The sequence below is a fragment of the Gambusia affinis genome, linkage group LG09 (assembly GCF_019740435.1).
Source record: "Gambusia affinis linkage group LG09, SWU_Gaff_1.0, whole genome shotgun sequence".
NCBI lineage: Eukaryota > Metazoa > Chordata > Actinopteri > Cyprinodontiformes > Poeciliidae > Gambusia > Gambusia affinis.
The window spans coordinates 4,251-76,339 of NC_057876.1; the positions used below are offsets into that span (position 1 = coordinate 4,251).

The 72,089-nt window shown below is 39.7% G+C and overlaps 2 protein-coding genes across 2 annotated transcripts; one reads left to right on the plus strand and one right to left on the minus strand.

Moving 5' to 3' along the window:
- The first annotated feature begins 24,834 nt into the window (after positions 1-24,834).
- Positions 24,835-29,255, plus strand: igbp1 (immunoglobulin (CD79A) binding protein 1). The gene is made up of 3 exons (XM_044126772.1): positions 24,835-25,400; positions 27,798-28,133; positions 28,498-29,255. The coding sequence occupies exons 1-3, from the start codon at positions 24,930-24,932 to the stop codon at positions 28,765-28,767; spliced, it is 1,077 nt and encodes a 358-aa protein (XP_043982707.1). The 5' UTR covers positions 24,835-24,929; the 3' UTR covers positions 28,768-29,255.
- Positions 29,256-31,293: 2,038 nt separating this feature from the next.
- On the minus strand, positions 31,294-59,029 carry enpp6 (ectonucleotide pyrophosphatase/phosphodiesterase 6). Its single transcript, XM_044126771.1, has 8 exons — positions 58,696-59,029; positions 53,202-53,381; positions 43,069-43,180; positions 39,237-39,378; positions 38,671-38,850; positions 36,788-36,925; positions 34,414-34,537; positions 31,294-32,398 (listed from the first exon to the last, which is right to left on the minus strand). The coding sequence occupies exons 1-8, from the start codon at positions 58,946-58,948 to the stop codon at positions 32,190-32,192; spliced, it is 1,338 nt and encodes a 445-aa protein (XP_043982706.1). The 5' UTR covers positions 58,949-59,029; the 3' UTR covers positions 31,294-32,189.
- Positions 59,030-72,089: the final 13,060 nt, after the last annotated feature.

A 72,089-nucleotide genomic window follows, 5' to 3' on the forward strand; every position in this document is an offset into this window, starting at 1 on the left:
CCTGAGCGCTCCTAAGACAGTCTCACGCCTCCGCACTCAGTGCTTCGCACTGAGCACGGGCCAAAATACCTCTCCCAGGACCATGTCCAGACCGCCCAAAATGCTCCAAAACACACTCTGGTAAGGTTCCCATATGGACCCCCAACACCAACACTTGGTCAATTTTCATGACTTGGCTCAAGTCCACCAACCCACTCCCACGCACTCAGGGCTTCGCCCTGAGCGCTCCTAAGACAGTCTGACGCCTCCGCACTCAGTGCCCGCACTGAGCACGACCAAAATACCTCTCCCAGGACCATGTCCAGACCGCCCAAAATGCTCCAAAACACACTCTGGTAAGGTTCCCATATGGACCCCCAACACCAACACTTGGTCCATTTTCACCACTTTTCTCAAGTCCACCAAACCACTCATAAAGCACATCCCCGCACTCAGGGCTTCGCCCTGAGCAGGCTCGACTCCCACCTCGATCCGACGCTCCTAAAAAAAGTCGAAAATGAATGGGTGTCTATGGCAGCTATAGGAAGGGGAGGGGCCAGGACCACCAAACTTGGTGGGCAGGTGGGGCACCCCCAGGGACCCCCCCTAGACCCAGTGTACCCAAGTTTGGACTTATACTTTTTGAGTTATTGAGCTTGCTCACTTTTTTTCAATGTATGGGAGTCAATGGCAGCTATGTCAAGGAAAGCAGCCACACCCACCAAACTTTAATAGATTGTGGGTCCCCCGAGTGTCCCCCTCTGGGCCCAGTATGGGCCCCATACCTCTTTTACTTTTTGAGTTATAGAGCTTGCTCACTTGACTTTTCTGGTTTTCATCCCTTATCCTACCCTAACCCTAACCCTACCCTAACCCTAACCCTAACCCTAACCCTACCCTAACCCTAACCCTAACCCTAACCCTAACCCTAACCCTACCCTTACCCTAACCCTAACCCTAACCCTAACCCTACCCTACCCTTACCCTTACCCTAACCCTTACCCTACCCTACCCTACCCTACCCTAACCCTAACCCTAACCCTAACCCCTTACCCTAACCCTAACCCTAACCCCTTACCCTACCCTAACCCTTACCCTAACCCTAACCCTTACCCTACCCTAAATGTTAGCCCTAAATGTTAGCCCTAAATGTTAGCCCTAAATGTTAGCCCTAAATGTTAGCCCTAAATGTTAGCCCTAAATGTTAGCCCTAAATGTTAGCCCTAAATGTTAGCCCTAAATGTTAGCCCTAAATGTTAGCCCTAAATGTTAGCCCTAAATGTTAGCCCTAAATGTTAGCCCTAAATGTTAGCCCTAAATGTTAGCCCTAAATGTTAGCCCTAAATGTTAGCCCTAAATGTTAGCCTAAATGTTAGCCTAAATGTTAGCCCTAAATGTTAGCCTAAATGTTAGCCCTAAATGTTAGCCTAAATGTTAGCCTAAATGTTAGCCCTAAATGTTAGCCTAAATGTTAGCCCTAAATGTTAGCCTAAATGTTAGCCCTAAATGTTAGCCCTAAATGTTAGCCTAAATGTTAGCCTAAATGTTAGCCTAAATGTTAGCCCTAAATGTTAGCCCTAAATGTTAGCCCTAAATGTTAGCCTAAATGTTAGCCCTAAATGTTAGCCTAAATGTTAGCCTAAATGTTAGCCTAAATGTTAGCCTAAATGTTAGCCTAAATGTTAGCCTAAATGTTAGCCTAAATGTTAGCCCTAAATGTTAGCCTAAATGTTAGCCTAAATGTTAGCCTAAATGTTAGCCTAAATGTTAGCCTAAATGTTAGCCCTAAATGTTAGCCTAAATGTTAGCCCTAAATGTTAGCCCTAAATGTTAGCCTAAATGTTAGCCTAAATGTTAGCCCTAAATGTTAGCCCTAAATGTTAGCCCTAAATATGTTAGCCTAAATGTTAGCCCTAAATGTTAGCCCTAAATGTTAGCCTAAATGTTAGCCCTAAATGTTAGCCCTAAATGTTAGCCCTAAATGTTAGCCCTAAATGTTAGCCCTAAATGTTAGCCCTAAATGTTAGCCCTAAATGTTAGCCCTAAATGTTAGCCCTAAATGTTAGCCCTAAATGTTAGCCCTAAATGTTAGCCCTAAATGTTAGCCCTAAATGTTAGCCCTAAATGTTAGCCCTAAATGTTAGCCCTAAATGTTAGCCCTAAATGTTAGCCTAAATGTTAGCCCTAAATGTTAGCCTAAATGTTAGCCTAAATGTTAGCCCTAAATGTTAGCCTAAATGTTAGCCTAAATGTTAGCCCTAAATGTTAGCCCTAAATGTTAGCCCTAAATGTTAGCCTAAATGTTAGCCTAAATGTTAGCCTAAATGTTAGCCCTAAATGTTAGCCTAAATGTTAGCCCTAAATGTTAGCCTAAATGTTAGCCTAAATGTTAGCCTAAATGTTAGCCCTAAATGTTAGCCCTAAATGTTAGCCTAAATGTTAGCCTAAATGTTAGCCTAAATGTTAGCCTAAATGTTAGCCCTAAATGTTAGCCCTAAATGTTAGCCCTAAATGTTGGCCTAAATGTTAGCCCTAAATGTTAGCCTAAATGTTAGCCTAAATGTTAGCCTAAATGTTAGCCTAAATGTTAGCCCTAAATGTTGGCCTAAATGTTAGCCTAAATGTTAGTTAAATGTTAGCCTAAATGTTAGCACTAAATGTTAGCCCTAAATGTTAGCCCTTTAGGTTAGCACTAAATGTTAGACCTAAATGTTAGCCCTAAAGGTTAGCCCTAAATGTTAGCCCTAAAAGTTATCCCTAAATGTTAGCCCTAAATGTTAGCCCTAAATGTTAGCCCTAAATTTAAGCCCTAAATGTTAGCCCTAAATGTTAGCCTAAATGTTAGCCTAAATGTTAGCCTAAATGTTAGCCTAAATGTTAGCCCTAAATGTTAGCCTAAATGTTAGCCTAAATGTTAGCCCTAAATGTTAGCCTAAATGTTAGCCTAAATGTTAGCCCTAAATGTTAGCCTAAATGTTAGCCCTAAATGTTAGCCTAAATGTTAGCCTAAATGTTAGCCCTAAATGTTAGCCTAAATGTTAGCCCTAAATGTTAGCCTAAATGTTGGCCTAAATGTTAGCCTAAATGTTAGCCCTAAATGTTAGCCCTAAATGTTAGCCTAAATGTTAGCCCTAAATGTTAGCCCTAAATGTTAGCCCTAAATGTTAGCCCTAAATGTTAGCCTAAATGTTAGCCCTAAATGTTAGCCTAAATGTTAGCCCTAAATGTTAGCCCTAAATGTTAGCCCTAAATGTTAGCCCTAAATGTTAGCCCTAAATGTTAGCCCTAAATGTTAGCCCTAAAAGATTGACCAAAATGTTAGCCCTAAATGTTAGGCCTAAATGTTAGCCCTAAATGTTAGCCTAAATGTTAGCCCTAAATGTTAGCCCTAAATGTTAGCCTAAATGTTAGCCCTAAATGTTAGCCTAAATGTTAGCCCTAAATGTTAGCCTAAATGTTAGCCTAAATGTTAGCCTAAATGTTAGCCCTAAATGTTAGCCCTAAATGTTAGCCCTAAATGTTAGCCCTAAATGTTAGCCCTAAATGTTAGCCCTAAATGTTAGCCCTAAATGTTAGCCCTAAATGTTAGCCATGAATGTTAGCCCTAAATGTTAGCACTAAATGTAAGCCTAAATGTTAGCCCTAAATGTTAGCCTAAATGTTAGCCTAAATGTTAGCCTAAATGTTGGCCTAAATGTTAGCCTAAATGTTAGCCCTAAATGTTAGCCTAAATGTTAGCTAAATGTTAGCCTAAATGTTAGCCCTAAATGTTAGCCCTAAATGTTAGCCTAAATGTTATACCTAAATGTTAGCACTAAATGTTAGCCCTAAATGTTAGCCCTAAATGTTAGCCCTAAATGTTAGCCCTAAATGTTAGCCCTAAATGTTAGCCCTAAATGTTAGCCCTAAATGTTAGCCCTAAATGTTAGCCCTAAATGTTAGCCCTAAATGTTAGCCCTAAATGTTAGCCCTAAATGTTAGCCCTAAATGTTAGCCCTAAATGTTAGCCCTAAATGTTAGCCCTAAATGTTAGCCCTAAATGTTAGCCCTAAATGTTAGCCCTAAATGTTAGCCCTAAATGTTAGCCCTAAATGTTAGCCCTAAATGTTAGGTTTTGCCCAGTGGTACCCTTCCTTAAAAGAAATTATTTACATTGATTCTTTGCATCTATTTACTATTTCATTTCTCAGAGGTTTGATGAATCTACACTCACTTGTCTAAAAACACCAACCATTACCCTTACTGTTATAAAAAATGTGAGAATGAAATAATATTTTGGCTTGTTTCTATTGGTTACTGTAGGGTTAGTGTAGCCTTTGGAAACCTTGTTGACTGGTCATCTATCTTAGACTATAGCCAATGTTTACAGAGATTGTATCTGTACATCTTCTGGATTTGTGGAATTCATTACAATAAAATGGATGTAGATAATGAGTTTGATGAAGCTACCAACTAAATCAATGAAAATGGTTGGGAGAGCATCAACACAAGTGACACTGAGTGTTGAAATATTTGCAAGGTGAAAGGATTTTTTGTTACTACTGATGTCTACTGTTAATGCAAGAGAGGCCTCACTAAGATGTAAAACTTAAATATATTAATCTCACAAGCCAGTATTGTCCATATATAAAACTCCAAGATGGCTGCAATTGACCTTATAATGAGTTGCTACCACAAAAATAGAAATTGAGGGTACTAATTACAGATTTGGTTTTTAAAAAATAGCTGGCTATTGTACTGCAAAGACCTATTTGTGGAACCAAGGAGAGCATCATGCACCTTTTTGCATGGAAGCAGAAAAAAATTGTCTTGGCTTAGCTTGATAACTACTGACTTTTCAGGGTGTGAACCAAAGATTTTACTCCAATGGAAAAAGCACCCAGTGAAGGTATTGCTCCATGTCTCAGTCCATGGAAGGGCTAATGCCATATGCAAAAGGCAGTAAACTTGAAGAATGCAATGTGGTGCAGAGTTTAAGAACATCAGAAAAAATTTGAGTGAAGTTTTATTTGCAAGGTGCTCTGCTTACAGGCAGGTTGCAAATTTGTTTACCCACAAGTATAAGCATGATCACATAAGGGGAAAAATAAGTTGAAGTAGATTTGGTCTCTGAATTAACTGTCTCAAATTAACTGTTTAGAACAGCAACAATGCGATTAACTTTGAGGGATTTTACTTTATAAGGAAATTGCATCTTCCCATACCTATTAGCAGTATATTCAATGGGCAACATAGTGGAAACAGTCTCAACTACTGTGTAGCATTTTGTTTGTTCACATTAGCATTATTTGAGTTTAAAGACACCCAAGGTTTGGATTTCAGTGATCAATTGTTACCATGTTGTCTTTTTTACATTTAAAATAAATGTTCTCATGTGGACATAATTATTCTGAGCAGCTACATCATGTAAAAATAATTTTATATTGGGTTGATTGGGAGCTAATGATTGCAAAAATCAAAGAGGATTTAATAATACATGTCATGGTAGAGCTCAGGTCTTAGGAGGTTAAAGCTATTTAGGAGCCCTTTAAGCTGAAGATTTCCTGAAAATAACATTCCTTTCGCAGTTAGAAGTGGAGGAGCTGTAGAATTGAAGACAGAATGCCAGTTGGTGTGTATGTTGCGGTGTGTGTGAGGCTATTCCTGATAGAAGACTGGACTGCATTTAAGACTCCTGAGTCCTAGAGTCACCTTTCCCACGTGCTGTTCCTATAGGCGGAACCTGGGAAGGCTGATACGTACCGGGCCCCTGGTTTCAAAAACACGCTATCCGTTAACACCGCAAGGTGGAACTAGCATGCCCAGGAAGCAGAAGAGTTCTCCGTTGATTTTCCGCCGGTCTGGGATGTGTCGAGTGCTGGCGGTCTGCTTCATGGGGCACTGAAAAACTTTAACCAAGCTAGCCAATGCAAACTGCACACCAGCAGATTGTTACAGCTCCCCATGCCCTAATGTCCTTCAGAAGGATGAGCAAAAGCAGCCATAGCAAGGTGTCACAACTCAGCCATCCTCTCACAGAAGTAGAACCTGGAGCAGCCACAGCAAGCTGCTGCCTTCCACGTCTCTACCTGCTGGGATTAAAACCATCACCCCTCAAATGAGAGAAAAGAGTCATTCTAGTGCCATCATACACCGCAAGACCTCTAGAATGCTCATTACATGTGGTACAAAAAGGATGCATGATAACAGTCACAAAGGGATAAAACTTACCCAACACTCACAGGAGAGTCCAATGTGATAAAGCTTGCACCAGGCAGCAGTTCACCAATGCAAACCCCATTCTGAGTCGTGGTGCCGATTTTATACATGCTTCAAATATCATTCTAAGCCATTTAGACTGAAAGAGAGGCTTATTCTGGTAAATAGTTTGTTTGTGATTGCAGCAAAAAGAGCCAACTAGAAGCTAAAATCTGATCCCTGACCATGCAATGCATTCTGGGTAATGCTGAGAGACATTTTAAAGTCCATTTCTGATGTTCAGAATGCCATTAACACTAATTTCTGTCACCTTGCAGAAGCTCAGAGATGAACTTTGAGATTCAGAATTAGAAACAAAGTTTGAAAAGAAATTAAATGAAACATAACTTGGTCAAAAAGCAGACTTTCACAATAAATGTTCATTTTCAGAAAAGCATTCAAGTTCTTCATCCAACAGAAGCTCAGAAATGAGGTTTTAAAACTGAACTCTGATTTCTATCCAAAGAACTGAATTTAAATAAAAGGAAAAAATAAATGTAAAAAAAACTAACTTAAGTAAGTTTAACTACAGCACATTGTTATTCAGGGTTTTTTTCACATTTTTGCATCTTTTCAAAAAAGAAAATTTACACAAAAATTATGCTGCTCTGCCCACGAGGCAGAGGAAAGGCAAAACTACTTCATTCAACAGAAACTCAGATTAGATTTTAAAGTTGAGCTGTGATTTTTGTCTTCAAAACGAAGCTTGAAGAAAAATCTAACTAAATAAAATAGGGTTAAAACATCAGACTTTTAAAACCAAACTTCAGCCTTCAAAGGAGCATTAAGATAAAAATCATTAATCCAATAGAAGCTCAGGGATAAGGGTTGGGTTTAAAGCTGAGCTGAGATTTATTTTTAAAAAACAGAGCTCAAAAACAAATAAACATAAAATAACATCTGGTAAAGTTGAGGTAAGATGCCACTGAGGTTTTGAGTCCTAGCTACATAGCACGAATGGGAGTCTATGGCAGCTACATGAAGGAATGGGCTAGGACCTGCAGAGGCTTACACATTTGGTCAATTGAGCACTTATCATTTCCAGTGATAAATTTTTAAAATGAAGGGGGAGTCTGGCAGCTATGACAAGGGAATAAGCGACACCTATTTTAAATCCCAGATCTCTCTGTGCTAAAGCTCTATTAATCAATGATTTCATCACTGAACATAATATAGATGTTATGTTTCTGATAGAAACATGGTTGAATGACAATAATGAACCAATCGAACTAATTGAATCTGCGCCTCCTAACTACAGTTTCTTAAGTGAGAATAGAAAACATAAAAAAGGAGGAGCTCATGCTACTCATAACAGTATATAGTTTGTTAGAGTTTGCAGCAAAAAAAGCTGAACTACAAGCTAAAATATGAAGTCCCACCTTACAATGCATTCTGGGTAATGCTGACGGACATCTTAAAGTGCATTTCTGATGTTCAGAACTGCGTTAACACACATTTCTGGCTCCTAGCAGAAGGTCAGATATGAGATTAGAAGCTGAGCTGTGATTTGAAGAAAAAACAAGTGAAATAAAACATGGTTAAAAGAGCGAAAACTTAAAACAAAATTCCAGCCTTAAGAGCAGCATTAGGATAAAACTCCTTCATCCAACAGATTCTCAGAGATGACATTTTAAAGCTGAGCTGTGATGTATGTAAAAAAAAATGGAGCTAAAAAAACAAATGAAAATTGACTTATTGTGGCTGACAGAGATACATGTGCACTGAGTGTCTGTCATAACCCTTTGTATTATTTCAAGTATTTGGGTAACATTTGGATATTCAGAGGAGGTGCTTCATCATTCCTTAGACACCCTAAGCAACCACAGTGCTTTCATCAAATTAAAGTTATACACCAGCCTTACTTCAGTGGATTTCTTGGAAACCACAACCTTTAAAGATCCAAATTTCAATCTGTAGAGACTCAGACAGACAAAAGGGTAACCATTAGAAATGTTTAATAACAGTATGATTTAAATCTTTGGTGCTCGGGCCCCGGCTAAGGACATTGATCATCGCAAACTTTGCAATGGGCTTGGATGAGCATTCCGTATGCTGAGAGGAACGTCATCCCCGGGACCCGGCACTAGTGGTGGAGGCGATGAAGGATGTGGCCTGATGCTGAGTGAATGGAGGTGAAGGGGTGGAGGTGGGTTGAGCTCTGCTGGAAAGCACGCGACGCCATGGATGGCGGTCCTTATCAGCTGGGGCTTGGACGGTGATTGGACATGACGAGTCTTGGTCCGGCGTTGAGCGATCAACGGTGATGAGCCGGAAGTTCCGGCAGGATGATGCAGGTGGGGCTAAAAGACTCTTCCAGATTGAATTTGCGCCTATAGGCTTCATTTCAGCAATACACACCAAATGGAGATCAAAATCTATTTCAAACTGATATGCACACATTATTGAAATCAAGTTTTGATCTAAAGCACACATTGATTAGTAAAATGACAATTATTGCAGTTTAAAAGAATTTGGACAGAAGAATCTGATTTTTATGAAACAGTTAGGGCGCTTTTTGCTACTCTTTCCACCACAGGGTGCCACAGGTCCTCCTTAAGGAGCTGCTTGAAGTGTTTTTTCTGAAACCAAACCGACTGATGAAGCCGTGGCATTTCTTTTATCACTTGATAATATTGATTTGATTAAAGTGTCTCAGAGAGAACTTCCTGGTCCTGTTAGTGGGAGGCTGAAGAACAGGAAGATCATAGCTGCTTTCAGGAGGAACATAAACCTCAAAGACCATCTGTGTGCATGCAAAGGTCAGATAAAACCAAGAGCCTAGTACTATTGGTCATGGGCAATTTCTTAGGTACCAGAAATGGTTGCTGAGCACTTTAACACAAGTTGTGCATCATGTCCCTGTAACGGGTGGTCCAGAAACACAAAATGGTGTTTATTTAATAATATGTTAGATCTGCAAAGTAAGGTTTGAGGGTGACACAGCAAATACTTTGCTGGCCAGGCTCACTTTGCACACACAGAATGTCTTGCACAAAAGGTGAGGAAACCACATATTTTACTTACTCAACATTTTATTGTACATAGTTGGGACTCCAGAAGAGTCATGGTTCTGGAGCACAATCCTTCCTGGACCATGTGTCACAGAAAGAGGGTTGCTAAAACTTTGATGACCAGACTTGGGACTAAATCACCCCTGGGATTGTTGAATGATGGGTGGATTTTGGAATTTGGGGGCTGATGGCTGTAGGCCCTGTGCATAAAATTTCTTAATTTTGGTTTAACCCTAACATAGGAATCAAATGGTTTTCAATGCTCTTCCTACAGCCTCTATACCAAAACCAAATAAAACTGCCCAGGAAAGAAACACATTGATTGAAACACATTGATCAGTAGAAGATCAATGTGAAAACCCTCCAGATTTGTCATCTCCAGGATTATTTTTTCTATTGCTGTGTATCAGATCCCAGCCATTTCTGTCCAAATCACAGAAATGCCTCTTTGTGTTCCATTACCAAAATATAGTTGGTGATTTGCAGGGCAAATTTTACTTTACAAATTACTGAGATGACCTATTCAAATGAGATTAATAACATAGACAGTCTCTGCAATAATAATAATCTCTGGACGATTGCAGCTTGCCATGGCTATGCATAGGGAAGGGCAGCGACTGACTTGTGAAACTGGCATTCAGAACTACCTGCTGTTTTGAGCATTATATAACTGATTTAATCCTACTGTTTTCCTCATTTTCTCTATACACCCTGTGTCCTTCCAGGTCAAAATGACCCGTCTTCACTAAACCCCCAATATAAGCAGCTTAATTGAATTTTAAATGCCAAATTTCATCTTGTATATTGTAATTCACCACAAAATGTGTGAATACTTGAGTTTTCCCTCTCCACTTGAATTTCTATAGCTTAAGAAAATAAAAAAAATGTACTAAAAGGAGTTTCGAATGCATTTTTATTCATCTCAATGACTCATTTTCCTTTACTTTTCTCCAGTGAACAATTTAAGAGAATGTACAATACAAAAATATGAAAAATAACAAAACCCATTCAACTACTTAGCATATGTAGGGCAGTATGCAAGTGCACAGGCTTTGCAGATATATTTCTTACACCTGCAGCACACAGTATGTGTTTTATGGTCCTTCTTTTGAGGGCAGAACTGACATCTCTTCCTCTTACTTGCCCTAGCTGGGGAAGTGGCTGTGGTAGATGGATCCTCAGATTGATCAGGAGCTGCTGCACTCTGAATAGCTTTCACAACTGCTGCTGAGGCTTCTGTGAGGGGGACATGCTTCCTTCTTTCAATGAGTGGAGTTACAAGTGCCTTTCCTAGCTGCTACAGGAACAACCTCCTCTTGTTGTGCTTACGAGACATCCAGGTTGGGTTGATCTCTTTCCAAATCACAAAGGCATTGTAGGAGGACACATGACGTTGTGGAAGATGACCAAGGGCCAGCGGGCAGTCATTATTCTGCAGCGATATGTTCCAATCACCTTATCTAGGTTGTCCACACCTCCTTTGTTGCGGTTGTAATCCAGGATGATAATTGGCTTCCTGTCCTCACGATCACTAATGTCGCCGTCTTTGTGCAGTGTGCTGAGAAGAACTACGGTACATTCTTGTTTTTCTTTGGGCGGTAGGAAACTAGAGTGGTGGTGAGCGTAAAGGCAAACTTTGAGGAGAAGAACTCTCTCTCCTTTGACGCAAGCAGTGCAGGTGGGAGCTCAGGCTTGTTCTTTCAAACTGTACCAACCATGGCGACCTTCCTCTTCAGGAGCTGCTGTCCGAGTTGATAAGAGGTGAAGAAATTATCACATGTCACATTGTGAACCCTCAGTCCCTCTGTCACATCAAGCATAACTCACATCCCCTGGTTCTTCTCTGGGCATCCACTGGTTGACTTCCCAGTATAGACTTGCATTTTCCAAGCATAACTTGATTTGGCATCGCAAGCCACCCATGACTTGATCCTGTTGTGTTCCGGGGTTCTTTGTTTTCCTTGTGAGTCTGTTTACTGCTACTCACCATCTTGCCACCAGATAGCGCCAGATTCACCTCTCTCTGGAGTGGTATGTCGTCATCCTGCGCAACTGAGATCAATCTGCTTGTCAGGCGAGGTGTACAAGAGGAGCTGACTGCCACCACTCTGATGCCTGAGTGTTAGCCAGCAACGGTACCTCTGAGCCCCTAGAGCTAGTCTCTGTTTCTCCTCGTTGACTGATCCATTAGTGATTCTCTTCGTTGTTTTCTGCTTCCAGGTTTGTTTTTCCCTGAGACGTCCTGGACTCTCCTGGTGACGATCTCCATCGTGACGCCGTGGGACATACCCACTGAGTGCCCGAGTTTTCAGACTTACCTCCTCCATTTGATCGCAAGTTCCTCCTGGATATTCTCTGTCATCACTCCCATTACCTACAACCTGTGAACTCACCATCTTCTTGCTGTGTTCCTCATAGTGTGCTGATTACTCCGAGAGCCCTTTCCCCCCTGGATAAGACCCGTCATCCCCGCTCCACTCTATAGTTGCTGTTCTAATAAATCCATTTATACATTTATTTGCTCTCCTGTGTCATGTTCTGCATGTGGGCTAGAAATATAGACCCAAATATGACAGATCCCATATTTTGCTGGCTTGCTGGGCATATACTGCTGGAAAGGACAACGACCTTTGGACAAAAGACATTAGCATCAGTGATTAGTATCAGTGTCACAGAAAACAGTCAAAGAAATCAATAGTGAAAATCATTTTTATTACAAATATGAAAACAGATTACCTCTAAATGGAACCAGTTGCTCATCCACTGTTACATCAGGCCCTGGATTGCAGAGGTAGGGCAACCGCTCCACCCACTTGTCCCATACCTCTCTTATGGCTGCAAGTTTGTCTGTCACACGTCTTGCTGGTCTTGATTCATGGTCATCAAATCGTATCAGTCTTGAGTAGGTGTGAAAGACTTTGAGTGGCATTGTGGCTCGGAAAATTGGCCTTCCACTCTTTGCATGCCATAGACTAGCTGCAGCCTCAGCTCGGGACCTGTATACACCTGCTAGGATTAGCAGTCCTAAATAGGCCTGGAGGTTAATCTCATCCATCTTTTTCCAGCTGTCTCCATATTTGCGAAAACCCTCCAGATTTGTCATCTCCAGGATTATTTTTTCTATTGCTGGTGTGATAAACAGGTAGAATGTAGAAACAATATCATGGGCATGAGAAACGGCATACCTTGTGGGTCCTGGGGTCATCTTTATAATGTTTTGTTCTGCATGCCTCCCGTGTTGGTCATATGCCGCTGAGGACCATGTTATTTTGCCATTTTTTGAAAGGAAAGTCTCTCTTTCAGCTTGAGGGTTTCCTCCTTCTTCTGAAGATGATTCATCAAGCTCTGGGTTGTATTCCTCTCCATCTTCTTCTTCGGATACATCCTCTACTTACTCTTCTGAATCAGAGTTGTCTTGCTGGACATGTGAGAAAATCACCTCTAAAGCCTCTTCAGTGTTCTAACGCACAATCATGGCTTCAGCACAGACACAATTCAGGGTCCTGTTATGAGGACCTTTATAACCTCTGGAAATAACAGGTAGTCTTCTGAAGTGTGTGAGAACACCACCTGCTTTGCCTTGTTTACTTCTGCTACTGATTGATCTGAGATACAACTAAAACTTTGTAACATTCTGTGGTTTGTAAATAACTCTGTGACCTTGATTTCAACTCTATTTGCTTCACGGGTAATTTTAACCAGAAGACCATTTTTGTACCTTTTTTTTTGTACAGCTTACATGGAAATGTGAATAAAAGCAACATCTAACTTTTTCTATTGTTTTGGCCAATCTAGGAAAAGTCTTAAAATCTCAAGTAAAAAAAAATAACTTTTTGGGGGGATTTTAAAACGGTGGCAGATGATTTTGACCCGAGAACAACAGGAGAGTACTGCTACACATTGGATTAGTGTGGCCATTTAAAATGAAGCTTACTGAAAATTTGAAAATAAAAGCCTCAATGTTCCTTTTAAGTTAGTGCACTGCCTTAGTCTTTACTATCTTGTTCTCTCATGCTAGAGGGTGATGGTGGAGCTCGGCCAACCAGTGGGTCTCATCCACAGCATCACAAGGAAAGGATATCCAAGAAACAATAACGGAGTCTTCTCAGGAAGTCACGGGAAAGCACCATTACAAACAAAACACTCAGGCGATGAAGTGCTGACAGTCTGCTCCTTTTGAATCCTGGAGATGATGAGCTGATGCAACTCAGGTGCGCTGCAGTGTGGACAAACCCAACCAAGGTGATGTCTGGAGCCCTCTGGTGGGTAAACAGTAAAGCATCTGGAGAAAAAGAACCCACAAAGACCCCAAAAACTCTGGTACCCAACACAGGGAAGGTCCGGCTGTCAACAGCTCTGATTAATGGCCCAACTGAAACATTCCAGGGACGATGGAGATATGATCAGCTTATTTGGGAGGTGGACAATGTGGAGCCCTCTCCAAGAAGAAAGTTTGTAATAAGTAAATTGTAAATATTGATTTGTGAAATGAACTGTCAGTCTCACTTTTTGAGTTTACTGGTGTCATCTTGTTGAGCGCAAAGCAATAAAGTCAAGCACAAGGAGGAGGGGGACTCAAAAAGAGATTTAGCCACTTAGTGACGCTTGTTCACTTCCATCAGACTGCAGCTTACTTTCAATCAAAGCTAAAAAAAAAAGATGATCTGTGACATTGATCCAGATTGAAGCTCAGTTGACAAGAAGATAATCTGAATATCAAATAAACTGTTTTCCTTTGACGTCTGAATAAAAAAGATGGGTTTAAATGATGCTTTTGGTGGCTACAAATGGGTAATAAGGTTGTTATAGGTGTGAGAGAGACTGAAGTCAGAAACATTTCTACAGCATTTAGTTACTTTTACTTTAATTTGTTTAGTTTTGTATTGAAAACATGTTATAAAAATAGCCATCAATCACTGTATTATTATTGGGTTATCGATCTGTCTGAAGAAGTTGTCTATCAGTAACTAAGAGAAATAAGATTTTTTTTTTCTGAGTCTAAATGTTGTCAAGAACAATATTCACTGTTTAACCTAAAATCTATTTTCTGCTGCTTCCATAGAGGCTTAAGGTCACTGTTGTAGAAAAGGATCTTGACTAGTTATGTATTGTTTCCAATCCCAGCCCGGCTCTTTGGGACAGAAACACAAAATGGTTCTATCAGGCAGAACCTATTCTGTATGAGGAGAGGAAGGGGAATCAAAGTGCATAAAACTATTTTCTTCTGAGGTTTTGTGACTATCAGATGTAGTTTAACGCTTCAGATCGAAATTATTATGAGACTTCCTGAACTTCCCACATGACTAGTGAAAGAACAAATCTAAACACAAATGGACAGAAACTAGTTTCAGAAAGTGTAGGAGTTAAACAAAATGTAACACATTTGATTTTTTTCTCTCTGGAATATCCATGCTGTTCTCTCAGACTATAGATTATTGGCAATGAAAGATGAAATACGTCCGTATGATTTTTTTACAAGCAGATTTTTAATGCAGACCTTGGAAATTATGGACTAGTATAAATTGCTTTGTGATGTTTCATTCATAGATATGATGATGACAGTGAAAGGTGTTCTGCAGCTCAAGCACATGTTTGGATATATTTGATACAATATTTCTGTTTATAAAGAATTGCATTGGAGCAAACAGATTAAAATCCTAATAACCTAATAATGAGAAAAAAGATGTCCCACTTTGTTTCTTTTATTTCTGTTTATTCAGAAACCGTCACTAGATGGCAGCACACGTCTATGTAAATCCTTTAAAGTTTCTCTGCTGTTTTACTGAGGAAACCAATCAGTGAACATTTAGTTTGTTCCTCCTCTAAACTCATCTATGATGATGAGAAAGTAAAACTGATGCAGCTCTTTTTCTGCGATGCCTATTCATTACTTCTCACATCCCCATTTAAAGCTGCAGAGGTTTCAACATGGAGGTGGTCTCTAATCACTTTGATCACTGTTTCCATTAAATTAATTCAAGTTAATTGATTACATGGTAAGTGGCAGATTCTTTTCCTTTGTCTCCCTAATTTCAACAAATAAGAGTCAGAGGCCGGCGGCTCCCATCAGCTGGGTCCGTTTCTAGCGAAACCAAGCGAGGACAGCGCCTGCAGCATTTAGTGTCCTTTAATTGCCATTTACATAGGAGGATAATCATAATTTTTTTGTCTCTGTTGGGAACTGGAGTTTTGGTTTTCTCTGTGAGATTTCTCTCTTTACCTGCTGCTCCCACCATCCTCCACCAGATGGTGACAAGAGGCTGTACACCTTGGAGGGCGTGGCCCCTGACTCTGTCGGCACACCTGTGATTCATCACTCATCATGCAGGAGTATATGAGAAGCAGACTGCCAGCACTTCAGCACCTGAGTGTTTGCCAGTAATGGTACTCTGACACCCTTGTAGATAGCTCTCTGTGTTTTCCCTAGACATACTTCTAGTAATCGACTCTTGTTGCCTCTCTCTCTCTCTCAGGTGTTTCCTCGTGACGCCTTGGAAGTTTCCTTGTGAAGCCCTAGTCCTGGCATTTTGGATTTTGTCCCTCGTGACACCGTGGATCGTTACCCACCTGTGTCCCTTCTTTGCCTCTGCAAATTAACCATAAACCGTTCCTGGATTTCCCAGCTGCCAGTCGCCTTGCTCCTGTTTTCCTACATGCCTGAACTTACCTGTGCGCCCTCAACTGCAGCCTCCATGTCATCAACTAAGAACTCCAGAGATCTCTCTCTGGAACCTGGATCATCTCAAAGACACCCACAAAGAAACCAAAACCACGAACCCACAGTACCTGGGTGAAGTTGCCCCCCCACCTTTTTTCAAATCAGACAAAATTGGTGTCAAACTTTAATGCTACATTTGTGCTTGTTTGTGCAGCAACATTTTTTGCTTGTGCTGAAGAAATTAATGAAAGGTTAAAAAAGAAAAAAGGTCAACCTGCCCCCCGCCCCCAAACATACACTTTTATAAAATGAAACAAAATAGGTGTCAATCACCTCAGCTACATTTGTGCAGCAAAAATTTTGTTTATGCTGCTATCAATCTAAAGATATTAAGAAAAATGTTCTCTAGGGGGTCATCAGAGGTCAACCAGCCCCCCCACCTTCTTCAAATCAGATGAAATGGGTGTCAATTAACTGGACTCCATTTGTGCTGGTTTATGCAGAAAAGTTTCATTTGTGTTGCTATCATTTAAAAATGTAAAGGAAAATGGTCTCCAAGGGTCATCAGAGGTCAACCACTCCCGTGGCCCTGCTCACATTTGCAAAAATAAATAAATTTGGTGTCAATCAACTGTGCTACATCTGTGCAGCAAAAATTTACGCTCGCTCGCTTCCACAGAGCTCAAAACAGACCCAGCGAACCACCAGGCCCTTCAGAAGGACAGAGGAGACTCACCGGATCGACCAGAGCCCGTCACTTTATTGCCCCAGAGAACCATACCGAGATTCCTGTAAAAACGGCAAAAAATGCTGGAAAAAGCCGTTAAAATGCTGATAAAGAGTCAGAATAGAGGTCCTGGAGTGTCAAAGGACTGTCATTTTTCGCTCCAAGTCCTCTTTCTGAACTCTCCCCTACAATCCTGCCGGTGGGATTTTTTTTATAAGGTCTTGAAATCCTATTGGTCCGAGAGGTTTAAAGGCTGTCACAGCAGCTGATACTATTTGCAGGACTTCGAGTGTTATACCGGCTTCTGTGAACGGTTTAAAAATATTTCAACCGCACAGGGCTGTTCTCTGGACCGCAGGCTATCGGTCCATGGTTGATTTTAGCGGAAAAAATGCATTTTTGACCGTTTTAGAAGCCCTTCTGGGGCTCAACATCCAGGATTTTTCCTGCCTCCTGTCCCAGAAAGAAAACAATCACACCAGGCTACTCCTCAGAATCTAGGCTTTCAGGCAATATATAACTTTCCCCAGGGAAACGCATTTTTAAAGATTTTTATGGAAGTCAAAAAAGTACCAGGACCTCTCAGAGCTCGGGTCCCGGGACATTGAGGTGCTGCGGATTCAAACACCTCTGCATGTGGGTCCCTCTGAAAGTCTGAAAATTTTATTTCATCCCAGGCCTACAGGAGTCATATGGGCGTGATCAGTGCATTATTTTGGGCTTAATGATCCTAGTTTTGGACGTCCTGGTCCCCAGAAAAGTGCATTTTTGACCATTTTTATGAGTTGCGGTTTTTGATTTTTAATTTGGCCTGTGAATGTCCCAGAAAGGAAACACACCAGGCTACTCCTCAGACTCTAAGCTTTCTGGCAATATATAACTTACCCAGGGGAAATGCATTTTTAAACATTTTTATGGAAGTCAGAAAGTACATACATACAAATAGGGCCTGCAAACAGGCTTAAAGTATCGAATTTGACCCCTGGAGGCCTTCAGACTGTGTTATTTTGAAGAACATCACCCATAGAACCAGGCCTGGAGGTCAAAGGGAGCCACATTTAATAAATACCCTGAAAATAGTGCCTGAAAAGAGGCTTTCAGAATAGAATTTGACCCTTGGAGGCCTCCATACTTTGCTATTTTAAAGAAATTCACCCATAGAACCAGGCCTGGAGGTCAAAGGGAGCCACAATTAATAAAAACCCTGAAAATAGTGCCTGGAAAGAGGCTTACAGACCTGAATTTGACCCCTGGATGCCTCCATACTTTGTTATTTTAAAGAAATTCACTACTAGAACCAGGCCTGGAGGTCAAAGGGAGCAACATTTAAATAAATAAGCCCGAAATCAAGCACTGAAAGCGGGAGCAATACATTTTCTTCCCCACCAGATGGAGCAACAGAGAACCAGGCCTGGAGCTTAAAATTGAGCAAATACTATGGGACATTTGGGAGTATTTATAATGGGACATTTGGCAGTATTTTATATGGGATATTTGGCAGCATTTTATGTGGGACATTCGGGAGGATTTTGTTGCCATTTTATCCATACCAAAGTACTATAACTGTAACCCTAACCCAAAATCTCCTCGTATTCTTAGGATCAACCTGTTTTATAGAATCTCATTTTCACTGGTGTGGCTTGGTAAGTTTTGACCAATAGTATTGCTGCTTGTGTTTTGCGCATGCTATTACTTAGGATCTCTGGCAGTCTTTGAATTGAGTGTGTATGGGCCTCCTTCTTGGGAATGTTCAAACCTCCTGACATCACATCTGCTTCGTTTCAGGGTTGCCGAATAAGCCAGTTAATCAAAGTGTTGTTCTTATCTTATTCAAACAGCTTGCTTCCCAAGCCATATTTGTCCAGTTTTGTGCTTCACACGTAAGCAAGGTAAAGGGAGTTTAGGTTAGACTGATTTCCTCAGTAAAAAAACAACTCCATAAAAAGCATTTCCACTCTTACAATTGTAGTAAAGCATTGATTAATGCCTGGTTTTAAAATGGTAAGATGTATAATGGGACATTTGGCAGCATTTTATATGGGACAATAATGGACTTGTAGCCATTATTTTGTGCCCATTGTTAGACACCACAAGGCATGATCGGACCCAATCGACCAGTCATACCTAGGATTTCTGTCGGCTAATGTGTGATCTCTCAAGTTTGAAAATAGGCCAACAACTTTAAGTCAATCTCATAAACGTGGAAATGACAAAGATTGTCAGGCATATCTTAGGATGTGAATTAAACAGATGACAAAAACGTATCCCTTTGTCATGTTGGCTAATTTCTTTACCCACATGCAGAACGACCACAGGAGAGACTGAAATCAGTAAAATGATTTTTATTGCAAACAGTGAGATGTGAAATGGGTTCTGGAACGGGCTCACGGCGGCATCTGGTTCACTGCAGAGCGATAGAGGAGGTGATGAGTTTGAGGGCAGTCAGAGAGCGGAACTGCAACGATAATAATAAACGATCTTACTTGTTGGAGAAGCTTTGTCTGTCCAGGAGGGATGATTCTACAGGTTCGGGGCTTAGGTCACTTAGCGTGGGTCCTTACAGAAATCCAGGTCCTAAAGAAATAGTAGAGGAGCAACTCGAATCCAGGCGCGAATTCAGCGGTGGAGAGCGGACAGGTAAGTTCGAGCGCGGTGGGGAAAAAAATGGAGGAGCGGTCCGACTGCCAGCTGGAGATATCAGGAGTCTGCTAGGGATCAGACGGAGAGGGTGACGGTGGCGCTCGGACAACCACGGCGTCACAAGAGAGGGAAATCAAAGAAACCAGAACAGAGTCTTCTCAGGAAGTCATGGGAAAGCACCTGTAAACAGGAAAACAGCGAGGGATTACTGCAAGTTTATCTCTCATGGAAAACACAGAGAAATAGCTCTGGAGGGCTCTGTGTACCAGTGCTGGCAAAACACTCAGGCAATGAAGTGCTGGTGGTCTGCTCCTTTTGAATCCTGGAGATGGTGAGCTGATGCAACACAGGTGCGCTGCAGTGTGGACAAGGCGATGGTCTCTGGTGCCCTCTAGTGAGTAAACAGTAAAGCAGCAGGAGAAGAAGAACCCACAAAGAAGACCCAAAAAACCTCGGCACACAGCATAAACCTCTTGATGGTGTTTTGGTGGCTGTCTTGCGTCTTCTTGAAAAAATTTCACACTGTCTCACAGACGAAGCTTTAGACATATTAGTGTCGTATCTTTTGAACCTTGCTTACAGCTTTTCCAAGGGTTTTAAAAGAAAATTTCAAAGACTGTCCTCGGAGTTGTTCACTGTGTTGCCATCCCGGTTCTCGGTCACGTGACCCCTTGATTTTCCCTTTTGTATTATTTCTCCAGGGTGTCAAGGTTTTTGCAGGAAACAGTCATGTAGTCCACACCTGGTTTCCACCTCTTTCCCTTCACCCAGCACTGCACTTACCAGTACATATTTTTGATCAAATTATTTTTTTAGCTTTGGATGTCAGATTCACCACAATATATTAATTTTGTGATTTAATTGGAAGCCACAGGCACAAGATCTGGACTGGGTTCTGATTTTTGTGTGGCATCCTGGACATTGGACACTATGCGTTAGTACAATACTTATTTGAAATTGACTTTCATATTTACTGCATTTCTTGACATTTGTCTAATTCATTTATTACTGTATGGTAGTGTTCACCATCAGTGTGACATATTATTTCAGATTCTGAAGCCTAAGCATAGGGAGATTTTCTTCCTTGATTCTATTGGTGGCTTTACAGATGAAAACCACATTAAAACATTAAGGTTTTATAGGAATAAGTTTGATAGTGGCATGCATTCAGTATGTTGTTTCACGGGGACAAAGGTTCAGGATTAATATTCATATTTATGTAACAGTAAATATCCAAGGGCTGCACAGTGGCGCAGTTGGTAGAGCTGTTGCCTTGCAGCTAGAAGGTCCTGGGTTTGATTCCCGGCCGGGGGTCTTTCTGCATGGAGTTTGCATGTTCTCCTTGTGCATGCGTGGGTTTTCTCCGGGTTCTCTGGCTTCCTCCCACAGTCCAAAAACATGACTGTCAGGTTAATTGGTCTCTCTAAATTCTCCCTAGATGTGAGTGTGTGAATGTTTGTTTGTCTTGTATGTCTCTGTGTTGCCTTGCGACAGACTGGCGACCTGTCCAGGGTGACCCCGCCTCTCGCCCAGAATGTAGCTGGAGTTAGGCACCAGCAACCCTCCCCACCCCATTAGGGACAAGGGTGTATGGAAAATGGATGGATGGATGGAGTAAATATCCAAATTAAATTTGTGAATAACATTTTGATGCCTGAAATCCAATAAAACATACATTTTCTAAGCAGTCTTGTTTCTTTTTAAACAAGACATGGGTTAAAGCTGGGTCATCAAGAGGCCATTCTGTCTCACAACTGTCTTGCATTCTCATACATGTTTATCATTTGTATGTTGTGAAATATGCCCTTGATCATTTTTAACTTAAAGACTTTGTATCACCAGAGATGTCTGTCATTAGATGCCATCTGGACCATGGACAGAATTTGTTGGCAATGATGTTAAGGCGAGATGTTCTGATGGGATACTTGTGGTTCTTTAGAGCTACAAGACTGCTTATTTCCAACCATTCATGCTTTAGATGTTTATAATCAATACTGTTGATAAGGCTGTTTGTCCTTTACCTCAATTTTATTGTTATAGTAATGACGCATTCATTTTCTTCCCCCTTCCTTAATTTCCTCTTAAACACCACAGGAATTGCCTAAAGAAGGACTGTCCAACAACTGTGGAATGTTTGTAGTGATGGTAACATCCGCCTCCACCCACTATTGTTGTATGGTTTGAATAGACGTAATAATCACATTTTTCTCAACAGTATGCACTGTACTTTGTGATGGGAGCGTCATTTGATTTCAGCGAGGTAAGGAAACAGATGAGAGTCTATACTTTCTGTTGGAGATTTCATTAAATGGGAACTTGTGATGCCCACAGAATGATATGATGACAATATAAAGATGGTGGTCTCTCACTCTCTTGAGAAACTTCCCTGTGAAGTATGAACTACAATGGTGCACTCTACAACATCATGTTACACATATGTCAGTTTTTTAAAGAAAACCTTTTAAAAGGTCCAGAGAAGAACTAGAAAATGAGAGAAAGTGGAAAAAAGTTGATTTATTTCATCACTTTGTAGTTTTGAATCATGTAATTAGGCCAGAGCAGCGACAGCGCTGCATAGACCTATTATTTTCATACTGTTTATTATTAGGCCCGAGCAGCAAAGCGCTGCATAGGCCTATTGTTTTCATACTGTTTATTATCACTTTATTATCACTTAGGCCACACCCCTGAGAACAGGAAGTGTCATGTTTACTATGAACAGTCACTATCTTACCCCTTTGACCTAATCAACATGAAACTGTGTCCAGAGACAGAAGACATGTCGGTGTGTGGTGGATTCCAACCCCGACCGGTTTTGATGGAGCAGGTGGGCGTGGTGGTGTGGCGAAATGACCTGTAACGCCGTTGCCATACGTTTGGCTCTGAATTCCGCAGTTTTGGGCCGAGCTGCTCCAAACTCACTTGGATAAATCCTTATCTGCCCGCCGACAGGAATCCATAACAAACTTTGGTGGACATGGCCTAATTTCTCTATAGTGCCCCAGACAATATTTTAAATGATCAGCCCCAAACCATGCTTTAACCTACAATTATGAAACTTGGTACACATTTGTATCTTGTCAGGATGTACAAAAAGGTCTCTTGGAATATCTTGCGGAGCCAAACAACATAGCCCAGTTTAGCCCAGTATGGGGTAATCAGCTGTTTGCTCCAGGTAGAGCAGATGGAACCTTTAGGCTTTGGGCACTGCAAGGTTTAAAAAGTATTGGTGACCTTTACCCATCAAATTCTGATATATTTTTGTCATTTGGAGAGCTACAAACCAAATTCAAGCTGGATAAAAAGCATTACTTCAAATTTCTTCAGATAAGAAACTTTGTTAAAGCAAATTACAACAACCTTTACAAGCCCCCTCTTAGGTTACTTGAAAAGTTAATGACTCTGAATAAATCAAGGAAGGGCATCATTTCAGACTTTTATAATGTGCTGATCTCTGACTCATTAGAAAAATCAAATAATAAGCTTATGAACTGGAATTTGGACCTATCATCAAATATCAGTGAACAGGATTGGGAAAAGGCTTGCATTAAAATTCACACAATGTCCATAAACAGCCGTCTTAGAATTTTACAATTTAAAAGGCTAATGTGTATCTATGTTACACCTGTGCATTTAAATAAATACAATAATAACATCCCAGTTCTTTGTGTAAAATGTAATTCTAAAGGGGCTCTAATACACTGCATGTGGGAATGCAGACAAATCAAAGCATTTTGGACAGAGGTGAAAGATATAGTTGAAAAAATTATCTTAAAGCAAGTTTCACTGGATCCTAAATTGTTCCAGTTATGTTCCCTGGGGAACATAACTTTAGTAAATCAGAATGTACTGTGATAGATATAAGCTCACTAGCTGCAAAAAAATGTATTGCTTTGGCTTGGAAAAATATCAGTAGACCTAGTGCCATGCACACTGTAAAAAATGAACTTAGGGGGTTATTACATTAACAAAAGAATATCATGTACTTTTAACTAAATAATTTCATGTTTCAAACAAAGATGTGATACAATCATGTTGAATAAACTAGAAATTCAACAACTTCACGTTTATGAAATTTAATCATGTTGAGATAACATGATTCATTATAGTCAGACTGATCTTGTGCTGAAGCCGAGTGAGATCACAGGATGTCACGCGAGTTCACGCAAGACAATCATTTTTGTCTCAACTTGAATAACATGTATTTAAGTTGAGATAACGTGATTCTATTTATTCAGATTCATTTCCCTCCAAAGAGGATCTAGCGAGATCAGGGGATCACAAGAGATCATGAGACATAACTGTTTTGCGCCTGGGAAAACTTCAGAGTGGTTTTAGTTACACATTAAACTATAGATACTGTTTTTTCTCTGATGATGCTTTACTTGATGCATAAATTGTTAGTATTGTGATTCTATGAATGTGTTTTATTTTGTAGTTTGAGTCTAAGGAGAATTTCCACCTTGATAGACTCAATAGTTTCATCTTATTTCTTCTTCTTATATATGTAACAGTTTCCTTTATACCCGTCCCGTCATACAGACTCGGGTGGACAGTTGGTTGGATTGTAAGTTGTTTAATTTACAATTTGTAATGAGTGGTTGACACAAACATCCAGTTAGCCTCCCCTACTGGTCCACCAGTCACTCACATAAGAGCGCAAAACAGTCTGTGTGGAATTTCCGGTTTCCTCTCTTATTTATAGGCAACCAGTAGGGGGCGCCAAAAACCACCCATCACAAGGCAGTTATGAAATACATACAAAGATGTTTACAAAACATATTTTAGCAAGAATTTCACCTGTATGTCTAATATCCGTTACATATACAAGACTCTACTAACAAAAACAATCCCTCAAAATAACATATATGGCACCACATAAGCAAAAATGTGAATTTTTGTTTGTATCTGTTTAACAACCCTGGCTATAACGAAATTTGTTATTCTTCTGTGAACCTAATTCATTTGTTAGTTATTGACTTTTTGTCAATTAATTTTCTTATGTATATATTGTAAATGGTATTTTTTATCATAGTTGGTCATGTTGCTTTTCATGTCTCCTTATTAATTTTATTCCTCCTAAAATTAGTGGAGATATATAAATATTATTAATAATATGTAAAGGTCTTCTTCATGTAATTTAATTACCGTAGCTCTACATCCTTAAGAAAATGAAAAAATATGGTGTTTTATAATTTATCTTTTACGGTTCCAGTAATGCCGGAGTTAAAGCGTGGATAAAGCCCCAGCACCTGACGCCCACACCCGAACTAACAAAACCCTCTTAAACATGACAAACTAACAAAAAAAAATCACAACTAAGCAAACATAAACACGCAGTGACAACAGTAGAAAAAGCCAAATGTAGAAAATAAACAAACACTCTCTCTCGCTTTTCCTCAGCTCTACCACTCACACCCTCCTCTAAGAAGAATAAGAAAACAAAGGTTTTAAAACAAAGACATGAATTTTAAAGTCTGGCATTTATTTAGCTTCCCGATCCACACTCCACTCCAGTAGATGGCAGTAATGCACATCTAAACGTTGCTTGCCAACCGCTATATAAATAAATAAATAAAACATGAAGAAGAAGAAGAAGAACAAGAAGAAGAACAAGAAGAAGAAGAAGAAGAAGAACAAGAAGAAGAACAAGAAGAAGAAGAAGAAGAAGAAGAAAATGGCTGAAAGTATGGCTAATGCGGCTGAAGAGTCATCCACTCCTGACACTGAACAATTAAAACTATCTGACTTATTGGAGCGTGGTTGGAAGATACTTAAAGAACTGGACAGTTCAAACGAACCGTTTGGCCCCAACACTGTGCATCGCATTAAACGCGGCATTAACATGTTGGAAGACGCGTCGAGGATGGTTGTTCAGCTCGACCTGTTTAGCCGTAACGAAGAGGTGGAAGAGATCGCCACTGCAGACCTGAAGTATCTTCTGCTCCCTGCCCTGCTCGGGGCCCTGCACATGAAGCAGAGCAGCCCACACAAGCGGCTGGAGACGGTGCAGATAGCTCGGGCTTACTTTATGGATTTCTTAAAGACGTGTCATGTCTACAACATCTCACAGTTTGAGCTGCCGAAGCCATCAAATGAAAACGGTGTTTCCGAGGAAACATCGGAGGGCGTATTTTCCAAAGCCAAGGTAAAAACTACCCTGAGCTTTATATACATGTGTACTACTCATAATATACAGGTAAAATGCTAACTTCCGCACAATGTTACAAGTATGGTTTAAATAAGTTTATTTTCAAAACGCAAGGTTTTGACATAAAAATGAGCTTTAAGTTTTAAATATTTTTCGACATTTAATTTTACACATCGCCTTTTGTACGTGAATATAAATAAAACTTAGTTATTTTAGTTGCAGACTTGCACATTAAACCGTATTTGAAGCACAGACAGAAGGCTGTGTAGTCATGCCACTCCGTGATTTAGCAACATGTTGCCACCCCACAGTGGAAATATTCTTTTTTAGATAATGAGGTGGTCAGGGCACCGAGGTGGTCAGGGCACCGAGGTGGTCAGGGCACCGAGGTGGTCAGGGCACCGAGGTGGTCAGGGCACCGAGGTGGTCAGGGCACCGAGGTGGTCAGGGCACCGAGGTGGTCAGGGCACCGAGGTGGTCTACTGTGTTCCTGTATTAAAAGATGTTAAGTTGACAAGAAATGTAAAATATTACTGGGTAATTTTGTTACTGGAAGACATTTTCAACCCACAACTATAGATTCTTAGAAACAACAAATAAAAAGAAATAAAACTAAAATAAATTGCAGTTATTTGCACTTCCATTCAATCCAAATTAAGTAATCAGTTAGTGGATCTAAAACCACGATGTAACACTGATCACATTTAGAACTGTCCCAAGGCATAAATGAACTAGGAGAATGTCAGTGGTGCTAAATTTGATTTAATGGTTTCAGTGTACATAAAATATAAGTATTTAAATTGTTTATCTAAATTTAAGATTTTAAGGAGCTGGCAACTTTACTTTGTAAAAGTTCAAAGAACAATATTCATAATTAGATTATTTTGTTACCATAGCAACAATATGAGGCTGTCAGTTTATTCCTTTTTTTTTTTTTTTTCCCACCAGGGGGTCCTTTTTGTGGGCTCTAGTGTCCCTTTTTTCATAGTAGGCTGACAGGAAAGGGGGGAAGACATGCGGCAAATGTCGTCGGGTCCGGGAATTGAACCCGCGACGGCCGCGTTGAGGACTGAAGGCCTCCAAACGTGGGGCGCGCTAACCTCTACGTCAACGGAGCACGCCCCATCAGTTTATTCTTCGAGTTTAACCTGTTTGTGTACGTGTGAAAACAAAAACATCTTGATGTGTATGTGTTCATACACCTACATAAGGTGTATGAACACATACATCTCATGTACGTGTTCAAACATCCTAGTAAAATACTATTATAATTGACTGCTCAGCCCCCTCTCCCAGATTTCACTAAATCCAAACGCTGTTAGTGGTGCTGATGTTTTTAGCAGCAGGAAGGGGAGGGGCCAATTAGCACCACCGAAATTGTTTTGGTTGCCTGAGCTTTATGGGATGAGTTTTTCTGATCTGCACATTGCCGCGCAGCATCTCTACCTAACATTAAGTGGACAAAGCATTGATATACATTGTGTTGCTGCAAAAAATAAAATAAAAACAAACCAGCATGCTGCGCGACTATCAGGCAAGCGCGAAAGCTCTTCCACAGGCTGAACTACAGGTCCACTAACGCACCTACTAACTGGAAACTCAGACTTTTAACAGCACAGACAGTCAACGTGTGGAGACATAAATGCACACGCTGCATTTAATACTTTCAATCTCACTGCATGCTTAATGCCTATCTCTAAATGTGCACCAGTGAACATTAAGTGCAGCTCAATGTGAACATTTGTAGTTCACATTGAGCTGTGCGAGCAAAGCAAATGTGGCTCTACTCTGAGTCCCTCCAAGATATCTGAGCTTCTCTGCCTATCTCTAAGGGAGAGCTCAGAAAAAAAAAAACGGCCAAAGCCCATTTTGGCCGCGTGTATTGTGATCTCGTTCTTTTGGTCATAATCCAAAGCTCATGACCATAGATGAGGGTGGGAACGTAGATCGACTGGTAAATCGAGAGCTTCGCTTTTTGACTCAGACAGGGTTCATAACAGTCATGGAAAGCCTGGAACGTCATGGAATTTTATTTTTCCATTTCCAAGACCTGGAAAGTCATGGAATTTCACGTGATGAAAAGTCATGGAGTTTGCAAATAAGGGCAAAAAATGCTATTTTTTTTCTGTAGTGTGTGTGTTTCTGTGGTTCTCATCTCGGACTTTACTGCATTTGGTCTCGTCTCAGTGTCAGACATTGAGGACTCTGTTTTATTTCAAGACCACAGCTGTGGAAATAGAACTAAATTACCATCATATTGGTAGCCTAAGAAGAGAGATGTTGACAGTTTATTTGTCAACATCCTTGTTTTAACTGGATGCAACACACCTGTTGCTTGATACCGTTAGACATAAATTCATGGACTTTGATTTACTTATGTGCCTGTGGTTTCAGTCTTTTTCTGCAGGTCCATCAAATTTGGTTGCCATGGCAGCAAAGAGACAAGCGAAGATTGAACGGTATCAACAGAGAAAGGAACTGGAGACTAGACTGTCGGATGTTCACAAAGTAGTGGAGAGTGGACAGGCCGATGACGAGGTCAGCAGAGAATTTTACCTTCTGAATGTCCAGAGATGGATCACTGTTTGTCTGGAGGAGATGGAGGCCATTGACCAGGAGGTGGAGATACTTAAAAACAGGGATGTTCTGAAGCAGAGACCTGCTAACCAACCAGCTCAGCCAACCAGAAATCCCATGAAACCCTTCATCCTCACTAGAGATGCTTTACAGGTGAGTTTGTGTGATGATGGCAACAGTTCATGTGAACTTTAATTATCGTCAGCATTCTTAAAGTCCATCTTTAAAATATTCACTAGCTAATTAGAAACCAAATACAGCAACTAGATTCAGTTTGACCCCAGAAAATATTTTTCTACTATTTAAAAGAACCTTGAATATTCACTTTAAGTCTCTTAAAGAAACGGTTTCATCTAGGTCTGTTCACTGTACTACTGCTAGATAGATGGAATGAAAAGGATAAAACAGTTCAGATAGGCTCACTCAGTGATCAGTCTGCCATCAGCTGCAGTATAGGTTGTCATTTTCAAAATATGCTGAGTCACTGTGTGATGGTTTTCATTTCTCTTGTCTACAGGCTCAAGTACTCGGCGCTGGATATCCTAGCCTCCCCACCATGACGGTGGATGACTGGTATGAGCAACACAAAAAACATGGAGTCCTGCCTGATCAGGGCATGCCGAGCAAAGTTGCTGTGGAGGACAACACTGATGAGCAGGCGAGAGATGAAGAAAAAGAGAAAAAGGCTGAGAATGATGATGAAGCTTCTTTGTTAAAAGACAGAAACTGGGATGAGTGGAAAGATGATCACCGCCGAGGATATGGAAACCGCCAGAACATGGGCTAATCCTTTCTTAATGCACTCTTAATTTCATGTTTGCAATGTAAACAACAAAGTGGATGTTCCTCACACGTTATTGCTCCTAAAAATTTAAGTATAAGAATGTCTCAAAATTGGGAATGGCCCTTATGTTCTTTGATTTATCTTCTGTAGAAAATAGCTGTTTGATGAAACTATAAATCAGGATTAATAGTTTAAACATCCTTCTTATATTTCATTAATGCCATGGTTTTTAAGCTACATGATGGTTGCACAACTAAGCTTTTCCTTATTTGTGACTACAAGATACAAAAATCCTGTTAGCCAAAGGGTGCATGTATCAGCACCATGCTTTTGTAATATAAATGTTCTTGTGAAAACTTATCCATGTGATGTCACCAGATCTGAACATCTCAGAACTTCAGGTCAAAGAAAGCTGTCAAGTGATTTCTTGTATTGTGGTGTATGCAGCAGCTGGAATGGAGACTTCTAATAAAAAGGCTGAGTAGACTCTTGATTAGCCCACAGTCATCAACTGAACATAGAAACATGAAATATTTTAGAACAGTTTCAATGTTACAATTCATTTTATCATATTGATACTCTTTTATCAAACCTATGCTGATTGATTTTCTGTCACAAGAATAGTATCTCTGTTTAGGTGAAAAATCTGTTTCCTTAAATTGTTTGGTAAGACAACAAATTCAAAGCACTATTGGTGAAAAAGACTATTCAAATTCACAACTGAATTTGCTGTTTTTGCTAGAGTAGCTTATGTCCCCTTTTTTCCAATATTCTCATAGAAAATAGATTTTTGATGTGTGTGTCAGTTACTGCCTTAAAGAAATTTACTGGGGAAAAACGGGTGTGAAAAGAATCACTGTTTGTCAGTAATGTGATTTTTGACTTTTTTTGGTTCGCTATGGTTACTGCCAGTTCTGGCATATGTTTTTTGTTTTTTTTATTGTGATGTAAATCAATACTTTGGGTATTTATAGTGTTTGTTGATATGCTAGAGGAAAAAATAACATTTTAAAAGCACTGATCATAGTAAAGTAGCATTAATACTACTAAAGAGAAAATAATGAAGTAATAGTGATAATTAATTGAAGGTGCGACAGACTGGTGACCTGTCCAGGGTGACCCCGCCTCTCCCCCGGAACGTAGCTGGAGTTAGACACCAGCAACCCTCCTGACTCCATTAGGGACAATGGTGAACAGAAAATGGATGGATGGATTAATTGAAGGCGTCTGCTCTGGGGCAGACACTTTCAATTGTGAAAGATCAGAGGGTGCAGCACAGTGAACCCAGGCCACAAACCATCAGTCCAGATGTTCCCACTCAGCCCATGTTAACCAAAGAATGACAGGTTTACTTTGAGTGCTATCTATGTTTTGCACCTTTATACGCCAGAGGCCAAAATTTCACATTTTGGTCCATTTCAGGGTGCCACAATCTATCCATATTTTTTGAAAAGATGCATGTCTCTAGAATAACATTTTGGTATGATTGCCTTTCCAAAGTGTTAGCTGAGTCATAGTTATTAGCTCATTAAGTTAATCCTTTTGGACAACCTCTGTTTTTTGAGATTGATGCAGGTCTGGTTTAGGCTCATGACATAACCACTTGTCAAAGGTCTATAATAGTGTTTGGTATCATCTTAAAGGGGACACTCTTGGCTTTCATTTGGGGAATGGTGTTTAGGATTTTTAGGGTGTCACTCGTGTCTAGTTTGTTAGTTATAAAAAGGTTAATCAGCAATAATAGAAATTTACACTTGTTAAACTTTAGAATGCAGATTTTGAGTTTTTTCTTCCTGGGCTACTAATGCATAGCCTGTGATAACCACATAAAAACATGGCAGCATGGGAGGAAACCACCATCACTAACTGACATTCTGAGGTTAAAAAAAAGATTATTTTCAGATGATTCTGCTATTTACAGCATAATTCAGATTATAGTACATTTCTGCCAACACGATGATGACCTTAGGCATAACGGTACCAACTTATGATTGATGATGATTTTAGTCTGGCCCACTAATGATTCATTAAAAAATGTAATCATTAAGATGTACTCATTACCCTTACTTAGAAAGAGTTAACAGGTGTGAATAGGGAGGTTAGGTTGCTGCAGGCTCTCAGTCTGATTGGGCCACCAGCTGAAGTGGAGATTGACTTTCGGCAGCATCTCCTGACGTGTTCTCCTCAACACTAGCTTAAAAAGTCTGCTTGGGACCAGCCCATCAGGCTGAAGAGGTTTGGACCCTTTAAACGGAGAGCTGGTTCGAGCTGCTTTACTGTGGTGAGGTAAGCTTGACGGCGACAAACACTGTTTGTCGGTTGTATCAGAGATGAACAAGAAGCTGAGTAAGAGAGAACATTTAAATGTGAAAATTATGATGCTTTCATTATTGTGCATTGCTTTATTTATGTGATAAAATACCTCGGATAGAATCTCTCTGGGATCAGTTCAGTCATTGTGTAGAGGCTCTAACTCTAAATCCACAACCGCAGTTTCCTGAAGGCCGCTCTTAAAAAAGAATGGGAAGCCACACCTCAGCAGTTTATGAACAGCATACAGGTTGTTGTCAACCTACAATTGACGCTCAAGGGAACATACCCCAAAATACTGTGTTTCTAAAAAAAATGTACAGTACGTTATAAAACAAAAAGCAGTCAAATGTGGAACAGAGCACCATGTGATTCAGACTGGAATCACAGGGTGCCATCAAATTGTTTTTATAATGTTTTTTTCCCCTTTTCCTCTCAGTCTTATAACCTATATCAAATTTGGACCTATTAATGGTTTTGTAACAGTCAACAAATTTCAGCTTTGCTGACAAAACTTGTCCATTATCTATTTGTTAATTTTCAAAACTGCACCTCTGTTTTCAGTTCAGTTCCACATGGTTCCCTGCAGATTCTCATAGAAGGGTCACAAAATAATCTCTAAATGTGAGAGCAACACACTGAGGTCATTTTTACATGAAGTTATTCAGTTTTTTGGAAAACATTTTTGTTGCTTGAGTTTTGGCCAACCATATGTTCTCTTTATGAACATATGGTTTTGGTCAACCATATGTTCTCTATGTTACAGTTTTTTTATATATATAATTAGTCCATTAATTTATGGAAACTAAAAACAATGTTCTTAGATAAAAAAAAATAACAGGGGAAGAAACATTGACCAACAACAATACAAATCAAAATTATATAATGCATAGTATTTATCAATCTAAAAATTAATCAAAATAAAAACAGAAGTAAACTGAAACATAAGTTAAAAGTACAATTACAGTATAGTCAGATATTTACATATATTTATATGTCTGACAAGTACTTATATGTACTTGTCAGACATATAAGTGTAACTATATTTGTAATTCTTCTTGTCCACAGCAGATCATTACAACTAAAATCAATACATGATAATTAATTTGCAAGTCCTAGTAAAATTCTAACAGTACTCCCAGCAAACCCATACTGAAGGTCCAAAGCATTCCAGACTGTAATGGATTTTCAAAGCCATTTAGTAGGTACTCAACTCGAGACCAAGATCCATTATTAGGCAAAGGATGTACACCTAAAGTCCAGCACATCAGGTTGTAGACATCCACTGCTCTAATTGGAGCTGCTCGAACATTCTTCTTGAAGTCTGGGTAGAAAAAGAAAATATATTTAGGTCTCTGCTTTATATTTTATCATTCCAGTTTAAACACACTTTCCTAAAAACCTGACAAAGCACCAACATACCGTACATTTCCTGTTCCAAATATACATCTTGTATTGTTTTTGTAAATCCTTTTATTGATTTTATAGATTTTCAACATGAAAAAAACCACGCCACAGTCACCTCCCAAACAAACACACAAACGACAGTCACACATAAACAACTGATCAAAGCAGGCCAACACCTCTTAGAGAGGATGCAGAATGGGGAAAAGATAAAAGCAGATCTTGTGTTACAATCTTTAATGTGCGCCGAGTGGAGCCCAACTGGACAGTGAATGTCACTCTGTATCTATTTCTTTCATATGACTTGTAACATTTTATCATTTCTGGCATTAAACATTTTTTTATACTTGAAGCTAGTGACTCTGAGGGGTAATGGTCAGGTCAGGTCCCAGAATTGTAAAACGGACCTGGTTGTTGCATGGAACAGAAAAAGGGTGCAAAAACAACATCTGGGGCTTGTCCAAGTCGGTTTCCAGGCTCCTGAGACCAGGGCTCCCTTCTCAAAGAAATCCCAGACCATGACGTCCAAAAATGGAGCTTGTTGTGTGCACATCTAAACAGGTAGGCAGGATGTTTTTTCTGTTAGTAAGACATTTTGAGAGCACAGTGCACTTTTTACACCAGGGCTGGTGTAAAAAGTGCACTGTGTTGTCAAAATGTCTAACTGCAAAGCCTGATTCTTGCTCACCATTTCCTATCTTTTTGTCCATAAAGTACAGAGGGACATTCAGTTAGTGTATCTTACTTTGGTAAGCGGTAAATGGTAAAACAGTAAATGGTTGATGAAATTATTGAAGAGTGTATTGTTGAGAACCATGTTTAGAAGATTACTTAGGTCATTTGCGCCTGTCAAATCAGAGTGTTTACAATTGCAAAATAGACACTCACTGTTTTGAAAAGATCAATTCCTTCAGCTATAGATTAAACACAACTGTTTCAAACCAATTAATTGGAAAATTTAATTGCAAAGTGATCATCTAAATTCTTGCATAAACACAAGAATTACAGTTTTCTGAAGCTATCAAAAGAAATAACCACCAGACCCTTACATTTTTTCTTGAAAAGTTGCAAGAATTTAAAGATACTCTAAACTACACAAAAAGAGTTTTAATTGATTTAAATATATTTTCTATTTTCAAACAATTTTCAAACTGCAGGCATTAGTAAACAAATATGATTTGAAGGCAAAATCTGAAATGCAATACAAGTAATAATTCTCATTTTTAATTTAATTTAAATATATGATTTAAAAACTGAACATTTAAGGCTCTTAACTTAATGTTGTTCTTGTGATATGATAAGTCAGAGTAACCCAGGATTTCCTTTATTTTTCTAGAGGATAACCTGTCACAACTCTTGAGTCTTTCTAGTCACAACTCTGAGTTGTGACCGGTTACTACTTATATTTGGGTCCACTGGACCCTAATATGAAATCTGAATCGACACCTTTGGAGGACAGAAGAAGTGGTTTTACTTTGAGGGCTTTCTGAATGAAGGAGGTTCAAGTTCATGGTCCTAAACCATGACATATGGGGTCAAGGTTCAGGACCATGACATATGCATTCTGGAATGCAGATGGAATGATAATCAAGAGCTTTGGTTTTTGGCTTGGCTCTTTTCTGTGCTGGCATTACAGCAGAAAAAGCCCAAGTCAGTCTGTCCATCTCCCTCTTTATATCATCACTCAAGCAAAAAGATGGAGCAGTCAAGTTTTCTTAAAAGAGCTAACTGTCATCTCAATCCTGAAGTTATTTTTTCTCTTATATTGTAGGAAATCTTGTACTTTTATCTCTTTTAGGCAAATGTATCTTTTGTTACTGGTTTTGTTAGGGTTTTGTTACTTTTAAGTGTGTTACACTTAAAAGTGATGTAAAAAAGGTGTCACTAGATCACAAATAAAACAAAATGCCATATTAACATTTAAAATTAATTTACCTGGTCCCACCGCCAAGAAAAAGCCTCTCATGTCAAGGAACTCGTTATCATACCCATGCCAGCCATTTTGCCAAGCTGATGCCTCTCCTGAGTCGTTTTTCCAGTAGGGTAATGTTGTCTTGTTCTGCAGAGAACACCAACAAATACTGATGACATGAGACATAACAAGTTTTCAGACAAAGTACACAGCATGTTGCGTAATAATATTTACAGAATGTATGTGCAGAATACATGATACCACTCTGGTATCATGAAAAAAAATATGAAACAAGATGTTTTTTTCCCTCTCCTTGGGCTGCCACCTTATCGTGGTGGAGGGGTTTGAGTGTCCCAATGATCCTGGGAGCTCTGCTGTCTGGGGCTTCCTGCCCCTAGTAGGGTCACCCAAGGCAGACAGGTCCTAGGTGAGGGGCCAGACAAAGTGGAGCCTGAAGACCCCTATGATGGAAAAGACCTTTGGACTTGGTGTTCCCTCGCCCGGATGCGGGTCACCGGGGGAGGAACAGCCCCCCCGATCTGAACTCGAGTGGTGTTCTGTTGTTGGACTTCTCTGCCCTTCATGGATTGTCCATAACGAACACCATGTTCAAGCATAAGGGTGTCCATATATGCACTTGGCACCAGGACACCATAGGCCGCAGTTCGATGATCAACTTTGTCATCGTTTCATCGGATCTGTGGCCGTATGTCTTGGACACTCGGGTGAAGAGAGGTGCAGAGCTGTCCACTGACCACTACCTGGTGGTGAATTGGCTCCGCTGGTGGGGGAGGATGCCGGTCAGACCTGTCAGGCCCAAACGTGTTGTGAGGGTCTGCTGGGAACGTCTGGCAGAATCCCCTGTGAGACGGAGCTTTAACTACCATCTCCGGCAGAACTTCGAACACGTCCCGGGGGAAGTGGGGGACATGGAGTCTGAGTGGACCATGTTCCATGCCTCCATTGTTGAGGCGGCCTATCAGAGCTGTGGCCGCAAGTTTGTCGGTGCCTGTTGCGGCGGCAACCCTCGAATCCGTTGGTGGACACCTTCGGGTAGGGTTGTGTTGGCTGACGCGACTCTTCAATATCACATGGATATCAGGGGCAGTTCCCCTGGATTGGCAGACTGGGGTGGTGGTCCCCCTGTTCAAAAAGGGGGACCGTAGGGTGTGCTCCAATAACAGGGGGGGTCACACTCTTAAGCCTCCCTGGCAAGGTCTATTCGGGGGTTCTGGAGAGGAAGATCCGTCGGATAGTTGAACCTCGGATTCAGGAAGAGCAGTGTGGTTTTCATCCTGGTCGTGGAACACGACCCTCAGCAGGGTCCTGGAGGGTGCATGGGAGTTCACCCAACCAATCTACATGTGTTTTGTGGACTTGGAAAAGGCGTTCGACCGTGTCCCTCGGGGAGCCCTGTGGGGGGTTCTCCGGGTGTATGAGGCACCAGGCTCCTTGATATGGTTATGACCGGTGTCAGAATCTGGTCCGCATTGCCGGCAGTAAGTCGGGTTCGTTTCTGGTGATAGTTGGACTCCGCCAGGGCTGCACTTTGTCACCGATTCTGTTCATTACTTTTTTGGACAGAATTTCTAGGTGCAGCCAAGGTGTTGAGGGGATCCATTTTGGTGGCCTTAGGACCGTATCTCTGCAAAAAGCAGAGATACGATTGTTGGCTTCATCAGGTTGTGATCTGCAGCTCTCGCTGGAGCGGTTCGCAGCTGAGAGTGAAGCGGCCGGGATGAGGATCAATGCACTCCCACCTTCGTTCTGCCCTTGTTTCCTTCAAATGCTCCTTCATGTTGAAGGTTAGAGGTCGTAGTGTGTCCCACATTCTCCACATCCGCCATTCGCTCCACCCATTTTGGGTACCATTTCTGCGCTTACACAAAGTCCACATTTTTAAGGAAATGCAAAATCTATTACCCACAATTTATTGCTGCAGCTGACGTTTTGAGTTAAAAGGCGGATTTATGGCAATAGCATGACAAGACACACAGTAATAAAAAAGTTTGATAGGATAAACTACGCAGAAAAAAGAAGAAATAAAGAATAGTCACAAACTAACTGTGAGGAAAGTTAAAAAAATGTCACAAATGCAAGACAATTTTAAAATTTTAAATTAAGATATTACAATATTAGTATGAAGATTGGGCTTTTGTAATGTTGCAACATTTAAGCATTTTCTTAAAATTATTTCACTTTAAAAATTTAGGTTACTTTTAGAAAGCAGTATTTGTGAATAAAACTAAATAAAAAATAAATATATCATAAAATAACTCTTTATCCCCTTTTAGAAGACAAACTTTTATTATATTAAAACTTAAAGATGGAATAGACTTCTTGTTCAATATCCACTTTTTAAAAAATTACATATGTTGATATAATTTTATTTCATACCTTAGTGATAAACCAGCCTGGTTCAGCAACCAAAGTGAGAGAGGAAACAAAGTTCCCTTTTTTGTAAAGGAACCTTTCAGGAATTTCCTGCCTGGAATAGACACGCATGTTGTGGACCTGGCTCAAGGCAGCATAGACCTGGTAATATACACAAATAGAAACATTTACAACTTCAAAGAACTAATTTTATAAAGCAACTCTGAAATGGCTACTCCTTAGAAAACAGAAATGTTACATGCAATCATAGGCATAGGAACCAGGTGGGAGGGTTAGGGTTAGGGTTACCCCCAATATAAGAGACAGGAGCATTTGTCCCAAACATATGCATTTGTTTCACACATGAAATTCAGCACAGTTGCAAAAACTACTTGATTTTGAATTTTATTACTATGTAGGTGCAACACAGCACCCTCAACACAGCGCTCCACAGAGGCAGGAGACAGCAAAGAGTCAGAAACTCCTTTAGCATGAGGTAAAACGGTCTGTCGGGAATGTTGCCATGAATATTGCTTGTTTATAGCATCTTATCAGTTTACTCTCATAACCAAATATTTTTGGTTAACTCGTAATTCTGGAATGTTCCAATGTTTTACTGCTAATTTCATCTAAAAGTTAGCTTCTCTAGCCACAATGCTTTATTTCTCATCACAATGAGACTGAAACAGCAGCAAAATGAGCCACTTTTTGTTGTTTAAAGTGTAAAACCAGTGTGAGCAATGGCTACACAACACTTGATCCTTTATTTATCAACATGTATAACACTGGATGGCAGTGCTAGAGTAGCGATGCTGTTGAAGAGAGGTGAAGAGACTAAGGAAGCTCAGGGGAGGTCTTCAGTTAGTTTACTGAAATATGCATTAACTTGTTATTACTTAAATAAATTAAACAATTTTATTATGAAAAGAGTTGGTCAAAGAGGAGATAGAAGAGCCAAGTGGAGCTTCAGGGTGTGAAAATATAAAAATCATCGTCATTATAATAGAACCAGAAAGGAGAACAGGTGAGGACTTTTTATTTTGCAATATTTCTTTAATTATTTACACACTATAAGGGTAGCGGTTAGGTTATGATTAGGTTATCAGCTGCAGTAGAACACCCCACCAGAGGCAAATGATAAAGTGTTCTGTCCTGGAATAACAGTCACTATGCTTATTAAACCTATTTTGTTCTAGAGGAAATGGAAAAAGATATTTTTTTGCGACAGTTTGCCATCATGAGAGTATAGATACTTTGAAAAAGTAATTGATTGCTCAATGAAAAATTCATCCATCAGCTAGAAAATGTGCATCTCTCTTTTCCCTCCATTGTTCGTTTGTGACGCCGGTGTTACACATGAGACGTCACTTGAGGGCGCTCCTCATCATGAAGGACTCCACCCTTCCTGCACACACACTGTTCCAGCTGCTCCCCTCAGGCAGGAGGCTGAGAAGCATCCAGAGCAAAACCACCAGGCTGAGGAACAGTTTCTACCGTTCAGCCATCAGACTGCTGAACTCAAACTGCACTGAATACAGCTTCACCTCAGATTTACACACAGACACATAACATATATGTATATATACATCTCAAATAAATTACTTTATTGTTCATTTGTTTATTTTATTTTATTATTTAGCTATTTTTTTGTGTAGTAAATTCTTAATCTGGGACCCAAGTACAAAGTTTGTACCACAAAGTCCTGAGAACAGAGCCAGCATTCTTAATTCCTTCCTTGTCAGCCTGTCAATTCTGGTGGATTTGTAGAGTAAGTTAATTTGCATGTTTGTTGTGGTCCTTATTTTTATGACATTATTACATGTAAACTGATGCTCTCTATCAAAGCTCTGAGACCACAAAATTGCAACATTTATACAAAGTTAAAGAAAAAAGTGACACAGGGTTACCTTTTGGTATGTTGTATTTTTAGGCCACAGGCTTACTACTGGTCCTCTATCCATTATCTTCACAATGTCTGACATGTCTATATATTTGTCCAGTTCTATCACCTTCTCCATCCACTGGATCTTTGTCATACCGTGGTCTGAAAATAACATGACATTTAGCTGATTCTCCAGGTTGCTGTCCTGAAAGAAAAATTATAAAGAATATATATACATATGATAGAATTCCATTAGAAGGTGTGTCCAAACGTTTGGTCTGTTCTGTATATGTATATATAGACACACACACACACACACACACACACACACACACACACACTCTTATTTAACATTCATATTGACATGAAACTCACACCAGATGCCTGTAAGAACCCCAGTGGTTCCCAGAAGGAAAAAAGTTAAACAAGTTCATTTCTTAAATAAAGTGGCATAGTACAGGGATTAAGTTTTGAAAGCATTAACTGAAATGAACAGTCTTGACACTAGACTTACCAAAAAGAAACAGACAACAAGTACATAGATAAACATATAAAGGTAAAAACCTACAAAAACAATGGTGATGTTATTACCTTGATTTTTTGGTTCAGAATCTGCATGGTGAGATCAAGGTGTTGCACAGCTGTTTTCACCTGAGGAGACTCTGGACCAAAGTGATGTCCTTCCACATCTATTTTCTCATAGTAAACAGCTGCCATGTCTGCTTTTCCTGAACTAAGAAAAAAAAAAAACACAAATAAACAAAGGTATATTATAATAAATCTCCAAACAATAGTATTGAATAAATATCTATTAAAACAAATGAAGCAATACATACAGAGCCTCAAGCATGTGCCGGGGAGGGCGGGGCTGGGGGTTTGAGACCCTGCCCCTTTTCTCCTTGATACCCCAAGTGCTCTTTTTTTGAAGGGATTTTTTTTCTTTTTCCCACAATTTTCTCCATTTTTTTTCCACATTTTTCTGTGTGTTGAGGGGCACAACACACTATTGTTGTGCCCCTCAACAATAATATTTAGCTAAATATAACTATTCAGCATTAGTCTTGCTACCCTTGGTCTAACACTAAAGGGGAGGGGACTGAGGGTTCTATGCCCTCTAACTATCAGATTATGGTCAAAAATACTTTATTTTCAACACTTGTCTGTGAATAAAAATGTAGGTCAGATGTAGAAGTTAGAAAAACTATTTCTATTTATTTTTGTAGTTGTTCCTGTAAATGCAGCATTTCTGTGTTTTCGGGCCCAAAGGACAGAAATGGTTTGGCTGCAGAGAAAACTTTTGACTTTAATTTCATCATTCTGCCCCAGTGCTGGACTAAATGCCCAATAAAATTATTCATTGTGTTGACTTTTTGGGAATTTCTAAGGCTTGATTGAACTTGCATCTTTGAATATGCAATTTTAAGAAAGAAGAGGGGAAAAGGCAGAAATATGGGATTGAAGCCACAGAAAAAATATTTATTTGCACTGACTTGCAAAAGTATTCAGTCCCCTTGAACTTTTCAGCCTTTTGGCACTTTTCAGGCTTCAAACATATAGATGTGTACGACTGATTGTTGACAGACACTTTCAGAGTGATCAAGGGCTTCTTGGCTGCATCTCTGATCTTTCTTCTCCTTGTTTGAGATGAAAGTTTAGAAGGACAGCCAGGTCTTGGTATATTTGCAGTGGTCTGATACTCCATCCATTTCAATATGATCACTTGGACAGTTCCTTAAGATGTTTAAAGCTTGAGAAATCCCGCTTCTCCACAACAGTATCTCGGACCTGCCTGGTGTGTTCCTTGGTCTTCATGATGCTCTCTGCGCTTTAAACACAACACTGAGACCATCACAGAGAAGGTGCATTTATATGGGGACTTGATTACACACAGGTGGATTCTAATTATCATCATCAGTCATTTAGGACAACACTGGAGACCCTCACTGAACTTCTGGAGTGATTTTGCTTAACTGAAAGTAAAGGGACCGAATAATATTGCATCCTCATGATTGTCTCCCACTTGTTGATTCTTCACAAAATAATAACAATTTTAGAACTTAATGTTTGAAGAATGACAAGCGGCAAAAGGTTGAAAAGTTCAAGTGGGCCAAATACTTTCACAAGGCACGCTATATGTAGCACCCTCATAATGAAGGCCCTTCCTACAGCAGTTGATTCAAACAGCCAACTGAGCTGATGTGTTTGTGTGTGTATAATATATATATATATATATATATATATATATATATATATATATATATATATATATATATATAGTGCTGCTTGAAAGTTTGTGAACTAGTTGAGTAGTTTAGATTTTTCTTATTTTTAACCATGACTTTCTTATTTTCTCATTACCAGTTTTTGTATATGAAATGTCAGGTTTATGTTCATCGATTCCATTTCCTTGTTTTGAGGGAAATATGTGAATTGCAAGCAGACTAAATGAAACATGGAATCAGAGCATCTGAAAAAGTAAATGAACCACAGCTGCACTGGTAAAGACAATCAGGTAAAAGACTCAGATGCTTGAGTGCTCGAGTAATCAGTTAAGCAGACCATTCAAATGAGACATCTTTGGGAAAGGTTTTGAGGTGCACTGGTTAAAAGGGGAGGAAACCAGCCAAACCACTGTTGTGTCAAGGCATATAGACCAGATCCACAATGCCGAGAGGAAAGGAGACATCTGAGGACATCAGGAAGAAGGCGGTGACTGCCCATCGGTCTGGGGAAAGCTATAAGACGATCTCCAAAAGATTCCAGCTTCATCCATCCACTGTGAGACAAATCATTTACAAATGGAGGGCACTAGGCATCACCGCAACTCTGCCCAGAAGTGGATGGCCATCAAAACTCATACAAAGAAGCACCAGAAAAATAATAATCCAGGTAAAGGCCAACCCACGCATCACCTCTAGAGAGTTGCAGACTCTCTGTCAGCTTCTGGGATAAATGTACATGCGTCTACAATCGGGCAAAATCTCAATAGACATGGCATTCCTGGGAGAGTTGCTAGAAGGAAGCCTCTGCTCTCAAGAAAGAACAAATCTGCCCATTTAAAATTTGCCAAAGAGCACTTGGACAAACCAGAGGCTTTCTGGAAGTCCATTCTCTGGACGGATGAGTCCAAAATTGAATTATTTGGCCACAATCACAGGCGCCATGTTTGGAGAAAAGTAAACACTGCATTTAAAGAGATGAACCTCCTCCCAACAGTGAAGCATGGTGGTGGAACGGTGAAAGTCTGGGCCTGCTTTTCTGCCTCCGGACCTGGGCGACTCCATATAATACAGGGAACCATCAATTCCCAGGACTATCAACAAATTCTTGACCAGAATCTCCTGCCATCAGTCAGGGAGTTGAAGCTGGGACAGAAATGGATAAGACAACGACCCAAAGCATTCCAGCAAAAATACCAAAGAATGGCTTAAGAGAAAGAAGATTCGCACTCTGGATTGGCCCAGTCAAAGTCTGGATCTCAATCCTATAGAAATGCTGTGGCAAGATCTGAAAGGGGCAGTACATGCCAGATGTCCCTCCAACCTCACTCAACTGGTAGAGTTCTGCAAGGAAGAGTGGACAAAAATCCCAAAAAGCAGATGTGAGACACTCTGTGGTTACAGAAGATGTCTAGTTGAAGTAATGGCTGCAAAAGGAGCTGCCACAACGTTTTACTCAGGGGTCACCAAACTTGGTCCTCAAGGGCCGGCATCCAGCACGTTTTAGTTCTCTCTCTGGTGGCACCAACAACCTTTTCAGCATTGTCAATGTTCTTCTTAGGCCAGGGGTGTCAAACTGCAGTCCTCAAGGGCCGCTGTCCTGCAACTTTTAGATATGCCTCCACTGCACCACACCTGAATAGGATAATTAGGTCATTAGCAAGGCTCTGGAGAACTGATCTACACAAGGAGGAGGTAATTAAGCCATTTCATTCCAGTGTTTTGTACCTGTGGCACATCTAAAAACTGCAGGACACCGGCCCTTGAGGACTGGAGCTTGACACCCCTGTCTTAGGCCTTCTAACGAGCCATCATCTGATTCAGGTGCGTTAAACCAAGGAGAGAACTAAAACGTGCAGGAGGCCGGCCCTCGAGGACCGAGTTTGGGGACCCCTGGTTTAACTGGAAGAGTTCACATACTTTTGCAATTGGCAGATTTGCTGTTTTTTGAGAGATAAAATACTTTTGTTGAATAAATAATGAAAACATGTAGATTTTTTTTATTTGTTTCCCTTATTTGGAAGGTCTGCTTTACAATTTGAGATTTGGATGTTTATTTCACATGATTATAATAATTTTTCTTTAGAAAACAATAACCATGTTTGGGGGGCTCACAAACTTTCAAGTAGATGTAAAGACCTACATATTTTATTTTATAATATGCTAATTTATAAGATATTATGTTTGAAAAAATGTCTTCTTACCTCAAGGCAGCAAGTGAACTGGTTATTGAATCTATAAGATCTTCTTTTGATGGACTGTTAACGTATTCTTTACAGAACGCTGGACGGACATTCAGAATTTCCACTTCACAGCCTAAAAACAAGTACAGGAAATCATTGCACCTGTTATCTTTTACCTGCAAAACAATGAAAAGATACTTTGTGCTTTATAAAAATACAACCCAGAGGCAGCAGATACAAGGCAAAAAGAACACAGATCACAACAACTCTTTTTTTGCGCATTAATATGTTGTATGACAGACGTGATAAAATGCAGCACAGCCACAATGTGTCTACGGATCTGCACAGGTTACTGTGCACCTGAAATGATAGGATATGATTCATGTACAATAATATTACATGGCTATTACACAGCTTCAATCTCACATAGTATCGCTACCAACATCAATTTAGCAAGGTTTAGTAATAAAGAGTGTTATTAAATAAAATATTTTAAAGTATAGAGAAAAAAACAGCCCACAAAACAATGTATTTTGTCTTGATTAATCGCCAGATAATAACTTGTTTAGAGTAACGACATTGCAGACGGCAAACTAAACCCATTTATAAATATATTTACAAGCGTCTTGTCATGTAAACTAAAATCATGAAGTAATACAGCAGCTTAATGAAAGCCAGGTATAAAATAAATTAAATAAAGCTTATTGTGATCTTTGATAAAGTAAAACATGAAACAAAAACTTCCACAGGTAGGACGTATTTATAAGAAATCTGCTGAGTAAGCAGTATGTGAGGTAGCATCGATGTTCGCACACGCATTACCACAAGGTAGGACGGATTTACGGGTAGCACAGATAAACAGAACACCGGAACCAATTTAGTGCTGTACCTCCAACAAGTGACTCCAGACAGGTCAAAAAATACTGTCATCCACAGTATCAAAAGCAGCAGACAGATCTAAAAGTAAAAGTGGTAGGAAAACATCCAGACATCAAAGCAGCATTTACCATTTTAGCAATACATGCACCAATACAGTAATGACATCTATGAGCAAACAACTGGGAATGGTGTCTAGAGGGCATGAAGAAGGCTTTAAGACTTAAAATTTTAGCAATTTTAGTCAATTTACTAAGGGACACGGGCTCAAAACTTGCAAAAATCGCATGGCAAATGGGTGGAGCCACTGGATCCACACTAGAAAGAGGATGTGATCTAAGATCAGAGGTTCTGTTTCTGAAAAATGTCAGGAAGTTTTCACAAAGATTGGACGAGGGCATAGCAACATTTCTGTCACAAGGACAAATAAGAGATTTCATCGTGATAAAAAGCATGTGTGGTTTGTGACAGTTTAAGGAAACAACGTTTAACGCTGATTAAATGAGCGTGTGTGTTGTCTAACGAGGGTTGTGCCATTGGCTTATAACGCTTCAGCCTAAACGGGGCTGCTGAGTCCAAAACCTCTATACAAATTTCATTAAAATTATAAATGAATTCATCTGTACTGAGTTTTTGTGAGTCAAAATTATATGATTTGCTAAACTAGGGTGACCAGACGTCCTCTTTTTCCCGGACATGTCCTACTTTTCAGACCTAAAAAATGTCCGGGGGGAATTTTGGTCAACTGCCTCAAAACACATTACATAGCTTACAGTGCATTGTGATTACATTGCCACTCCGTTCCACTACTCCATTCCAGGTTTCTTTGTATGGTAAATTAGTCACGCCCTTCTCCCCAAATCCAATCACGTTACATTATGTGTGTGAGTGTGTGTGGGAAAAGTAAAGATAGCTCAGTTGACTTGTACACCGGCCGCTAGACTAGTTAAACCTTAAGTGTGACAGGCTGTGGAGGTTCCTCCACAATTAACCCAGTGTTAGTATTTATTTTAATGTTTCATGCCATACATTTATAATTTCATTTGTTTATGTGTTTATTGTTTTAGGTTGTTTACTATTATGGGTGCACACATTTAGTAAATACCTTTTGTTTATTGTAATTATTAATTATTTTGTTTTGCTGAGTTGAAGGACTGGCTGAGGGAGAAGACTGGTTGAAAGGCAAACCAGGAAGTGGAACAAACCATCAGGCTGCTGGGAGCAGGAGACCTGATGTTGAAGAACTTTCCTCTCTCTAGTTATAGCAAAGGTCCTTACATATTTTGATGTTAGGTTTGATTTGTGTTTGTTATGGTGTTGTAGTTAAAATAGGTTGGTTTAAATTAATTGTTTATGTTTATACATTGTTTGTCTTTGCCTCATCTCCCACCCCTTCTTGTGTGTGTGTGTAGGCTAGCCTTTGTGTTTAAATTCCCCTGTGTGTTCATTGTAGGAGGTCAGTTTTGGTTTGTTATCCTGAGTTAGGTATGCTTTAATTGTTTTCTTTTGGGCCCATTTTTGTCATATTTTGGAATTTGAGGTTCTTTTTTTGAAGAAATAATAGGAAAATAAATAGAATTTATTCTTTTTATGCCTTTGTCCCTGTGGTTTACTGGACGGACCGTAACAATTGGTGTCAGAAGTGGGATCCTCCAGTTAAGGACAAGGACATATTTTTGATTCTTTTGAAAAAAAATAAAACCCACAAAGAAGAAAACCCTAAACCATGAGAGGAGCCAGAGGTGGTAAAGGCAAGTCAGCTCCATCAGACAAGGAAGCGGGCACAGAGCAGGAGCAGTGTGGTGCAGCTGGTGAAGAGGTTGACGAGGGGAGAGAGCCGACCATATCTGACTTGGTTGGGATCCTGCAGGCCCACATTGGACAACAGAAAGCTAGAGAGGTACAATGGGAGAAGGAGATGGCCCGTCAAGATCATCGGTTTAAGGTTTTCCAACAACAGTTCAGTTTGTTTCAAGAGGAGTTTCAGGCCCAGTCGTCTGCAGGCCTGAGGCCTTTTGTGCAAGACCACGCCCCCTCTTCTCCAGGCTTGAGGGATGATGATGATGATGATGATTGCTCATCACCAGCACCTGCACCGTCTACTGGCAAGCCAGGTGACTCAGTTGCTACACGTTTGTTTAAAGAACCAAAACTGCAAAAGCTAAGTGAGGAGGATGATATTGAACATTTCCTTATAACTTTTGAAAGGATAGCTTGTGTGTGCAGATGGCCAAAAAAGGACTGGGCATTTCAATTGATTCCATTATTGACTGGTAAAGCCAGGAGTGCATATGTACACATGGATAGGGATGAATCAATGGACTATAATAATGCTAAAGCTGCTATTTTACAGAAATATGAAATTAACAGCGAGACTTACCGACAGAGGTTCCGCTCTCTTTATGTGGAGCCAAATGAGTCCCCCAAGGAGCTATATGTGAGACTTAAAGAACTGTATGGGAAATGGGTTCAGCCCCAAGGTAAGACTGTTGAAGAAGTGAATGATGTCATAATTCTTGAACAGTATTTCCGAATGTTGTCTCCAGAACTCCAAGTTTGGATTAAGGAACGAAACCCAAAAGATGCAGCAGAAGCAGTTTCCTTGGCAGATGCTTTTGTGGCGGCCCGTAGGACGACTCAATCGTGGGCTTTTAGAGCTGCAAAAAGAGAGTTTATTCCGGGTTTGGGTAACACCAATCAAACTGGAAATGTGAGTAAGCAGTCTGGAAAAGAAAAATGTTTTTTCCCCAATCAAACAAAATCTTTGAAAAAACCCATCTGTTATTTATGTGGGTAGGAGGGCCATACAAAGCCCATGTGTCCTCAAAATCCTGCAAAACTTTCTCAGATGTGTTTTGTACCCAGAGAAAATCATGTATTGAACAGACAAAACCAGCCACTGATGCAGACTATTGTGGAGATAGATGGGCAGAAGGTCAAAGGCCTGATTGACACAGGAAGCACCCAGTCATTGGTACATCGCAGGTATGTCCCACCACATAGTATTTGCACCTCTGAAACAATACCCATCTGCTGTGTTCATGGGGATGAAAAACAATATCCAACAGCAGACATTTATATGAGAGTGCAAGGACATGTTTACTTGTTAAATGTGGGTGTTATGGATAAATTATCTTTTCCTGTTGTCTTGGGGAATGATCTTCCAGTTCTCACTGACCTAATAAATGCTTCTAAAATGTGCAACTTTGTGCTCACACGGTCCCAGGCAAAGACCTCTGGGGAAGATGAACCCAGCCTAAGGGCCTTGCCATTTTATGGGGCTGAGATTGAAGAGGGTCAAACTAAAGAACGGAAGTCTCGTGCACAGCGCAAGCGGGAAAAATTCAAACATACCATGGCCTCTCCTGTGTTACCTGAACCTGAGGTACAGCTAGACTTTGAAATCCCTGATAATATTAGTGAGCTGCAGCACCAGGATAGAAGTCTGGCTGACCTTATTAAGAGAGTGGAAGAAGGTGGAACTGCAGAGGAATTTCACATGCAAAATGGCATCCTCTATAGGAGACATGGGGAAGTACAGCAGCTTGTGTTGCCTAGAAAAGCCAGAAAACCAGTATTAACTTTGGGCCATTCAATTCCCTGGGCTGGCCACCTGGGGAAACATAAAACAATAGCCCGAATCCAACGGTGTTTTTACTGGCCTGGATTACAAAAGGATGTTGCCAATTTTTGCAGGAGTTGTCCTCAGTGTCAAAAAACATCCAACAGATTTGCAGTGAGAGCACCTCTTCAGCCTCTTCCTATTATAAATACACCATTTGAACGTTTGGGCATGGATGTTGTGGGTCCAGTGGAGAAGAGCAAATCAGGTAACTGATTTATGTTGGTTATCACTGATTACGCAACAAAGTATCCAGAAGTGTTCCCCTTGAAATCTGTCACGGCTAAAACTGTTGCTTTAAATAAATAGAATTTATTCTTTTTATGCCTTTGTCCCTGTGGTTTACTGGACGGACCATAACACAGGCGATAACACATGTGTGTCCGCCAATTCTACGGCAAAAATGCCGAAACGAAAGTGAACGTTTACGGAGGAATTAAAGAAAAGATTCCCGTGCTTTCGTCAAGGTCGTGATCCCTATGAGGCAGAGTGTTTGATGTGTAAGGTAGGCACTAATGTGTCTGTGGCAAATAAAGGTGCCAACGACCTGCAAGTGCACATGAATTCAGCAAAGCACGCGAAAGCAGCCAGAGGCGAAAGCTCTTCGGCTAAAGTCACAGATTTCTTTGTGACAAAGTCAGACAGAGCAGCCGTCACTGCAGCAGAAGGCAGCTTTGCTTTCCATACTGTTAAGCAGTATAAGGTCAGTAACGAGACACAATATATATATATATATATATATATATATATATATTTATTTATTTTATTACATTTTTTTGGGGGGGGAGGAGGGGGGGTTATGAAGTACCCCCCGCCTCCCCCCAACAAAAAAAAAAAGCGTCCTCTTTTTCAGAAACCCAAATCTGGTCACCCTAGCTAAACATGCCAGAGAATCAAGAGGCAGTCTGGGAATTTATTATGCAAACTCACTGTGGTGGGGTGCAGGAGCTGATCACACTGTGGGACAGTGTTACAGAGAACAATACAGCAAAATGGTCCGGTTAGCTAAGTACAGCATAATGGCAGCACTGATACAACTTCTACACCTTGTAGCCTGTCTGCTACACAGTCTTATGTTAGCTAAACAGATCAATATGCAATGTGTCCTGTATCTGACACACACTAAAGATTTTATTTTAGCAGAAAAGGCTTTGGACTAAACTATTACTCATGTTAGCCACTATAGCACCAAGTACAGTGTACCAGGCTCACTCAAACATTTACCAACAAACCACAGGAATTACCCACTGACTTCAAAAGTAACCTACAAACGATAAATGCCCGACTTACCCAGCCTTGCAAGAATAATACGTATCAGTGATCTTGTCCACAGCTATATTGACGTAGCGGGTGTGTAGATCTGTCATTTGCCTTGTCGAGTGAAAGCATTTTGCTGTGACGTGCACAATGTTGGAGGCATCGTGAGGCTCAAACACCTGGTCTCATCCAAAAAAGATGACATGAACTTCTTAGTTCCTCTGTCCATTGTAGTAGCTGATATGTTGTGAAAATCCGGTAGAAATGATGCACTAATCGAGTCAGAAATACACTGCAGAGAATCAGTCGATGTGGAAGACGCCATGTTTACATAGAAACAAGGCGCCGCCAGGCTTTGATTGAGACTTGCGGCCATGTGGAATTTTCTAGGTCAGTTGTGGGCAGAGGTTGGTAAGGTCCATTGGAAATGATATGTGGAAACAACATTAATATTTATTCAAAATTTTGTGCGAAGAATATAGAAATGACAAGGGGAGGAGTTGGATCGAAATTGGTACCGCAGTTGATGAACCTGGTAACTTTTCAGCTGTTCTTTGTTAACATGACATAAATAGATTCTAATGATTTTCATTCAGTCAGGACGTTACGCTGACACTAGAGCCACATGCATTGCAGGTAGATTGTAGTAAAGCATTGATTAATGCCTGGTTTTAAAATGAGTTAACTGGACTTGGAGCCATTATGTTGTCCCCATGTTGGACACCACACAGCATGATCGAACCCGATCGAACCTGATCAAACCGGTATACCTAGGATTTCCGTCGGCTAATGTGCGATCTCTCAGGTTTTGAAAATGGGCCGACAATCGGCTGACAGCTCTAAGATGGTGTAGTGTGAACTGGGCATTACACTAAGGAAATGTGGAAGGGAGGGTCAGTGGAGAGCAGCGGAGTTGAGCCTTTTTTTGTTCAGTGTCATCAACAGAAAGAGAAAAAGGCCGGAAGAGACGATATAGCTGATAATTAAAATGAAGTCAATAGTTTTAATTCATTGTAAGATTACTTGATTTATTGTTTATCGCAACAGGCCTAGCTGTAAGCCTTTCTTATGGTGGCCATCCTACTTTCTGTTGTAATAGAAGCCTCACTTGCGGTTTTTCCATTTACATTAATATCTCGTTGTGAAATATCTGAAGTATATATATTTTTCTTTAGGATAGAAATGCACCACAAACCTGATAAATAGAAACTTTTCATGAGTAGGCAAGAAAGAAAAGATACATACAAACTATTTTTGAGTCATTATCACGGGGTAATAAGTCATCTGACAGTTTTGATTGTGTGTCTTTTGTATTGGTAATCTCGATGGTTTAAAGAGATGTTTTGATATGTAGTTCCATCTCAAACTTACACAGACAGAAACATGCAGTGAATAAATCAGTTTTCAATCAGTATTTTGCACTAAAGAGCTAAGAATAAACATTGAGGGTCTTTAAATGTGTATACAGTTGAAATATTGTAGTAAGCATATTGCGAGGGAACGCAAAAGTTTTGTGAGAGAATAGGCCTGTCGTGATAAACGAAAAATCGATTAATCGTACGATAAATTAAAACTATCTACGTCATTTTAATTATCGCCTTTATCGTCTCTTCCAGCCTTTTTCTCTTTCTGTTGATGACGCTAAATGAAAAAAGGCTCAACTCCGCTGCTCTCCACTGACCCTCCCTTCCTCATTTCCTTAGTGTAATGTCCAGTTCACACGACACCATCTTGGTGCTTTCGGTCGATTGTCGGCCCATTTTCAAAATCTGAGACCACACATTAGCCGACAGAAATCCTAGGTAGGCGGTTCGATCGGGTTCGATGTGCCAACAGTGGGCACAACATAATGGCTCCAAGTCCAGCTAACTAATTTAAAACCAGGCATTAATTAATGCTTTACTACAATCTACCTGCAGTGCATGTGGCTCTAGTGTCAGCGTAACGTCCTGACTGAATGAAAATCATTAGAACTGTTACGGAAAAATGATTATTTTTAGTGCTAATACAGTTAATCTTACGCCATGTGAAAAAAAACTATAATGAACATTCTTATTTTGAACAAATTTCTTAATTTTGAACAAATTTGGGTTAAGGATTTAAAACTAAACTACTCTATCGGTAAGTATTCAGAAACAGGAACCAAATGCAGATAAAAAGGGGATCTCTCTGTGAGGCTCCTGCTGTGTTATCAGGGCCCAGGAAGCCATAAAATTAGATTGCCTGCAGGACAGAACCCTGTATGGTTCACAGAACATCAAAGGTCTTCCAGAACCACATCTGGCATGGTTTAAACTAAATACAACATAGAATGTTGAGATCATTAACATTTAATTTCTAAGACATTTTTCTAAGTATTAATAGCAAGTTTTTAACCAAAGTGCATTATCTAAGTTTAGAATGGTGAATGCTGAATGTATTTGAAAATTGTACTATCTATGATAATATCTGAATCAAATGGAAATTGTTTGAATGAAAATGTGTTGTTTAGTATTAGAAAATTGTTCAGGATTTATGTGATAAGGCAAAGATTCAAATCTTTGGAGATGCTGAGTGCAGATGAGCAAAAACTAGGTTTTGTGAAGGTAATCTTTCCTTAAACTAAATTACTGAGTTTAACAGTGTGAAGGAGACACTCCAAAATTCACAGGTATATGTGAAGTCTTATGTTAAGGTTCTATTTGCTCAGGTGGCCCTAGAGGCCCATGGGGCCAGGATAAAGCTTCTTGCTCTTTTGTCCTATCGGAGACAAAAGTGCCCTTTGATCTTGGCGTGAAATTAAGGGGAGGTCTAAGTTTTTCTGAGTGTCCAGGGGAGCGCCTGGTTGGTTAAAACAGAGGTACGCCTTTCGGAATACATTAAAAAGTTAAGACACACCTCCAGAATAAAAGTCCGTGCTCAGTAATAATAATTCAGATAGCTGCCACTATTTTGCCTTTTTGGCACCAGCTTTCTCCAAAGACATGTCTTTGTCTCTTTCACTATTTTTCCTCTTCTATTTCTTTTGTCTCAGGTAAAGAATGTATATCTCTGCAGTTTTCTTGTTAACTCATACGTTGCTTGCCTTGAGATTAAACTCTGTAACTCTGTGACGTCATCACGCATCGTTGTTCCTTGCTGCCACACGCCGCCCGCCGGAAGAGCCCGGTATCTGGGACCATAAGGAAGAGAGAGCCAAGCTTTTTTCCAAAATTAAGCTAACTTAAAATATTCTTCCTTTAACAGAATCTATTTATGTCACGTTAACGAAGAACAGCTGAAAAGTTACCGGGTTCATCAACTGGTAGCAATTTCGCTTCAACTCCTCCCCTCGTCATTTCTATATTCTTTGTACAAAATGTTTTATAAACATTAATGTTGTTTCCACATATTATCTCCAATGTCCGCTGGACTTCAGGTTGCGCCGTTTCAGCTGTTTGGGATTCCCCTCGGTAATTTCCCCTCAGAAAGCAGGAGGAGAATCTGCGCTTTCTGCGCTTTCTGATTGGCTACCTCTCATATTCAACAGGCTGCGTTAACAATCCAAGCTGGGAAAACCCCTGATTTAGATCGGAGCGCCACAACGATCTAGCGTAACACACCACACACACTACAGGATGATCACAAGCCACAATCTTAGAACGATCAAAGTTTTATTGCATCAGGTAGTCGATGTGCCCATCTTCTCTATTTAAATCTAATGATTACTGAAGGGCAATATGGTAAACAGACTTTATAATCTGCACTCTTTTGGTTGAATGCAGTATTTATTTACACTTTGGCTTTATGTTATTTCGTTTTTATTCAAGTACATTTTTGTTAATGGAGACTGAGAATCAATTTTATTTTTATTTTTGGTTGTTTTGTTTATTTTGTTTATCAGTTCCAGTGTTGGGTGTTCTTTTTAAAATAAAGTGTATCTATCTTTGGCAGAAAATTGCATGCATTATTACGTCATTTCCATTAAATCTGTGTAAAAAGGTCTTCAAACAATACTATGTCTATCGCAATAGTTTTTTGAGACAATTAATCGTTCAACAAAATTTGCTATCGTGACAGGCCTAAGAGAGAACAGAAAAGAAAAATTTTTCCCCTTGTCCCGTAGAGGGCTCCGTAACAAAGAAGACCAGGTTTATTTATTTATATAAATAAAGCCTTCAGTAACTATTACATAATTATTATGTAATAGTGTTAACCTAATAATGATTAGGGTAACCCTAATAACCTGGGACTAGTTAATAATAAAGACTAATAAAGACTAGTTATTTACAACAATCTGAACGAAAAATAAATAAGATCCAACAAAGTCACAAAAAAGAAGCTATAACAATGGATTACTTTTCAGACAATCTTTCAGCTGCAGTTGAAGAAATGTTATCAAAAGTGTTAAGGAGTCCTTAAGTTTACAGTGTACACTCACCAGGCCAGAAGTACATGAAAACTTTCTTTCCCAGGTTTTGCATGGTGACCCAGAGAGGTTCTGATCCATTCCACCAAAGAGGCAACCGACTATCAGAATTGGTTCCAATAAGGAACTCTTTGTCTAAGACTTCATCCCACATGTAATTTCCAATCATCTGATGGGTCTCACAGTGACGGCCTGAAAAATAATAGTATTGTAAAGTTTTAAAATGGATTATTTCAAATCTCACAAAACTACTCACTAAATCAAAAACAATAAAATCATGGACATTCTACTATTCATTTTAACAGTGCATAGGGGCTACAACTGCTTAAGAACCTGCCACTTGAGCATGGATGTTGAAAGTGTCTCTCAAATTATATTTTTTTTCCGACAGATTTAACAAACTGTAAATAAGATGCAGTGGGGGGGAGAAAAGAGTCAGTAAGATTTTATTTGTATAGCACCTTTCACAAATAAAAGTACTCCGCAAAAAATATAGGAAAAACATAACATCAAATTGAATTAAAATATGGTCTGTAGTTTAGATTTATTGTCATTAGCAGTGCAACAAGATTAACAAGATGGTGACAGACTTTCAAGATGCTCTGGACTCTGGAGAAACATCGAGAGCTGGAGGTTTTCTGGACGGGGGGCATTTGGCAGTATATGATTTTGTCAGCTAACCTGAGGATCCTCTGCCGCATTTTGCTGTCAGCAGCAGAGCAGCTAGAGTACCATATTGTGATGCAGGATGCTAGAACCCACTCAACAGTGGAAACATAGAAGGACACCAGCAGCTGTTGTTCCAGATGTTTTTTTCAAAGCAGACGCAAACATTGTAGGTGTTATTAGGCCTTCTTCAACACTGATGTTGTGTTTTCTGACCAGTAGAAGCTCTCAGAGATGTGAACTCCAAGAAACTTGCTTGTTTCTATTTTTAGATAAATTAATTTGGAAAAATTCATCAAATCAAATTTTTATTTCATTTTTTTCAAATCTCTGTTGTTCTGAGAGTTTCACTCGCGGACCATATTTATTTCTAAAAGATTGCATTTAAAGCTGGGAGAGTGGACCAGTCACACAGCTGTCGCCCCTCGACCCGGCGCGTCGCCTGTGTCTAGTGTCTAAAGTGTACCTCAGCGTGGATGGCGCACTCCTCCTTTCAGTCAAACTGGACCCAGACTGACCTGTATGGATATTTACATCAACCCCCTGTGAAGAATTATGTTTCTTTGCAGAATTCAAGTTCGGAGTTTAAAACCACCACATTAGCTCTGGTTGTGAAGCTCTATGTGAACCACAGGAATAACTTGTAGTCGCGCTTTCAGAGCTGTGTGTTGAGAATGATTTGTAATTGTGAACAAACAATTGCGTACGGCGTTCACATCTCAACACGCTGCCCAGCTTGTGGCTCTCTTCCCTGTAAAGTTCATGTGTTGTCAGTTGACAGGTGCTTTAGTGGTTAACGAACAAGCGCTAACCTCATCATGGAGGGTGAGGAGCTTTCGCGCTCTTCTCGTAGTCATGCTAGTTTTATATTATTTTGTTACTATTTCTATTATTGTTTTTCCGATTACATGAAGCATCAAACCATATCAAATGCTTTGTCCGCTAAGTCGACCAGAGTTAATGCGCGCTGGAGATCTGAAAAACTCAACTCCAGCAACCAAAACATTTTCTGTGACTCTTATTAAAAACTCAACAGACACAAAATAGAAGAGCTAAAGCCATATCAGCAGCATTAAATTAAATCTCCTGTTTGTTGCACAACTCTGCACGCAGTGCAGCAGATTTAACTCATCTTGCAGGGCCGGTCCAAGGCTGCATGAGGCCTTGAACAGAATTTGACTCAAGAGCCCCTCTTGTTTTAAAAACATCAGCACTTCTAACAGCTTCTGTGTTAGATTTAATCAGGGAGAGTGGGAGTAGTTTAATTGGCCAACCTAAAAAGCAATAAGTTATCATTGCAGTTTATTAATTTGTATTTATGAACAAGCAGAGCTCAAACTAAAAGATTAAACTCACAGCATCTGATTGTAGCTATGGTAACAAAACAATCTAACTATGAATATTGTTCTTTGAACTTTTACAAAGTAAACTTGTCAGCTCCTTAAAATCTTAAATTTAAATGTTAGCCAGTTTTAAATGATTAATAATTCTTTGCTGAAACCAATAAATCAAATTTAGCAGCATTGAAAATTTCAATAAATAATTTCAATAATTTATAATTCACAGCATTTTACCTGCAAAACAATAAAAAAATTCAATAATTTTCAATTTCAATTAAAATAGTAGAATTTATGTTTCCCCTGAAGCCCTGGGGAGCCTTATGGAGCCACTGACTTCATTTTGATTAAACAGAAGTGCAAATAACCGATATTCATCATAATTGTATTTTTTGATTAGTGGTTTTTAAGACTAATTGTGGGTGTAAATAACATTTCACTGGTGATGTTTTCCCTTCAGATATAGTTACTCAGTAATATTTTTACATTTCCTGTCAAGTGAACATCTTTTAATGCCTTTGCATGTGGACCTCGGTGCCCCAATCACTGGGCTTAGCAAGTTTTCTGGAGGAAGCCCTGCAATAGGTCTGTAATTATTAAGGCTGTGTATGGCAGATGTTTTTCATGATGGTTGTTGACTTGAGACAGGAACTGACATTTGGCTGAAAATCTTAGTGAGGACCTCTGCTAGCTGCTAAGCACAAGCTTTCACTACTTTCCCAAGTACTCCATCCAGGCCAGGTGATTTTTTTCTGGTGTACTTCTTTGAATAGCCGACATACTTGATGATCCTGAAGAGTAAAGGCCGGAGGACTGTGAGAATGACAGTGTTTTGTAAGAGTGTGTATGGAAGTAAATAAGTGTCACTAGGACTTGAGTTAAAAATGGCCTTGAAATTTAAATGTTGTATGTTTCTGCTTAGCTTCTCAGTATTCAGGATACTTTTTTTAACCTAAAGAGAAGTTCAAAGTGCCTTAACTTATCCTAGTCCTGGCAGATTGTCTGATATTCTCACCTACTCTGACTGTAAGAACATCTTTTTGTCATGGGTCAGAGATAAACCTCCTTCCAAGACATATTGGCACAAACTTCATCAAGGAACTTTTTCCTTTAGAATATTTAACTTGTCCATCCATCCATCCATTTTCTATACACCCTTCATCCCTAATGGGATCGGGAGGGTTGCTGGTGCCCATCTCCAGCTGCATTCTGGGCGAGAGGCGGGGTCACCCTGGACAGGTCACCAGTCTGTCGCAGGGCAACACAGAGACATACAAGACAAACAAATATTCACACACACACTCACACCTAGGGAGAATTTAGAGAGACCAATTAACCTGACAGTCATGTTTTTGGACTGTGGGAGGAAGCCGGAGAACCCGGGGAGAACCCACCATGCAGAAAGACCCCGGGCCGGGAATCGAACCCAGGACCTTCTTGTTGCAAGGTAACAGCTCTACCAACTGCACCACTGTCCAGCCCTTTAACATGTCCCATTGTCCCATTACACAAAGGGATCATTTTTGTGCATTTGGATTACTTATCCCCGTTTCACAAATTCTACTGTTGCATCCATACTAAACAGCATTATGATAGATTAACCGTGAATGTAAATACAGCTCTGGAAGAAATTAAGAAATCACTGCACTGAACCCCATTGAAAACCTCATGGTTATTCCACCAAATATTGATTCCTGAACTCTTCCTGAGTATTGTTGTTTCTAAAATTAATATGAACTTGTTTTCTTTGAGGTCTGAATGCACGGCATTTTTTTGGTTTTGATCATTTCTCATTTTCTGCAAATAAATAAAAAAAATGTGCTTGGTACTTCAGAGACATGTTGTGAGTAATACATAGAATAAAAGAACAATGTTCATTTTATTCAAAAATATATCTATAAAAAGAAAAGTCATAGAAACAGATCATTTTAAGTGGTCTCTTAATTTTTTTCCAGAGCTGTATATGTATGCATTTGTGTTGCACCCTGTCTTAACTGTGAACATCTATGTTGTGCTGAGCCTAGGTTTTGTTTTGTCTGTTCTAAGCTGTTCAAAAAGCAAATAAAAAATATAATAAAAGACTCAAAAAGGGGCATTTTGGGGTTCCAGGGTAAAACCAGTAGGAGTTAAAGCCTTATCTGCAGATTTACTGCTGCTCCCTAGAATTTCAAAAAGTAGAATGAGGGAGGCAGATCCTTTAGGTATCCGGCTCCTCTCCTGTCGTCTACTTTCAAAACTAGACTTAAAACCCTTCTTTTTCATAAAGTCAGTAGATACGCTGCAATAGGCTTAGGCTACTGGAAGACAAACTGACCATTATATCACTTTCCTCTTCTACTCTCCAATTTGCATTATTTTGTGCTATTTCAATTGTTAAGTTTTGGTTTTCGCTCAGTTATTTTTCTTTCCATAGAAGCTGCAGCTGGTCTGAAATTCTGTTTGGCTATGATACCTTATTGAAAAGATCACCAACAGGGATGTTAACGTAGCAACATCTCATGTGGTTAATTTTTTACTTTCATGAACATAAAAAAATAATCCTACATCAGTTCATCTGTTTCTTCTTGTGCATTCTGCTCTGTCTTCTCAAACCCCAAGTCGGTTGTAGCAGATGACTGCTTGTACTGAGCCAGGGTCTGGTTCTGGTTCTGCTGAAGGTTTCTTCCTCTTAAAAGAATGTTTTTTCTCTGCACTACATGCATGCTCAGCAAAGAAGTCACTCAATGCAATCTGCTGAGTTTCCTTAGTTAGAAACTTCTTAATTTAATTTGAATAATTAACTGAGCATACTGTACTGTTTGATAACTAGAATCAATTGGAATGTATGTGTGAATGAATTGAAATGGTTTTTTTGCAAAGTGCCTTGAATTGGCGCTATATAAATGAACTTAATGTTTGAAAAAGTTGTACTGAAAAAAAGCATTGATCTGTTTAACAGCACTTGAGAAATAAAAATTAAAAATCTAAACTTGAGATCAAAATTATTAGCCCCAATTAGAAACTTTAACTGTATATATACACCTATTATGCACCTGCTTCATTTCCTCACAAGAAGAAAATGATTTGATACATTTGAAGAAAGTTTGATAGACAGTTCTCAAAATAATGTTTACTCGTCATTGAATATTGTCAAAGAATATCTTTACACTACTCAACTACTTGCTGGACAACTTATTGGCACTGTTGTCTATGAGGAGCATAAACTCCATAGTCACAAAATAATTATTAGTGATTGCAAAATTTTCAAAGGCCAAAGTCCTTTTTGAGTATGGATAACAGAATGCTATGCCTCTCAGTCTGCTACAGATTGCTTCAAATGTATGTTAAAATATTATCATTGCTGGGACTTAAATAATTTCACAACATATTATAGTTGTGAAAATCAAAATTTACACTACCACAAAGGCATTTAGGCTGTACAGGAAAATGATGCTTATTTAATTTATAATATGGTACCAAACGGTTTGTGAACAGGTAACGTGACTGAAGGCTTGATTGCTTACCTGTCATTAAGGAATAGTAATTTGGGTACGACAGACTCGGAAAATCTGGAGTCATGTAGTCCACTTTCACTCCTCTCTCCACGAGCTCGCAAAACCCCGGAAGTTTATGTAGTTCATCTATATAGTCATAACGAAAGCCGTCGAGCAAAAACACAAGTAACGGGCGGGCAGCGAGAACCGGTTGTAGCGCTTTAAACAGAAGTAACAGAAAAAAGCACATATGGGAGAAACACGAGATTTGTCTAGTGGCCATATTAGAGCCTCGTTCTGAATCGTTCCACCAAAAACCTACGATGAATGTGGCCTGGAGCGTTCTAACAGGCACACTGTGGTGGGTGTGGTTACACGAAGCTGAAGTTGGTTTCCCGATTGCAGCTCCCGATTTGGAAAATGGCTAAAGGGCGATTCCATCTAATTTTTCACGACCTTCTGCATTCTTTATCTATTCTGGTTAAAAAATTACAACAGCTAGACTTTTCAAACCTGGACTAGATTATTGTCAATTAATAGCAGAATATTTAAAATAATAGTAATAAAAGATAGTAATTAAACTAAAATATTTTAAAATATAGGGACAAAGTAGTCCAAAATCAATGTATTTTGTCCTGATTAACTGCCAGACATTGACTTGTTTATAATAGTAACGACTTAGCAAACACAAACTAAAGCCATAAATATCTTTACAAGCTGCCTGTCATGTAAAGTAAAAACATGAGGTAATACAGCAGCTTAATGAAAGCCAGGTATAAAAAAATTAAATAAAGCTTACACTGAAAAAAATAACTCTTTGGATGAACATGAAAAAATCATGGAAAGGTTTTCCACCTGATTATTTTTGCTTTATTTCAGCACCATGTAATTCTGTTGCTCCTATTTAAAGCAAATGTGTTAGGTCAACTTAATTTATTAAGGTTATTCCAATGTAAAGCAACTGTGTTGGCTCAACTTATTTTATTATTGTTATTCTATGGTGGATTCTAAATCAAACATGTTGGCTCAACTTGATTATTGTGTTGTTATTAAGTTGTTTTTATGGTTATTCTATTAAGTGTTGGCTCAACTTAATATCTTATGGTTATTCTAATTTAAAGCAATTGTGTTAGCTCAACTTCATTTATTAAGGTTGATTCAACTCATTTACTAAAGTTGGACCCAATGTAATTTAAAAGAGCCAGCCCAACTAATTTGCAATGCTTTGGACAAAATAATTTACTTGACTAAGATTAATGGCAATTTAATTGAAACCAACTTTTTAAAAAAAATAAATTTTCTCTGTAGAGTTTTTGCAGTGCTAATGGCTTGTATTTTTTTGAGACAGTAGGCAGACAGGGTGAGGACATGGCAAAGGTTGCCGGGACCGGGAGTCAAACCAGCAACACCTGAGTCTAAGGCCTCCAAACGTGCAGTGTGCTAAACCCGCTGCGCCACCACAGCACGCTGGAGAAACCAACTTATATTACAGTGATACCTTCACACTACTTATTAAGTTGATCCAACTCATGAAAATTAAGTTAGCTCAACAAACATGCTTCATGCTGAAAGAAAGCTATTTAATCGTGTGGAAATCCTTTCCATGATTTAATTACGTTAATTCACAGATATTTTTTTAAAACGTCAAAAACTTTTTTTACAGTTCTTAAATGCACTGTATCAGTGCATTTAAGACAGTGCAGTTCCTTGCATCAAAGGTATCAATATGTACAAATAAGTATCATACATTCTGATTTACTAGAAGTTACTGTGGAATCGGTAGTGGGTCTTAAACTTTTTTTTACTTTACATTAATGATATGTGAAAATAATCTAAGTTGTTAGCATTTACTTTAGTTGCTGATGATACTACACCATATTCCTCTGGTAATAGTTCGGAGCAGGTTCTCACATTCATAATAGAAAAAATTGATCAAATGTATCAAAATATCAAATCTTTTTATTATTATTTTATCTTTTTTTCCCCCACCAGGGGTCTTTTTGTGGGCTCAAGTGTCCCTTATATGACAGTAGGCTGACAGGAAAGGGGGAAGGAGAGGGGAGAAGACATGCGGCAAATGTCGGCCGGGTCCAGGAATCGAACCCGCGACGGCCGCATCGAGGACTCAAGGCCTCCAAATGTGGGTTGCACTATCCACCACAGCAGGCCCCAATATCAAATCTTTTATATTTGACCTGACTGCTTACCCTTGTGTCCAACTCTTCTGGTTCTTCAGGTGTGTTGCAGGCTGCCTCCACGCTGCCGTTACACTCTGTTGTGTTGATTAATAGTGGGGAATTTCCATTAGAAGAGGTTACTGACAACTTCTGAGAAAAAAGCAAAAAGTGGGTCTTCTGTGATTATGAGTGAAAACTTACCAACTAAATATATGTATGTATATAGTTCCAAAACCTTATTTCATGCCTTTTAAAAGAAAAATGTTTAAACATTTTCAAAAGTACATCTCTCTTCCTTCCTGTCTTCCTGTACATACTGGTGATGAGAACAGTGAAAATGTTTGAACATTAACATACTAGCTGTGAGTGTCTGGAAGTTTAACTAACCACAGGACTGATTCCATTTCTTCCCAGGGGATCTTTAGGAACAGTCACCAGGTAGGTCTCAATACCTCTCTCCCTCAGGTAGTCACAGCGATCGCCTCCATTTCCTGGCTCCACATCGAACTCTCCATGAAGACACTCCATGGTACTTTGTGAGATGTGAACACGTCTAATCCAATAGCACAAAAGAATGAAACATCAGATATTTTTTGGGTTACAATTATTGCTTTTGTTTTGTTTGTTTTACCAGCTCAAAAACCATTTTTGGAGAGAAAAGTGTTAGGGTGTCTGGTGTGATAAAAAAAAAGTGCCCATTTCTGTGTTTTAGTAATAAATTTAATACTAATAATACATTTTATTTGTAATGCACCTTACATTTCAAAGAAATCTCAAAGTGCTACAGAGACGAAAATAGATTATAGTACACCTTTATCAAATTGAAGGACTTGTACAAACCAATTATGTTCTCTGTTGTCTTATGTTCTCAGAAAGCCATCCAACCTGGCTTTCTGTTAAGCTGTGACACGTTGAGGATGGTGTCACAGCGAATGTGTCCTTCTGCAGATGACATATTAACCCCTGTCTAGTGCTGTCTCCATTGGCTGAGCTTTTCCTGGATGTGTTGCCTTTAAATCGTCTCAGAGCTCGTTTGTTAAGATGTGTTTCTCTCACAGAGGAGACATCGCTCCTAAAGGTGACACCACTACAGGAGTTCCTACTAATGATACATTCTGACTTCCCTATAACATAGAAAGCTATACCAGGATCAGTACTTCTGCTTTTTTGTGTACCTGCTCTGTCTTCTCCAATCTCCAGCTCATACTGAGTCAGGTTCTGGTTCCACAGGATTGTTGAAGCATTCACTTCAAGAGGAGTGAATACTTCTAGTCAATGACTTGATGCTCTGCTGGGTTTCCTAAAGTAGAATTTTCCTCTAAGCTAATTTGAATAATAAACTAAGCTTAATGCACTGATAGATAACTAGGATGAATTGGATTTATAAGTAATTTAATTGAAATACCTTGTTTTTTGCCAAGGTAGGGAGGAGGAACACCACACACACTGTCTGCCACCCAGGGCTGCTGCCAGGAATCTTGTTTTAATTTCACTTAGGAGAGGACGGGTCAGGAGGGACGGGGTTAGAGCTGCTGACTGACTCACCTGTTGTTAAGTGGTAAAAGCTACAGGAACACATTAAATATATGAATATGTTGGTAATTTCTTTCCTTACTTCATTGAATGTTAGTGAAATGGAGGCAAGTAGCTAAGCTAACTACGCTAAATGGTTGCTAATCTCACACAGTCTACGCACCTCTCTTGGAAAAAAACTGGATTATAAATTGACACTTTTACCTTTTTCTCTCTCTGTCTCTATTTTTTTGAAAACCGAACTTTATTATTTTTCTTAGCAGCATAGTACACTGAAAAAAAATAACTTTGGATGAACATAAAAAAAAAATCATAGATTTTCCACCTGATTACTTTTGCTTTATTTCAGCAACCTCTCCTTGGGCTGCCACCTTATCGTGGTGGAGGGGTTTGAGTGCCCCAATGATCCTGGGAGATCTGCTGTCCAGGGCGTCATGCCCCTGGTAGGGTCACCCAAGGCAGACAGGTCCTAGGTGAGGGGTCAGACAAAGTGCAGCCCGAAGACCCCGATGATGATTAAAAACATTGGACTCGGTGTTCCCTCACCCGGACGCGGGTCACCGGGGCCCCACTCTGGAGCCAGGCCTGGAGGGGGGGCACGACGGCGAGCGTCTGGTGGCCGGGCTTTTACCCATGGACCCCGGCCGGGCTCAGCCTGAAGAGGAAACATGGGTCCCCCCTCCCATGGGCCCACCACCTGTGAGAGAGGCCAACGGGGTCGAGTGCAATGTGTGTTGGGTGGCCGTCGAGGGAGGGGACCCTGGCGGTCCGATCCTCGGTTGCGGAAGCTAGCTCTTGGGACGTGGAATGTCACCTCTGGTGGGGAAGGAGCCAGAGGTAGTGTGTGTGGCTGAGAGGTTCCGGCTAGAAATAGTCTGTCTCACCTCGACGCATGGCTCTGGTTCTGGAACCAGTCTCCTTGAGAGGGGCTGGACATACTTCCACTCTGGAGTTGCCCAAGGTGAGAGGTGTCGGGCAGGAGTGGGCATACTTGTTGCTCCTCATCTCGGCGCCTGTACATTGGGGTTTACGCCGGTGAACGAGAGGGTAGCCTCCCTCCGCCTACGGGTTGGGGGACCGGTCCTGACTGTCATTTTTGCTTACGGACCGAACGACAGCTCAGATTACCCACCCTTTTTGGAGTCACTAGAGGGGGTACTGGAGAGTGCTCCACCTGGGGACTCCCGTGTTCTGCTGGGGGACTTCAACGCTCACGTGGGCAATGACAGTGAGGACTGGAGGGGCGTGGTTGGGAGGAACGGCCCCCCCAATCTGAACTCGAGTGGTGTTCTGTTGTTGGACTTCTGTGCTCGTCATGGATTGTCCATAACGAACACCATGTTCAAGCATAAGGGTGTCCATATGTGCACTTGGCACCAGGACACCCTAGGCCGCAGTTCGATGATTGACTTTGTCATTGTGTCATCGGATTTGCGGCCATATGTCTTGGCCACTCAGGTAAAGAGAGCTGCGGAGCTGTTCACTGACCACTACCTGGTGGTGAATTGGCTCCACTGATGGGGGAGGATGCCGGTCAGACCTGGCAGGCCCAAACGTGTTGTGAGGGTCTGCTGGGAACGTCTGGTGGAATCCCCTGTGAGACAGAGCTTTAACTCCCATCTCCGGCAGAACTTCAAACACGTCCCGCGGGTGGTGGGGGACATGGAGTCTGAGGGGACCATGTTCCATGCCTCCATTGTCGAGGCGGCTCATCTGAGCTGTGGCCGCAAGGTTGTCAGTGCCTATTGTGGCGGCAACCCTCGAACCCGTTGGTGGACACCTTTGGTGAGGGAAGCCATCAAGCTGAAGAAGGAGTCCTATCGGGCCTTTTTGGCCTGTGGGACTCCGGAAGCAGCTGATGGGTACCAGCGGCATGCGGCTCGGGTGGTTGCTGAGGCAAAAACCCAGGCATGGGAGGAGTTTGGAGAGGCCATGGAGAAAGACTTCCGTACGGCTTCGAGGCGATTCTGGTCCACCATCCAGCGTCTCAGGAGGGGGGAAGCAGTACAGCACCAACACTGTCTACAGTGGGGATGGTGTGCTGCTGACCTCAACTCGGGATGTTGTGGGCCGGTGGGCAGAGTACTTCGAAGACCTCCTCAATCCCACCGACATGCCTTCTATTATGGAAGCTGAGCCTGGGGACTCTGGGTTGGGCTCTCTAATCTCTGGGGTATATATATATAGTTTCTGATTCTGAACCGTGGTAGGCTCAGCAACAGCAGCATCTTGTGGCTGGCAAATAATCTAGTGGCTGTCCAGAGCAAAGGTTGCTTCCGTGCATTTAGGTGTGGACTATCTCGCCATGGCCACAGACCAACTGACAGACCAGAATATTCTGGCCTTTAAAGCGGATGAATCCAGTTTGCATTTAGTGGAGATCTCCTTTCATGAGTGCGGTGCATCCCTTCTTTGTGATGTCTCGACTGGCAAACCTCGGCCTTTGGTCCCTACTAGTAGGCGTCGGTGGATTTTTGATGCAGTTTATTCCCTTTCACACCCAGGCGTTAAAGCTTCTGCTAATCTGGTAGTGGCAAAGTTTGTGTGTACACTCTGTAAAGATGTACAGACATGGGCGGTTTCCTGTTTGGCTTGCCAGCATGCCAAGGTGCAACGGCACAGTAAGACTCCACTGGAGTACATTCCAGTTCCGCAACGGAAGTTTGAACATGTGCATGTGGACTTAGTGGGGCCGCTTCTACCTTCCAGAGATTTTACCTATCTCCTGACGATGGTGGACAGAACTACTTAGTGGCCGGAGGTAGTTCCGCTGTCAACCACTTCGCTTGATGTGGCTCGGGCATTTATCTCCTGCTGGGTGTTCCGGTTTGCCATTGGACTTAACCTCTGACAGAGGTCCCCAGTTTACTTCAGAGTTGTGGACGGCAGTGGCAGAGAACCTTGGGGTTAAACTCCACCATACTGCTGCCTACCATCTGCAGGCCAACGGTCAGTGTGAGAGGTTCCACCAAACAATGAAGGATGCATTGTGGGCCTCGTTGGTGGATAATAGTTGGATAGATCGCCTGCCTTGGGTTTTATTGGGCTTGCGTTCGGCTCCCAAAGAGGACCTGTGGTTTTCTTCAGCTAAGATGGTCCTGGGCCAGCCTTTGAGGGTACCAGGGGAATTTCTTCCGGGTCCAACAGGTTCAGTTGATTCCCAGGGGAGTAGAACAGTTCTAAATGGGGAATCTAGATCTTTTGCCCCGTTGGCAGCACATCACTGCCTTCCACAGGTGTTTGTGGACACCGGCCCTCGAGGACCAGGAGTGCCCACCCCTGACCTAATGTCTGTCGAGAATGTATTTATCCATCCTGACTCACCACTCACCACTTCAACCTCCTTATGATGGTCCATTCCGTGTTTTGGAGAGGGGACCTAAGGATTTTTTGGTGGAGTTGGGGGGTAATCAGGAGAGTATTTTGGTGGACCATTTGAAGCCAGCTCATGCGTTACCAGGGGACCCAGTTGAGTTGGCCCATTCACCTCACCGTGGTCATCCCCCGTTTCTTTACTCACTCTTCCGGGTCCTCCTCTTACAGCTGGTTTGTCCCCCTCAGGTGGACAGTTTGGTAGCAGTTGATCTGGAGAGTCACTTTCAATTTCAATCCCTGTTCCTGTGAAAAGAAGCTGTGGTGGTTGACTTATTAAACTCCCTATTTGTTACCGTTAGGTATTTTGCTGCTGTTGTATCAACCTTCCAGACCTCTAAGGTCTTCTGGTTCTGGTTCTGCTCTGCGTCCCCAGAACCAGAACCAAAAGAGGAGAAGCGGCATTTAGCATCTATGCACCAAAAATCTGGAACAAACTTCCAGAAATCTGTAAAACAGCTGAAACACTGACTTCCTTTAAATCTCAACTAAAAACCCACTTGTTTAGAGTTGTATTTGAAACGTAATCAATTGCAAATTTATTGACGGAATCTGACTTGATGTTGTGTTTTTATTGTTGATTCTATGTTGCATTGTGTTTTTGTGTTTTGATTTGATGTAAAGCACTTTGAAATGCCTTGCTGCTGAAATGTGCTATACAAATAAAATTTGATTTGATTTGATTTCAATTGTTTTGTTTGTCGCTGCTGTTTAGTTTTTCCTTTGTGTGTGTTTTCTTTTATGTACTTTTGATGTTGTTTCACATGTTGTGTTTTTGTGTTTGTGACATTCTGTGTGTTCAAGTGGGGCCTGTGATTTTTACAATGTATATATTTCATACCCAAATGTATACTTTTATTGTGAAGGGGAGAAGGTGAGGTGAGAAGACACCATCGGTTGTCTTACGTTCTATTTTGAGTTTTGATTGGAAGACAGAGAATAAAACAAGACTCACATTATATTGCTGTCTTTTTCTGCTGACTTCCACACCAGCTTCATATAGACTATTAAGACTATGATCCAAAATAAACTTCTGATTAGTCTAATTTTAATCAAATTGTGATCAGTATATCTAAGTAGGAGGTCACCAGCTTGAATTTACCAAAATTACTAATTACTGTCAAGGCTCTCTCTATTTTTAAGGCAGTGTTTCTCAATTATTTTCTGCCACGCACCCCCTAAGGACCATAATTTTTTCATAACATTTTGCATTAACAATAAAAAGGTAGGCTTCATCTATTTCTCGGCCTTTTTCTGTGAGCTACAGTTACTTGCTTATGAAGGAGGAGGGCCAGACTAAGAACTTTTTGGTTTGTGTTTTAAGTATGAGTAAAGTTGGACACGAGTCATAATTTTATGACAACTTTTCACACACTGTGCTGAAATGAGGAATAGTGAGGGTGTTGTAAAGTTACACTTGGTATTGGTTTAACAAATAAGGAAATACTTATTTGTTATCTTTCAACACATCAGAATCAAGTTATCATCCGTGAGATTTTAAAAAGGTTGTTTAAACAACTTTTTATATCAAAGAAAGAACCAGACTTGCTAAGCTGATCACTCTATTGAAGCTTTTTAATTTAATGACTCTCAACAGGTGTTACGCCAGTCTGCATTTCTCCATCAAATACTGTTTCCCCAGCATCTCCTCACTGCTCCGCACCGTTCTTATCTAGAGAACTGTGGACACTGTAAAAGCTCAAAGTGTTTCGGGTAAGTTGTCAGATTTTTTTTTATGTTTTTGGAACGGCGCAATCATAACACACACATTAATTTTGATTAAAAAGAAGTGCAAATAATTGCTATTCATTTTAATTGTATTTTTTTATTTGTTGGGTACCTTATATTTACCTGGTTCAGTTTTTGCCCACATAATCTAAGAGCTACTGTAGGATTAACTGTTTTCCTTGAAAAACATATTACTTGTGTCTTTTCAACAGAATAAAACCCCCATTCATGTGACCATCTTTCAACACTATCAATTGCTATTTGCATTCTATTTTTAAGATTACTAATATTACCTCCTCTCACCCATAGTGTCCCATCCTCTGCATATAATGCTGTACTGATTCAAATATCTATGTTGTTAAAAGTATCATTAATTATTATATTAAAAAGCAATGGGCTACACACACTTTATTGCGGTGTTCCATTTTATATAGCATAAATATTTGAATAATTTACCCCAACTCTTGCTTCTATTGTTCTATTTTTTTAATTCTTTATCCAATTATTCCAATTTTAATTAATAAACCCTTTTTCCAAAGCATATCATATGCTTTTTCAATATCCAAATATGTAGCTAGAAGAACTTCCTTTACCTCAGCCTTTCTTATTTCATTTATAAACAAACAATTGACCCTACAGTTGTCCTTCCACTCCTAAAACCACTTTGATGGGGAGAAAGAAGATCTCTTTTTTTTCTTTTTCATATATTATTCTCTTAGTTATCATCCCCTCCAACAATTTACATAAATTAGATGCAAGAGCTATCGACCTATAACTTTAACCTCTACTTTATTCTTATCTGGCTTTGCTATCAGTACAACTACTGAATGTTCCCAACTGGAGGGCAATTCACCTTGTTCCCATACTTTATTGGATAACTTCAAAACTACTCTTTTAGCAGTATCTGATAACTGTTCACTCATCTTAAAGCATATGCCATCTTTACCTGGAGGTGTGTTATTAACTCCAGTAAAAGCTCTATTCATTTCAAACAATGTAAAATATTTGTCTAAAAATACCTCAATTTAATTCTTTCCTATTTAAAATATTTCTATTATCCTCCATCATTTTCACTCTCCATGATAATTATTCACTTGATAAATTTTGGGAACTAGGTACTTTCACAAAAGACCTAGCAAACATCTCTGCTCTTTCTTTGTTTGTTATAGCTTCACATGGATTATCTTTTATTAAAGGTAAAGAAAAATCCCTTCTAATTCCTCCCATCTTTCTAATCATTCCCCCAATCTCATTTACTTTAACTTCTGTTCCAACTGTACTACAGAAACCCTTCCAGTAATTCTTTTTAGATAATTGTATGATTCTCTTAACTTTAGACTGTACTTTTTTGTATAATACTAGATTCTCAAGTGAATAATTCAATTTTAACATTCTAAATGCTTTATTTCTATCTTTAAAAGCTTCTTTGTATTCATTTGCCAGTGGCATTTTTTGCAGATTCACATAGAATTGTAATTATTGAATTTAATACTTATATTAGATATAAACCCCATAAATCTCATTTACATATTATGATATATTGCCCAATTAGCTTCCCTCATTTCCGATTTAGGATATCAATTTTCTTCAACTTCTACCTTAAGATTTTATATCTTAAGCAGAATAAGATAATGATCACAACCCCCTGAGTTGTCATTAATTCTCTGGCTATACGGTGATGCTGCTCTTCTTCTACTGGAGTTTTTTATGACGGTTTTAAAAGTGTGCATTACCCAACTATGAGGTCTGGAGTGTGAACTGGAGCTAATGTTGTTCACTAATAGATCTTACATCATACATTTGAAAATGGATTGAACAAAGATAGCTTCTGTGTTTTAGTTAAAGAACTGAGAAAAACAGATCATATTCAGAGAGATGTAAAACTGAAGATACCTGCTGCATTTAGTGTTAAGGACAAGTAATATTTTTACTGTAGAACTGTCACTAAAATGTCAAAGTTTAATGTTTTGAGGCATGAACACATTATTTACTACTTTGCTAAACAATGTTACATTAAGTTCCACTATCAGTATTGTTTAATTGTATTTCTTTATTTTTGCCATTTTAACAAAATAGTAAACAATTATTAAGGAACCCAATAGAGGATACTTTGTTAGCATTAAGTAGCATGTGTGTAAACACTGAAAGTGTTTCACTGAAATATAATTAGACACTGTTTAGAAAGTACTTACAAATATTATTGAAATGTATTTATTATGAGATAACCTATTTGAAAATATTGCCAAAAGTACAACTTCAGAAATGTATTGTTTGTATATAATTGTGATATATTTTTAAAGATTTACATATAAAACATAAATTTTTACAAATACATGCAAAGTGTATTTTTAAAATGATTATCCAAAGTATAATTTTAGTAACGTAATTAATTAGAATTTAAAGCATATTTTATAAAAAATACACTTTTAGAAAGAGTACCAAAACACATTTTTAAAAAGAGTATTGGAAGCATGTTTTAAAAAATGTATTTATTTTATATTTTTAATATAATCTAAAGTATTTTCACTTGGCAACATAATGAAAATGTATTTCAGAAAAATATTTGATATATACTCGAATATATAATTTTTTTTTCACCAGAGACCTTTCAAAGCATCAGTGGGATATCTCATTATTCAAATATGTCAGTCATGTGAAGGCTACAAAAGAATTTCCAAGGAATTAAATATACTATGGAAAACGATGAAGTTTGTTGTGACAAAGTGGTTCGGGTTTTTTTCACCACTTGTCCCTTATTATTATTTTTGATACATTTACTTTTTGTAACTGGTCATAATGCTTAAATTTAAACATTAGTTTGCAACCTTGCTTCATTAACTATCCCGGGTTTGTTTGTTGGCATTATGTTGCAGTTTCCATCTATTTATATGTTTAGTTTAAAGTTACTACTTCTGGATTATTGGTTGAACTTGTTTATTTTGTTTCAAAGTATATTCATGGTATTTGTGTTCCTTTTTACTTACCATTAGTGATGGGCAATCTGAATCCAGGCATCGAGGCTTGTACCGAGTAATAAGGGGGCGTGTCCGGTGAAGCCCCGCTTCCAGGTTTGTGTTGTCTTGTTGAAAACCACGTGACTGGCAACAAACGAGGCCTCGCATTGCATGGGTCACGTGACTGCTTCATTTTGCGTGTCGGTTTTCAAAATAAAAGCGTGATGAGCCGCTGCTTGATCGCATCAGAGGAGTATTTGTCTTCATAAGTGGCCGAAATAAAAGGAACCTTTTATAGTTCATGTGTATTAATGATTTTAATGATGATTTTAATGCACTCATCAAAATGTAATGTTTGTTACCAGTTTTCTCAATGGTTAATTATGGCATATTTTGTGACTTTATAAGTATGTGTTTATTATGCAAAACATTTTGACACTGCATTGTTACTGAAATGTGCTACACAAATAAACTTGATTGAAAAGGAGCCAGCAAGAAGAAAGAATCTGACATCAGGGAAAACTTGAGATGATTCACTCACAAGATTCTTAAATAACAATAATTAAACCTTCACCTCTAAAATTCTCACCTTCTTGAAATTTCCACTATTTGTTTGTTCTGCAAAAATATATCAGTCTTGCACAGCAGAAACAGACTTAAAGCTGTTGGAAAAGTAACATTCTGAGTAAAAATATAAGGGATCAGATCAGAGAGCCAAGAAAAAGAACATTTTTGAAGAATTTTAGGTTTTCAGGAGGCAAATCAAAACTCAAAGAAAACTGTCTGCCCCAACAAGCACTGCACTCCGAGTACATTAAAACAAATGTCTATTGTCAAATCAGTCAATGACAGAAGAAAACAGCCACTAACAGTCAACATTTACCAGGATTGACTACAAATTATTTTAATAACTAAAAAAGATTAGTTAAATAGGATTTAACTGACACTCCTGTTACTAAACGTGAGCTTGACAAAAACTTTGTGACAATATTGCATTTACATCAACAGCAGATGTCACTAGTGAGAAATGAATGAAGCATCGAGTGATGAACTTTTGGGCAAAGCAATCGGCCGGGAGGCTTCATGAGGCTTCATGAGGCTTCATGAGGCTTCATTTGGCCATCACTACTTACCATTGTCCCTTGTAGATCTGCAGTAGGTCAGGGGTATGGGAGCGGCTGGCCCAGTATTTCCTGCTTAAGTGGCTGAATGATGTCACTGATTACCTTGCTGGGATCTACCAATTAGAGGGTTTTCTTGTAGTATTGCTTTGTTTGTTTTTCTTTAAAGTAACTTTTGAGTTATCTTGTATTACAGGTTTATTTTGTAGACTATTTCCTTATGTTGATGAGTTTGTAAATTAGATTAATAATATTATTCTTGTTTCTGTCTAGACTTTTTTTTTTTACCTGTTTAATTGTGGCTTGGTCCACTTATGTGCAGGTGTGTTACCAATTGGCTTTAAAAACAATGTTTTTGGAAGCTCAGGGTGAGTGGATGGTTGTCAGAGAGTTAAAAACCAAATAAAATTCATCGGAAGACTCTGAAACTAGTGGCTGGTGCTGTTTGTTTTCATTCACCTTGTGGATCCTTGACCACACTATCTTACATCTGTTATCATCAAGTGGAGAAAATATGGCAGAACATGGACATTAAGAAC

What these genes read in the sequence shown, in the direction of transcription:
- igbp1 (XM_044126772.1), top strand. Translation starts at nt 24,930, where the DNA reads ATGGCTGAAAGTATGGCTAATGCGGCTGAAGAGTCATCCACTCCTGAC. An exon ending in GCGTATTTTCCAAAGCCAAG is followed by an intron (nt 25,401 to 27,797) that starts GTAAAAACTACC and finishes CTGTGGTTTCAG; the next exon opens with TCTTTTTCTGCAGGTCCATC. An exon ending in TCACTAGAGATGCTTTACAG is followed by an intron (nt 28,134 to 28,497) that starts GTGAGTTTGTGT and finishes TCTTGTCTACAG; the next exon opens with GCTCAAGTACTCGGCGCTGG.
- enpp6 (XM_044126771.1), bottom strand. Translation starts at nt 58,948, where the DNA reads ATGGCCACTAGACAAATCTCGTGTTTCTCCCATATGTGCTTTTTTCTG. An exon ending in TTTCATGTACTTCTGGCCTG is followed by an intron (nt 43,181 to 53,201) that starts GTGAGTGTACAC and finishes ACTTGTTTTTAG; the next exon opens with GCTGTGAAGTGGAAATTCTG. An exon ending in TTCTGAACCAAAAAATCAAG is followed by an intron (nt 38,851 to 39,236) that starts GTAATAACATCA and finishes TTTTTCTTTCAG; the next exon opens with GACAGCAACCTGGAGAATCA.